The sequence below is a fragment of the Chanodichthys erythropterus genome, chromosome 20 (genome assembly GCF_024489055.1).
Source record: "Chanodichthys erythropterus isolate Z2021 chromosome 20, ASM2448905v1, whole genome shotgun sequence".
NCBI classification, from domain to species: domain Eukaryota; kingdom Metazoa; phylum Chordata; class Actinopteri; order Cypriniformes; family Xenocyprididae; genus Chanodichthys; species Chanodichthys erythropterus.
In genome coordinates this window covers 12,272,745-12,344,833 of record NC_090240.1, presented here as the reverse complement: position 1 = coordinate 12,344,833, position 72,089 = coordinate 12,272,745, and the positions used below count along the sequence as shown (strand labels likewise).

Here is a 72,089-nt window from a genome sequence, read left to right as displayed (position 1 = left end):
CTCAAATACAGTAAGAGTTTAAGAACCCCATTATTCATAAATCTGAAAGTCAACTTTTTCTAAAAAAACTGATAAACAAAGTAAATATTGAGTGCTACAGAAGAATTAAACTAAAGATATAATGACTACCAACAAACACACTGACATATATAACACTTTAAAATCTGTTAAACTCTTTGAACTATAGTGAAAAAACAAAATTCAGTTGATATTTGGTTAACGGTGGATTTAGGAAAATGTATTCAAGGTTACACTTTATTTCGATGGTCCTCTTTAGAAATTTTACTAACTATAAGTAACTTTGCTACTACTTGTCAACTAACTCTCATGTTTAAGTATTTTTTTTTATTAGGAATTTTGACAGCAAGTCAATTGTAATTACACTTTTTATAAAATGCAAACAAAACTTAAATTTGAACAAACAGGCATAATAAAAAATATAATAATAATAATAACACACAATAATCAAAACAATTGAACAGAAAATATAAATAACACCCAAAAACTCAACCCATAAGTGCTATCCAATGGTAAAGGTAGGTAATGTAGGCATGATAAACATATTAATCACAAGTTTGCAAAAAGGAAATAAAAGGGGACCACCTTTTTTCATATAACAAAGTCTTGTCTATTAGGGTATACCTAATTCTCTCCAGATGTAGTGTACTTAGACAATTCTGTCAGCCATAATTTAAGAGCTGGAACTTCCTTTTTCTTCCAAAACAAAAGAATATGTTTTTTAGCATATATTATCCCATAAAATGAAACAAACTGTTGTTGTACTCGTGCAAGTCTCAAACATTCTTCGGAAACTAATTAATATAGGGTCAGGTTCAATAAGCATACCCAACGTATCTGAAAATACCTGGAAAATTTTGTTCCAGAAACGTTGTAATTTAGGACACATGACGTAGCAACTCTCAGTGCAGAATTAGTAGTCTGTAAATTGACTGTTAGGTTAGGGTTTGGGTTACTAAGTTGAAATGTAGTTGCAAAGTTATAGTCAGAAGAATGTCTGTTGGGGGAATCATCCAAAAAAAAAAAAAAAAAAAGTGTTAGCAAATATTAAGCAGACAGTCTACTAATACTCTATTGAGAGTTAGTTGACATGTAGTTGCAAAGTTACTTATAGTTAGTAGAATGTCTAAAGTGGATAATCTAAATAAAGTGTTACCATATTTAATATTATTGAACCAAAATAGCAAGCTAAAGCCACATAGGCATATGTTTGGCACTTTTATAACTACTCATGTTCAAGCTGAGGGTTTTGTACAAACAGCATTCATTTTTCAGAGACCAATTAAGACAGTACTAGGCCATACTGCATCTGATCCACAATAGAACATTCTAGTATGAAAACATTTTCTTAGAATATTTACAGACTTTATGGAAATATGTGGCAACGTTTTCCACTCGATCGGCCTCATTTGTGAAACATGAGCAGGACAGACTTCTGTGTAAATGATTCTTAAATCTGTTCTTAGTAACTTGCATTGTGCAATTTATGTAAGAATGGTTATGAAGAATCAAAATTTGTTCTGTTCATGTTTCATGAATAACACCCAGCAACTGGATGTTTGTGACATTGATTAAATATAAAAAAAAAAATTGAACTCTTAATCAGCTGAATCTGAGCTTAGCTGTGCTCCAGTTTGTTGCTTTGTTTGTTTCTCATTGCGCTCTGTGTGACGGTGGACAGGGACGATCGAGACACGCTGGCCGTCTCCACAATCTCAATGTCCTTACAGGTCAGACAAGCTACTAGCTTCTGTCTGGACGCACTGGGGGCAAAAATAAACTCATGGGATACTCCAGCCAGGACTGCACCTAATATTGGCCCGATCCAGTAAACCTGAAAACAACAGAAATCAGATAAATAGCATTTATATAGCATCTTCATATCTATATTTATCTCATTATTTGTGTTCTAGCAATGCAATGAACCCTTTGGATTGCAGAAGTAAACAACAGCAGGGGAAACATCTATAGAAGTATGTTGGAAACAAATAGAGATGCACCAATATGGAAATTTTGACTGATAACAGATAATTCTTTATATTTGAAAGCCGATAACCGATATATTGGCAGATAAATCTAAATCAAAATATATTAATATAATTTTTGAGAGCCTGATCACAAAAAACAAAAGTTTCACCATTAAAAGCCATGTCACAATTATAGCGTCCTCATAATAATTTTATGTAGCTTATTGTAATTATGTCCACTGATGGCAAGTTGATAGAACCCAAGTGCAGTTTATTGAAAATGTGAATACATACAAAATAAAAATGAGACTTGGCTTGGCTTGACTTGAAAAAGCATGAACTAAACTTGAACAAACTCACCAACAGTGGATTACAGGGAACAATACTTGACAAGGATGAATAGAAACATGAGGGCTTAAATACACAAGGACTAATGACAAACAAGGAACGGGTATCTGTGCACAATCTAACCAATAAACCAATGACAACATAACACATGAGACTAGGGAGGCACATGACATGATCACATGAGGACAAGGAAATCATATGACATGGGAACACATGGCAAACCAGGAAACATAACAATGAGATATGAAACTTGAAAACTAGACATGACAGATCCCCCCCTCTATGGGGGCTCCCAGCGCCCAACATAAAACCAAATCATGACATAGTCCAGGACGGTGGTGGAGCAGAGGCGGTCTTGGAGGAGGGATGGAGGGCCAGGCCCATGCAGGGGGACAGGACCTGGACCACGGCATGGCAGTGGCAGGCCTGGGTCATGGAGCATAGATTAACCAGGTCCGTGGAACATTGGGTGTACACAGAACTTGGAGCATGGGTGGACCAGGGTCATAGAGCAGAGGGTCCTGGTGCACTGGCGGACCTGGGCTGTGGAGCAGATGGTCCTGGAGCACTAGGGGACCTAGGCCATGGAGCAGAGGGTCCTGGTGCACTGGAAGACCTGGGCTGTGGTGCAGTGGTGAACCTGGGCCTTAAAGCAGTGGTGGACCAAGCAAAAAAAATCAAAAAAATCTCCAAGGGAAACTTGGGCAGACATGATGTGAGGGTGCTCTGGCGAGGCGACCATAATGGCTGGAGACTCTGGCATGGTAGGCATGACATAAAGAGGCTTTGATGTGGCGTGAAGAGACTGTAGCTTAGCAGCCATGGTGTGACAAGGCTTTGGCGTGAGGGCCATGATGTGGAGAGGTTCTTGTGTGGTGGTCATCTTGGCTGAGGGCTCAGGCGTGGCAGCCATCTTGTCTAAAGTAGAGGTCTTCACGGGTCAAAAAATTCATACCCGTAAATGTGCTACACGGAACCGACCCGGCCCGACTATTATTTTGAAAGTTGGACCCGAACCCGTGCAGTACAGAGAAATGCCATAAATGTACTACCCAGACCCGTTTAAGCTGGACCCGAACCCGACCGGACCCGTCTGGACCCGATCAATAAACAAGTTGCGAAAATAAAACGTTTTGTCTTACCTAATATTAGTAGGCTATAGCTTTCTCCCTTGTACCCTAATGTGATGCACTTGCCAAGAAAGTTAATCCGTTATTTCTCTCTTGCCGATTGAAATGCTTAATCCACTCATTATTCCAGCTTTAAAAGTTCACTTGCTGTCACGATGACAAATGTGACTTTGCAGTTTTGCATTATTTCGTTGTATCTCGAGACTCGAGTCAACTCACATAATAAAATAACTTTGACTGTGTTCCCTTTTGAACTATAATAACGATTGCTTGTTCAGTGACATGGCCCCTGACGTTAGCATACTTATTTGTGGTCATTTCTGTGCTTTCTGAGCCGAGTCTGACCAAAACTTTAGATATAACAAGACGGCATTATGTTATTATAAAAACAGGAGAAAGAAAGTGCGCTCGCATGAGACATGCGCGTTAGCTGGAGCAACTGAAACATAGGCCTAAGCTTTAAGCATCACAGCAAACATTCGTGTGATAGTTCATATTTTGTTAATGATTTAAAATAGGCTATTTTATTTAAATGCGAATGTGCAAGGCTACCAGCAGTTCTTGAGATTTGAAGTTTGTTTGCATTACTGTTGCACACAATAGGAATAGTAAAACTCGATGATCACCGTTTGCTTGCATTAACTCCGCCCGCTCTGCTTCTGATGGCTCGTGTTTTTTCACCTTATTTCCCGGCTCATACTTTGCAAGTTACAAAACACGCACAGCGCTGACTGACTCCCAACACGGCCGGGTGATCTCATAATCAAATCGGCTCGGGTATACACACAATGTTAATCAGACCCGGGAACCGAAGTAATAGATTAGGACCCGACCCGGACCCGGCTGACCATTTAAAATATAGTCCCGAACCCGTACGGGTCCCGGGTCCTCGGGTCTCGAGTCTTCTTTGTAGACCTCTAGTCTAAAGACACAGGCATTGCGGCCATCTTCTGAAGAGGCACTTGATTGGTGGCCATGTCATGAAGAGGCTCTGGCTTGACAGCCATGACATGAAGAGGCTCTTGACTGGCAGCCATGTCGTGAAGAGACTCTGGCTTGGCGGCCATGTCGTGAACAGGCACTGACTGGGCAGGCATTACTTGAACAGTATCAGGCTTGGCAGGCATGACGTAAACAGGCCCTGGCGTGGCAGGCATGGCGTCAAGAAACTCAGGCTTGGCAGGCATGACATGAACAGGCACTGACCTGGCTGGCATGATGTGAACAGACTCAGGCTTGGCAGGCATGACGTGAAAGGGCTTAGGCTTGGCAGGCATGGTTTGAAGAATCTCAGGCTTGAAAACTCTCGTGGTACTTTGAAGCCATACATCACAGTCACATGGTGTCGACGCTGCCGCAAGATGGAAAAAATTTCTAACTGGCATGCACTGCTTCTAATCTGCTGCCAATCGGTCTGTGCAGCACTGCATGAAGTCGAACAAGCCTAACATAATACATGATATTAGGGAAGCACATGACATGATCACATGAGGACAAGGGAATCACATGACATGGGAGCACATGGCAAACCAGGAAACATAACAATGAGACATGTAACTTGAAAATAAAAACCCCCCAAAACTAGACATGACACTTTTATGACAGACTTGCACTGCATATGTTGCACTTAACTGTATTTTCCTTTTTGAAGTGATTTCAATCATATTTCAAGCAATTCAAAACCAACATGGTGGACAGTGCACAGCTGAAGTGTCTCAGCTGAAGGATATAATCCATTATTTATGGCTTTAATATATCGGACAAATTTTCTTATCTGAATTAAATATTAATATATATACTGGCTGATACCGATATGGTGACCGATATATCATGCATCCCTAGAAAAAAATATTGCTTTTACTTTCCCACTTGCTCCAAAAGCAAAAAAATCTACTTTTGTATTTTCTTTGTAATTTAATGCTGGGGTAATGTAAATTATATTGATATAAATTTACTTTTAAAAAGTTTTCTAGATTTATGATGGTAATTGCGGAAATGTGTCATCTCTGTCTGAACTAATTAGTATTAACTAGTCAACAGAGCTGCTTAAAATATCTGTTTATCTTACCCAGTGGTGTTCCCAATATCCAAGTATTATAGCAGGACCAAGGGAGCGAGCTGGATTCAAGCTGGCACCAGAAAATCTCCCCTGAATCAATACACATTAAAAAAAAAAAAGAAAAAAGAAAAGAAATTATTTACAATAATACATGCAGAGGGAGAACAGAACAATGGTATCATTATTCATAAGAAAATGTGATAAATTAAAAAATTCAGTGTTCATGTAGTTCGACTGGTAGTTCACTAGCAATGTCAAAGTCATAAGGGATGTACATACAGAATAGTTCAAAAGTTTGGGGTTTGTGAGATTTTTTAATGTCATTGAAAGAAGTCTCTTCTGCTCACCAAGGCTGCATTTATTTGATCAAAATTACAGTAAATCAGTAATATTGTGAAATATTATTACATTTAAAAATAACTGTTTTCTATTTGAATATATTTTAACATGTATTTTATTCCTGTGATCAAAGATGAATTTTCAGCATCATTACTCCAGTCTTCAGTGTCACATGATCCTTCAGAAATCATTCTTATACGATGATTTGATGTTCAAGAAACATTTCTGTTTCCCTTTCGAAAGGGAACTCCACTCTGCGCTGACTGCGCTATGGGGAACGTCCTCCGTGACCCGTGCTCGAAATGCCAAAAATCACCACACTCCAATCCTATTGGCCGGCGACAGCCTATCACGTCAAACGGCGCGAACCATGACGTATAAAGGGAGCGCCTGGGGAAACAGCCGACTTCCTCTTGGCTTTTCGCGACTGCTTTTGCCATTTTCACTCTGCCAAAAGAAATTAGGTCTGCTAAATCGTTCAGGAAGTGTGCTGATCCTTGTCCCAGGTTTCTGACACTGAGGACACACACAACTTGTGCGTTTTCTGTCTGGGTGAGGACCACGCACGGTCAGTACTCGAGGGTGCTACCTGTGCTAAGTGTGAGCGTTTTTCTATGAAAACGCTCCGTTCTCGTTTGGCCCTCTTCTCGAGGGGAGAGGTGCCACCACCACTGCCTGGTGGTTCTGGCCCCGCTCGTGCTGAGGCTCAGCGGCGATTGTAATCATGGGACTCGCAGGTGGAGCTCGCTGAAGAGTTTGAGAGGGGTGTCAATCTTTCTCAAGCTGAAGCGACTGACGAGGACGCGCTTTTGGCGGATGACGTCGATGTTTTATTTTTAACATCCTCGGGCTCAGGAGCGAGTGCTCTCTTGGTCCAAAGCCCCGGAGAACAGAAGATGGCCGAGGCGGGAGAAGCGGGCGAGCCCGCGGCTCCCGCTCGGCCTACCTGCGCGGCGTTTTTCGGAGTTGCTGGAGGTTATGGAACGCGCTTCGAGCAGACTGCAGCTGCCCTGGGAGCGTGTGAGGAGGGAACCCGCTCGCAGTAGGTTAGACGACCGTTTTCTCTCTACCCATGGCCCGTCAACTCCGGCGAGGGCCCTGCCATCCAAAGCGTTGGTGACGTCACGTTTGAATGGCAGGGCTTACGCCACTGCAGGTCAGGCTGGTGCGGCGTTGCACACGATGACGGTGCTTCTGGTGTATCAGGCTGATCTGCTTACGGATCTTGATCAGGGAGGCGAAGACGCGCTCCGCGGCGTTTAGATCTTGCATCCCGCTCAGATCCAGCTCTGGGCCCAGACAGCCGGGAGATCCCGGGCCGTCTCGAGCTGAGGCTCAGAGGCAGGCCCAGAGGGAAAGTGTCGCCGCTCGTGCGCCTCCTCCTCCTCAGAGTAAGTTTGTGTTTCACTGAGTGCATCACCTGTTGGATCGCACACTCAGGGTGAGTGTAGGGAATTTTGTTTACCAGACTTCTCCCGGTCGTTTGCACCACAGCATCTGGGGTTCATTGCTGTTTGATTGTTGGCTATTTGCCTTTTAGCCTCTCTGTATGCAGCTTGTTTTGATACAGCGCTGTTGGTCTACGATGCTGGTTACGCTCACGCTGTTTAGCATTTTAACATTGCCTGCTGGAATGTGTATGCCTAGGCTCAGGTTGTGTAGCTAGTTCCCTTAAAATTATCATTTTAGGTTATACTGGCCCTTCCTTGTAGCTAGGGCCCTGTCATGACCACGGGCTGGTGCCACATGCTTCTTTAAGTAGCAGGCCTTTCCAGGCCTCTCTTATAGCTTCCTGTTGGCCCAGCTATGCTGGTCGTGTATGGGCATCATTCCATGATGAGTCATACGTTACTCTGTTGTTGCCAGATGTTTATGGAAGTCGTTGGCCCCCGTTGAGGCCTCCTTTCATGTCTTACCTAGCATGTTGGCACAGCTTGTATGGGTTTCTGTATGTCTCATCCCCCTTTGGGTGTTGTATAAACGCACTAGGTAGCGCCGCGCACTTTTAAGGTTACAGGCCACTTTTAGTTTAGCTTGGTAGTTCTCTCGCTGAGAGTAAAAAAAAAAATGTTTTTACTGAGTAAATTGTGCGTTTATTCCCTTTAGCTCTAGTCGAGCTAAAATATTTTCTGTCTATCTAACAGGTTCTATTTTTGCTCCTAGAACTTTAGTGGCCAATGGCTGATGTTGCGTGTGACAGGTAGGCCGTAAAGGCCTCCTGTGGAGCATGCTGACCTTTTGACAAACAAAAAGGGATGGTTTCGCTGGCTGGCCGTGTCTCAGGTTGACTATGACCTCCTGTGTAGTCGGTCTGTTTAGCTTGAACCCTGATAACACTGCCACGAGCTGATGCCACGTGCCTGCTGGGATTATAGGCCCACGGGGCCTTTCCTTAGCGCATGATGGCGTATGTTGTACTCCTCTTGCTTAAAGAGTAGAAGGTACTTCACCGAGTGCACTGCTCGTTGGTTTGTGTTGGACGGGCTGTCTCGTGGGCACTTGCAGCTGTTATGTTCTGGCGTTTGCTCCACCTTGATATGCAATAGGGTGTGGCCCTACAGGCCATCCAGGGTTACCGCCGTCTGCTTTCAGTTCTAGTTCTCTGGTGAACTCTGGTTATGTTGTAGGCCCTTTTCCCGGCCTCCATGACTATGTGCCCGCCTTACAGTCTGTCTGTTAGGTTGAGCTTTGTACTTCCCCTCGGGGTTAACTGCGTAATTGTGCTTAGCTCCCTAAGCTGGTATGGTTGTACACTTCTATGAAGTCTCCCGTTAGACCGGCCCCCAGGCTGGTTTGTGCTCCCCTGGGTAGGGGGCCTTTAGCGCACAGCCTCCTCAGCACCTTGTTAATGGCTGAGTAGATCCTTGGATGAGTGGTTGTACTCCCCTCATACGAGCGTCCAGAGCGTTTAGCTGAGTTCCGCTCTCCAGGATGCCCATCTCTGCGTGTGGGTTTGAGTTGCTTACTGCCTTTTCGCAGTCGCTCTTTCCTGCTCTCCTCTCTGGAGTTTGCGCTTGGAGATTCTGTATATCAGACAAGGTTGGCTAGGCCAGATTTAGCTTCGCTGGATCTGGCTAGGCCTCCTTGGTGGCAGCAGGATGGATTTTTCCCCCTGAGTGACTGGCCGAGTTCTGCCCCCGGTTTTTCCCTGGAACTGCCGGATGTGTGTCCAGACATTTGGACTGGCATTCTCCTCTAGAATGGCGGCGTGGGTATATCGTTCCCCATAGCGCAGTCAGCGCAGAGTGGAGTTCCCTTTCGAAAGGGAACGTCTCAGGTTACGTATGTAACCATGGTTCCCTGAGAACAGGGAACGAGACTCTGCGCTTTCATGCCATGCTGCGGGATGCCTGCTACAGTCGCTCAAAGACAAGAAGATGTCGGCTGTTTCCCCAGGCGCTCCCTTTATACGTCACGGTTCGCGCCGTTTGACGTGATAGGCTGTCGCTGGCCAATAGGATTGGAGTGTGGTGATTTTTGGCATTTCGAGCACGGGTCGCGGAGGACGTTCCCCATAGCGCAGTCAGCGCAGAGTCTCGTTCCCTGTTCTCAGGGAACCATGGTTACATACGTAACCTGAGACTTTCTCATGTTAAAAACAGTATTTTTGTGTGAAACTGATCAATTCTTTCAGGATTCTTTGATGAATGTTCAAAAAACAGCATTTATTTGAAACATTAGCATTTACTTGAAATATCTTTGCTGTCAATTTTGATCAATTTAATGCATCCTTGCTGATTCCAAGTGTTCATTTCTTACAGCGATAAAGATTGCAGTGGTTACAGCAAACCCAATGGCTAAGTTTCCAGGTTCATTTATTTCTCTCCTGCGTTGATCTTCCACAGAAAATACGGTGAAACCCAGGACAAACGTGGCAAGTATCTCCATCGCAAGAGCTTGACCTGCGTTCATTTCCACTGGGACCTTCAGGAAAGGAGGTGAGAAGGAAGTTTTAGATTTGATTTCTATGATTGGTGTTAACATTGAGTGTCATGTTGCATCTCTATGGATTGGAAAGTAAGTGCGAAACATCTTTAAACAGCACAGTCCTTAAAGAAGTTCATTGAAGTGTGCTATTAGTATACTTCTTTTAAACTAAAAATAAGTATACTTTCAGTCTACTTTTTATGTACTTCCAGGAATATATTTTATGTACTTCTCAGAAATACACTGAAAATTTAACAAGTATATTCATTTATACTAAGTCTAAGTGTATTTGGCCTATAATTGTACTCAATCTTTTGATCAAGATATAATTAAAATTATAATTAAGTATTCTAAGTATACTTGGCTTGTAGTTTTGTTTACACTTTTGATTGAGAAGCCTATTAAATACAAACCCCATTTCCAGAAAAGTTGGGACATTTTGTAAAATACAATGAAAACCACAATCTGTGATTTGTTAATTCCCTTGAACCTTTTTTTAACTGAAAAAAAAAGTAGAAAGAAGAAATGCAACTCGAATCTCTGATACACAAGGAGAAAGCTACACATTGATTCTATGCAGAGATGCTGCCGAGTTCTCTGGGCCCAAGCTCATCTCAGATTGTCTAAAAGACAGTGGAAATGTGTGCTGTGGTCAGATGAGTCAATGTTTCAGCTTGGAAAAAAGGACCATCCAGACTTTCATCAGCGACAGGTGCAAAAGAAAACATCTGGCATGGTATGGGGGTCCTACAGTGCAAACAAATGGCATGGGTGACTTGCATTTGTGTTGACATGACATGATGGTTGTACAGAGACATAAACTGCCATCAAGATGACATCTTTCCTGGGTTGCAAGACAATGCCTGGCCTCATTCTGCACATGATACATTAGAGTGGTTTCTAGACACTCTACACCGTGTCTGACTGCCTGCCTACAGTCTAGATCGGACTCTTATTGAAAATCTATGTATCAGATGAGATTGGGTAAAAATTCCACTTGTAAAATTGTGACAATTAGGATCCTCAATTCCCAAATGATTAAAAATTGCAATTAAAAGGAAAGGTGATGTGACACAGTGGTAAACACAGCTCTGTCCCAACTTTTTTGGAGTGTGTTGTAGCCATCAAAAGAAAAAAAAAATTAAACAAAATACAATAAAGTTGTTTCTGTGAAAACATTGGAAATCTTTTGAGAAGGTTTGAGAGAATTGACAATTTCTTGATTTTACTGCATTTTACAATGTCCCAACTTTTCTGTTAATTGGGTTTGTACTTTTTTACATACGGCCTTCTAAACTTACATTGTTTGATATATCAAATATTGATTTATTTCAAAGTGTACTTCCATAAACTAAAAATGTGCTACAAGTATTTAACTAGTAAACTATAAGTATCTATACACTCTAAGAAATGCTGGGTTAAAAAAAAACAAGCTGGGTAAAATATGGACAAAGGGTTAAAGGGTACCTATTATGCCCTCTTTCACATGATGTAATATAAGTCTCTGATATGGTCAAGTTTCAGCTTAAAATCCCCACAATTTTCCCCCTTTTTGGGGGTGAGCAAAAACATGCCTTTTACTATATTAATATATTGCTGGCTAAAAAAATAAATCCAAAATTGGTTGAAAAAAATGGCTGGGTAAAAACAACCCAATCCCTGGTTTTGTCCATATTTAACCCAGCAGTTTTTAGAGTGTACGTTCACTTGTAGGATAGATGCAGTACAAACAAACAATTGAGTTGTAAACTAGTTGTGTACTCAGAGTTCACTACTCTTACAGTCAAAGTATACTTAAAAGTATACTCACATACACTAAAAAGTGGGCCAATTTAGTCCCAAGTAGTATTGAAATAGTACACTCTAAAAAATGGTGGGTTAAAAACAACCCAATTTGGGTTGAAAATGGACAAACCCAGCGGTTGGGTTAAATGTTTGCCCAACCTGCTGGGTAGTTTTATTTAAACCATCTATTGTTTAAAAATTGCTATATGGCTAGCTTAAAATGAACCCAAAATAGTTGGGAAATTAAAAACCAGATGCAATTAGAGACAACAATAATAGACAAAAGGTGAATGTTTATTAATAAGCTTTAATATTTTATTAATATAGATTTAATAGTTTAATCGTTTATTAATATAAATTTATTAATAAGCAATTTAATAAATGTTTATTGTTTAATAATTATTCATTGAACATTAATAAATGTTCATTTCCAACATACTTTGGGTTAATTTTAATTAAGCAATACAGTCATTTTTAAACAATAGTTGAGTTAAATAAAACTACCCAGCAGGTTGGGGTAAAACAACCCAGTTGCTGGGTTTGTCCATTTTCAACCCAACTTGGGTTGTTTTTAACCCAGCATTTTTAGAGTGTATATTACTAGTACACTGATATTAGTATACTTACTACATAAAGCATACTTCAAAGTATACTTGAACTTTTCTTAAGTATGCTTAATAAAAATAACTTGAAGTGTACTTATTTTTTGTAAGGGAGGCCTGTAGTATCAGTCTGTTAAAGTGCCCTCTTACAGAAGTTACATTTAGAAAAGGACATTAGAAGTGCACAAGTCAACATATATAAGTCAACATTGTGTTGTTTATGCGAGAGATTTTTTAATTTCTATTCAAAATAGTAGGAGGTTTGGTCGTGAAACAACATACTTGTCCAACAAACACAGTTGTAACTCTTTCTCTACCCTGGATATTAACCATATAAAACCAGACATATGTAACCATGGTCAGAAAAGTCTAATTTTTTAAAATGTTGAAACTGAACCTGTAGACAATTTTTTTTTTTTAAGTTATATGTGTTTTTTGTTGATTATCATAGTTGATATATTAGGCTTTTGTGGCTCATATAGTATGATATAGGAGAATATGAAGCTCACACTTGAGGGGGAAAGAAACATCAGTTTTATTCAGAGTAAAAAAACTGAGCCAAAATATGCAATTTGCTGCAGCTGTTGATTTATATATGGCAAAAAGTGAGATGAAATTCTGATAACTTGTAATGTAAATCAATCTTTATAACAGATACTTACATAAAATGCATAAAAATATCAGTTGTCACTGTATATCTAGCCCAATAATATGTCTTATTAAGATGATATTTAAATGCTTAGTTTTATTATCAAAGCTCTGTAGTTTTATTGTGGGGCAAAATATATAATGTAATGCAATACAATGATGATTTGAGAGATGAACAAATAAATGTTCCTCAAAAGCCTGTGTCGGATCATATTTGATACATTTTAACATGATTTTTCTAAAAAATTATTTATGAACAACCAAGTAAACTTAAGATGCTTCAGTCCAGTGAGTGTTCGTCTTGAAATATTACTAAGAATATAAAATGTAGGCTATTATGTTTACCTTATAAAAATCAGTAAAGATTTCACCGGCCTTTTGCTTTCTAACAAATAAACTATCAATCAGATGACAGAAGACATGTAGTAGTTTGTGTACAAGTTTTGATCATGTTGATCATTTAGAGGCTCATGTCATGCATGAGATATGATACAGTAAGCTTTATAGGGTTAACTAGCCCTAAAATCAGTGGGAAATTTCAGGTTGATAAATAAAAGCCTAACCCTAAAATCTGACTGGTGGATGTGAATGCTGCTCCAGGACCAACAGATACAGTACACAGGTCTGAACACATCCTGTATTTGGTGAAAAACTCTGAACCTTGTTGATGTAGTTCTGTGCGGTGGACTTTAGGGGCAGCGTCAGGTACATAAGGCCAGTGGCGAGGATCCCCCCCAAACACTGGGCAACCAGATAAACCAGCGCCCTGAACACATCCACCTTACGCGTGGCCAAGAGCGCCACAGTCACTGCAGGATTCACCTAAAAACAACAAAGCACTCTTACACTTAAACTAACCATCCCACAGATTATTTCACTTGCTCTAACCAATTCTTATAGCCTACTAGTTAAGTAGTTATACTATTTTAAACAAACCATCAGCGAAACAACATTCACAATTATTATCCAAATAGTCCAAAGCGACATACATTGCATTTAAAGTCAGCATGAAATCAAAATGGACAATTCTTGTTTTTTTTTAATGGAATATTGCAGTGTTTATTATAAATAAATTATCCGTGCACATCTTTTTTTTTTTTTTAATTCATGTGCCTTGAACTTCCCCTCCCTCTTGCAGCAACACCTCTGTTCTCTGATACTTGTGTGAGGGCGGGGCTACCTGTCACTCACATGAGATCCACCAATAGTGAACCACAACCATCCAATCAATTCCTCATGAATCATGTCATGTGGGGGGAGAAATCATGTCCCACCCTACATTTTTGTCTTGTTCAAGAAGCTGTTTGATCTGGATATAAACTGATCAGGCATAACATTATGAGCACTGACAAGTGAAGTGAATAACACTGTGGTGGATATATTAGGCAGCAAGTGAACATTTTGTCCTCAAATTCATCTGTTAGAAGCAGGAAAAATGGGCAAGCATAAGGATTTGAGGGAGTTTGACGGGCCAAATTGTGATGGTTAGACGACTGGGTCAGAGCATCTCCAAAACTGCAGCTCTTGTGTGGTGTTCCCGGTCTGCAGTGGTCAGTATCTATCAAAAGTGGTCCAAGGAAGGAACAGTGGTGAACCGGCGACAGAGTCATGGGCAGCCATGGCTCACTGATGCACGTGGGGAGCGAAGGCTGGTCCGTGTGGTCTGATCCAACAGATGAGCTGCTGTAGCTCAAATTGCTCCAGAAGTTAATGCTGGTTCTGATAGAAAGGAGTCAGAATACACAGTGCATCTCAGTTTGTTGCGTATGGAGCTGCAGACCAGTCAGGGTGCCCATGCTGACCCCTGTCCACTGCTGAAAGAGCCAACAGTGAGCATCAGAACTGGACCACGGAGCAATGGAAGAAGGTGGCCTGATCTGATGAATCACGTTTTCTTTTACATCACGTGGATGGCCGGGTGTGTGTGCATCACTTACCTGGGGGATACATGGCACCAGGATGCACTATGGGAAGACGGCGGTAGAGGCAGTGTGATGCTTTGGGCAATGTTCTGCTGGGAAACCTCGGGTCCTGCCATCCATGTGGATGTTACTTTAACACGTACCACCTACCTAAGCATTCTTGCAGACCATGTACACCCTTTCATGGAAATGGTATTCACTGGTGGCTGTGGCCTCTTTCAGCAGGATAATGCTCCTGCCACAAAGCAAAAATGGTTCAGGAATGGTTTGATGAGCACAACAACGAGTTTGAAGTGTTGACTTGGCCTCCAAATTCCCCAGATCTCAATCCAATCGAGCATCTGTGGGATGTGCTGAACAAACAAGTCCGATCCATGGAGGCTCCACCTCGCAACTTACAGGACTTAAAGGATCTGCTGCTAACATCTTGGTGTCAGATACCACAGCACACCTTCAGGGGTCTAGAGGAGTCCATGCCTCGACGGGTCAGGGCTGTTTTGGCAGCAAAAGGGGGACCAACACAATATTAGGAAGGTGGTCATAATGTTATGCCTGATCGGTGTATGTCACAATAGGGAAGCAAAAACTATCACAACTTCTGTTTCATGCCGACTTTAAGCTATAATTATAGGGTTTCGTGTTTTCTGGGAATCTCATGACTTGCCGTTGTTGAAGGGATAGTTCACGCAAAATGAATATGTGCTGTTGATTTACTCACCCTCAGGCCAACCAAGATCTAGGTGACTTTTTTCTTTAGTTGAGCTGTAAAAAAGACTGTACTGTCACTTTTGATCAGTTTAAACAAATTCTTACTGACCCCAAACTTTGAACAGTAGTGAATAATGTTACAAAAGCTTTATTTCAAATAAATGTTGTTCTTTTGAACTTTCTATTCATCAAAGAATCCTGAAAAAAAAATTACACAACAATTTTAAACATTGATAATAATCAGAAATGTTTCTTGAGCGGAAAATCATCATATTAGAATGATTTCTGAAGGATCATGTGACACTGAAGACAGGCTGAAAATTCAGCTTTGCATCGATAAAAATTACATTTTAAAATATATTCAAATAGAAAACAGTTATTTTAAATTGTAATAACATTTCACAATATTACATTTCTTTGTTTGTTTGTTTTTAATCACATAAATGCAACCTTGGTGAGCAGAAGAGACTTAAACATTAAAAACCTTACCGATCCCAAACATTTGAACGGCAGTGTATGTGCGGGAGCAAACTCGCACGTGAGCTGAAGCTGTGTTTGTTTACAACAGAGTTGCATTGTTGCAATGTTCATAAAGGTGCTTATCCTGGATGCTGCAACCTATATAAAAATTAAGATCAGGAACATTGACTTCTCATAGATTCTCAACGTTTGAGCTCCCACGCACACGTCATTATGCTAAAGCTCGCACTCCAGACTGTCATGAACACGCTCAGGACAGTTTGCCAAGGCTGTGGATTACAGGTAATAATGCTGTAAATTATGTTCAGTTTCTTGCACAGGCCAATTGTCTCGCTTTGTAAGACCTCACTGAATCACCAGGAGCTGCGGGTATTAATTTTGTTTTGCCTGTATATGTTTTTATGACTCTCAAAATGACTGCACCCATTGACTTCCATTATATGAATCACAGAGGATCACGGTTTCAGCTAAAAATCTTCTTTACCGCTCAACTGAAGAAAAACAGTCACCAAGATCTTGGATGGCCTGAGGGTTTTTTACCAGTTGATGATTTCACGATTTACCAGTTGAGTTACGAGAATAAATAAATCAATCAATCAATCATTTCTTTACCTGAGCCCCACTGATTTCACCAAAGCAATATCCCAGAACCACAGTTGCCATACCAGCAGCAAGTGCAGGGTAGATGGGCCCCGGGGAGACCCCGTCCGGCCCCGGCACTAAAGAGCCCAACACAGCAGATACAAAGACCAAGGAACCAAGAACCTCTGCCAAAATCCCCTGCCAAAACTGACGGCTCCTCAGCTCCTGGTGTGAAGCAAAAATAAAACAAATAACTGACATCCACACCTGTGATGAATTGACTGTGTTTTAAGCACTATTAAACACTAATAGCCAGCAAATAATTTGCTAGGGTTAGGGTTAATACATGTTTTTTTGTGTGCGTGTGTTTTTTTTTTTACAAAATGTCACAAAATAAGATGACAGTAATTTAGATGATCAAAACGTCCACAGAGCAAAATACATATATTTTTAGTTAAAATCAAAGTCAACCTAAAATGCAATGCTAATATCTTGATATTACAGAAGCCCTGAACGGCCATGGATTATTATTATTTTTCAATCTTGTTTTCTCGTGATCACGACTTATTATCTCGAGATAACAAAAGTTGTTTTCTCGTGATCACGACTTAATATTTTCTTGTGATCTCGAGATAACAGAAGTTGTTTTGCCGTGATCGTTTTGCCGTATTTTTTTTGCATTTCTTTGTAGAAAACACATACACATAAACATGCTTCTCAAACAGCATCCCAAGCTTGTTTTAGCCTATATTAACTGGATTAAAGTTTTTTTTGTTTTGTTTTTTGGAAATCTGGAGTATTGCACCTCTTTTTAATGGAAGATAGGAGGAAGACAGTTTAACGCACATGATATTGATATCACAGCCATATCCTACATGACGAATAAAAATAACAAATACATTATGTAATATATATATATATATATATATATATATATATATATATATATATATATATATATATAAATTTAAACGAGTACGAAAAATAAAGTTGTTTAATCTAAAAGGTTTTAGAATTATAGAATAATGTGGCATCTTTCTGAACTGCCTGCGCTTGAGATGCTCTGTTGAATATTAGCATGTTAAATACACAAACAATATGTTAAGCGTACATTTATTGAACAGCGATTGATTAGCCTATATGTATTTATTTATTGTAAAGTTTATTATACTGTGAGGTAAACATTTAGCTAAAATATACACAAGATATAAGAGCGCATGATTTATCCGTCGATCAGATGCGCGTCAAAGTTGTGTTCGTCACTATAGCAACAGTAGAATCCGGGTACAGTGTTTCAGAATCAGTCATTGTAAAAATAACTTTTATGTCATGATAACGAGAAAACAACTTTTATTATCTCGAGATCACGAGAAAATTAAGTCGTGATCACGAGAAAACAACTTTTATTATCTCGAGATCACGAGAAAATTAAGTTGTGATCACGAGAAAACAACTTTTATTATCTCGAGATCACGAGAAAATTAAGTCGTGATCACGAGAAAACAACTTTTGTTATCTCGAGATCACAAGAAAATAAGTCGTGATCACGAGAAAACAACTTTTATTATCTCGAGATCACGAGAAAATAAGTCTTGATCACGAGAAAACAACTTTTATTATCTCAAGATCACGAGAAAATAAGTCGTGATCACGAGAAAACAACTTTTGTTATCTCGAGATCACAAGAAAATAAGTCGTAATCACGAGAAATCAACTTTTATTATCTCGAGATCACGAGAAAATTAAGTCGTGATCACGAGAAAACAACTTTTGTTATTTCGAGATCACGAGAAAACAACTTTTATTATCTCGAGATCTCGAGAAAATAAGTCGTGATCACGAGAAAACAAGATAAAAAAAAAAAAACAATCCATGGCCGTTTAGGGCTTCCGTATGATATCTAAACATAATGGAGACAGCAAACTGCTAAACAGCTCAAAGTAATACAGACGAAACACTTTAGTGTCCAATTCTCACTATTAACTATTTGCTTATTAGTATGCATATTACTAGAATATTAGCTGTTTATTAGTACTTATAAAGCACATATTAATGACTTATTCTGCATGACCTTATTCTACATTCTTAATCCTACCCAATACCTAAACTTAATAACTACTTTACTAACTATTAATAAGCAGTAATTAGGAGTTTATTGAGGCTAAAGTCATAGTTAATAGTGAGAATTGGACCCTAATGTAAAGTGTGACTATATATATATATATATATATATATATATATGCCATATATACATATGTGCTATCAAACCGATTGATCACGACTAATCATATCTAACAAGTTTTATATCTAGTGTCACCATACATTTATTCCATAGTAAAATGTGGAAAGACACTGAACTAAAATCAACTGACACAGTAGACTTTTAATTTGCATTTCGTCATGTTCACCCTAAAACCTGATCTTTTACGCATCATCCACATCAAATTGGACGCAAATTAAATTGAATCTCCAGCAACCAATCAAGGATTGAGTTTGTCCTTACCTCTTTTATTGCCATTCCAAGTCTGATGTTTTATACTCCGTCAGTCAGTCTGTATGTCTGTCCTGATGTCAGTGTGTGTTTGAGGGCACGGGCTGCACTGGAAGGGTGTCTTCTGTCAGAAAGAGGCTAATTAATTCCAGTGGAGGAGACTACAGGAGGCCCGGGCACAAAGGGATCACCCCTCCCTTTCTCCCGGTAAATGCTTAGCAGTGCTGACAAACCTCCACAGCTGCTCGCCATGAGGCGTCCACACAGCATGTATCATAAACATCAACTTCAATTGGGCACATGAAGCTTTAATTCTGTATAACAACAACCCACGGCAACAACAGGCTGGTGGTATTCACCTGCTCTACAGAGTCACAGGCTCAAAGAGAGAAACTTATACAGCAAGTGCATGTAGTGAGGATTTGAGTGTTGGCCAGTAAGACACACTGAGGTTTTTTTTGGTTTATCATTATCTGCCACTGTTGGGTTTTTGGTGTTAACATGCTTCAATTATAAACCAATGAAAGTGCACACATATATTATCCACCGTTTCTCTCCTTTCATCATCCTACTTGTGAAGTCCTGTGATCATTGCCATGGCGACAGTCTGATTCAGTTGCCATGACACCTATTATGATGCCGCAGACCTAGACGGCTCTTTAAAGTGGCCTGTTTTAAATGAGCTAAACATGCAATCAGGGCCTTTCATTGGCCTTTAAACGGGGCAAAATTAAGTACAATACATGTTCATTCAACGGATAAGGCTGACACAGCTTCACTTAAATGTGTTTCATTTCTAGCATCTTATAGCAGACGCACAATAAACATTAAATTAAATTTGACTAATCAGTATCCCTATATATCTGTATTTTTGTTGGCCAACCCATTAAGTCAGCATCACTCTGGTTCCCTCGACTAAAACCCAAAAGGATTTTTCCATTGGCTTTTGCATTATTGCAGAAAATAAGCTCTGTAACCAACAAAAGTTTCTTTCCTCATCATAATTTTCACAAATGAACACAGCGATTAGTGAGTGGCTGAAGTTTAATGTCCACGATAGCCTCTGTATTCCCATTTAGACACTTGTTAACAACCGCCCTTTTCAAGACAAGTAAAATCATGAAAAATTACAAGGTGGTATTACTGATGTGTTTTATAAAGCACATGAATGTCTGACAGATTTTGATAACAGAATAAATATTTTTGCATGTGAAGGCTCACACAATGAAAGAATGTGTAGAAGTTGTTTGACAGTTTAACTGAGAATCAACTCATTAGTTTTGATCAAGCCATGTGCATGTAGTTATTGTGCAAATTGTAGACAATTGTACTTACTCTGTTGCACACGTTCCAAAACACATTTTGCTTAAGTGAATAAGAAATTAAAATCTGGCATGAACAAGAAAATATTGTTTAGAGATGTGAAATGTGAAAAAAAATAAATAAATGAGCCAAAGCAATTAACAAAAACTATTTTGAATTAGCTTTATTCATTGTGGTAAGTGTTATATTTTATAGATTGAGATCATCTAAACACAGGTGCCGCGAACCATATTTATCCACAAAATCAGGCAGAGCCGAAGCACAATGTTCTTCTGCAAAATGCATGCAGTTTTGTTACATAGTGTACCTTTTAAGATTTTCATCTAATATATATATTTTTTTTTAATTCAGCTGTTTATCAATTATTGAAAATAATTTTTTTAACAGTTCAGTTTACAATAACAACACTGCTACCATGATAATACAACCATTATGCATTATGTAAAATGTAAATAATGCATTATTATTTTTGTGTCAATATAGTAAGATATATATATATATACAGTGGGTACGGAAAGTATTCAGACCCCCTTAAATTTTTCACTTTTCATTATATTGCAGCCATTTGCTAAAATCATAAGTTCATTTTTTTCCTCATTAATGTACCCCATATTGACAGAAAAACACAGAATTGTTGACATTTTTGCAGATTTATTAAAAAATAAAAACAGAAATATCACATGGTCCTTTGCTCAGTATTTAGTAGAAGCACCCTTTTGATCTAATACAGCCATGAGTCTTTTTGGGAAAGATGCAACAATTTTTTCACACCTGGATTTCGGGATCCTCTGCCATTCCTCCTTGCAGATCCTCTCCAGTTCTGTCAGGTTGGATGGTAAACGTTGGTGGACAGCCATTTTTAGGTCTCTCCAGAGATGCTCAATCGGGTTTAAGTCAGGGCTCTGGCTGGACTATTCAAGAACAGTCACGGAGTTGTTGTGAAGCCACTCCTTCGTTATTTTAGCTGTGTGCTTAGGGTCATTGTCTTGTTGGAAGGTAAACCTTCGGCCCAGTCTGAGGTCCTGAGCACTCTGGAGAAGGTTTTCATCCAGGATATCCCTGTACTTGGCCGCATTCATCTTTCCCTCGATTGCAACCAGTCGTCCTGTCCCTGCAGCTGAAAAACACCCCCACAGCATGATGCTACCACCACCATGCTTCACTGTTGGGACTGTATTGGACAGGTGATGAGCAGTGCCTGGTTTTCTCCACACATACCGCTTAGAATTAAGGCCAAAAAGTTCTTTCTTGGTCTCATCAGACCAGAGAATCTTATTTCTCACCATCTTGGCAAACTCCATGCGGGCTTTCATGTGTCTTGCACTGAGGAGAGGCTTCCGTCGGGCCACTCTGCCATAAAGCCCCGACTGGTGGAGGGCTGCAGTGATGGTTGACTTTCTACAACTTTCTCCCATCTCCCGACTGCATCTCTGGAGCTCAGCCACAGTGATATTTGGGTTCTTCTTTACCTCTCTCACCAAGGCTCTTCTCCCCCGATAGCTCAGTTTGTCCGGACGGCCAGCTCTAGGAAGGGTTCTGGTCATCCCAAACATCTTCCATTTAAGGATTATGGAGGCAACTGTGCTCTTAGGAACCTTAAGTGCAGCAGAATTTTTTTTGTAATCTTGGCCAGATCTGTGCCTTCCCACAATTCTGTCTTTGAGCTCTTCAGGCAGTTCCTTTGACCTCATGATTCTCATTTGCTCTGACATGCACTGTGAGCTGACAGGTGTGTGACTTTCCTAATCAAGTCCAATCAGTATAATCAAACACAGCTGGACTCAAATGAAGGTGTAGAACCATCTCAAGGACGATCAGAAGAAATGGACAGCACCTGAGTTAAATATATGAATGTCACAGCAAAGGGTTTGACTACTTAGGACCGTGTGATATTTCTGTTTTTATTTTTTAATAAATCTGCAAAAATGTCAACAATTCTGTGTTTTTCTGTCAATATGGGGTGCTGTGAGTACATTAATGAGGAAAAAAATTAACTTAAATGATTTTAGCAAATGGCTGCAATATAACAAAGACTGAAAAATGTAAGGGGGTCTGAATACTTTCCGTACCCACTGTATACACTATATTGCCAAAAGTATTGGGACACCCCTCCAAATTATTGAATTCAGGTGTTCCAATCACTTCCATAGCCACAGGTGTATAAAATCAAGCACCTAGGCATGCAGACTGCTTTTACTAACATTTGTGAAAGAATGGGTCGCTCTCAGGAGCTCAATGAAGGGGTTGGGCTTGGCCCTTTAGTTCCAGTGAAAGGAACTCTTAATGCTTCAGCATACCAAGACATTTTGGACAATTTCATGCTCCCAACTTTGTGGGAACAGTGTGGGGATGGCCTCTTCCTGTTCCAACATGACTGCACACCAGTGCACAAAGCAAGGTCCATAAAGACATGGATGAGTGAGTTTGGTGTGGAGGAACTTGACTGGCCTGCACAGAGTCCTGACCTCAACCTGACAGAACACCTTTGGGATGAATTAGAGCGGAGACTGCGAGCCAGGCCTTCTCACCAACATCAGTGCCTGATGCACTTCTAGAAGAATGGTCAAAAATTTCCATAAACACACTCCTAAACCTTGTGGAAAGCCTTCCCAGAAGAGTTGAAGCTGTTATAGCTGCAGAGGGTAGGCCAACTCCATATTAAACCCTACGGATTAAGAATGGGATGTCATTAAAGTTCATGTGCACGTAAAGGCAGGCGTCCCAAAACTTTTGCCAATATAGTGTATATATATTATCTTACTATATTGACACAAAAATAATAATGAATATATATATATACCTTGACAGGTTTTATTAGATTCACCCAAGTTCAGTGATCAAGTGTGAAGAACTTCTCAGACTAGATCAAGGTCAACACTGACTTGGAGAGGTCAGAGGAGCAGAGTGTGTGTGCATCCCGCCTGTAATCCACTTCATGCTGGTGGTTTGTGAAGCTGTGATCCCCTCTTTTGTGAAAATAAACCCGGTGTAGGCCAGCGAGGGGAGGTCGACTTGACAGTGTAGAAACCTTTTTTCTCCATTCTCCACACACAGAATGCTGACACCAACAATGCACACATACACACACACAGCATCCGGAACCATACAGAGTGCATCACACAGCATCAAACTGCCAGCTAAGGGTTACTAGAAAATGACAGAAATGGGTAGAACAGGTTTAGGAACGGTAAAGATAGAGCAAGACAACTAGAGCAGAGGTCTTCAACCCTGCATCTGGTATCCCTGCTGAAAAAAACCCAACATAAACCAGCATGAATTCCATGCTGGTCCAGGCTGCTTTATGCTGGTATAAGTGCTAGTTAGTTCTGGTATAGTTTTGGTATAGTGCTGGTTTATGCTGGTATAGTCATGCTGTTCTCAAGCAAAAAGGTGCATGGTTTTGCGGGGTTTGATTGTGAGAAGGCCAGCTGACGGTATGCAAGCAGACAAGCATTGTTTTTGCTAGCTTATTTCTATATTTAAGACATTAATGTTGTAAAAGAAACACAATATATGATTTAAAGGTGCCATCGAAATTTTTTTTAAAAGATGTAATATAAGTCTAAGGTGTCCCCTGAATGTGTCTGTGAAGTTTCAGCTCGAAATACCCTATAGATTTTTTTAAATTAATTTTTTTAACTGCCTATTTTGAGGCATAATTAGAAATGCGCTGATTCATGCTGCTGCCCCTTTAATTGCTTGCGCTCTTAGAAAGACAATTTACAAATATCACTAAAAATATCATGTTATCATGGATCATGTCAGTTATTATTGCTCCATCTGCCATTTTTCGCTGTTGTTCTTGCTTGCTTACCTAGTCTGATGATTCAGCTGTGCACAGATCCAGACGTTAATACTGGCTGCCCTTGTGTAATGCCTTGAACATGAGCTGGCATATGCAAATATTGGGGTCATACATATTAATGATCCCGACTGTTACGTAACAGTCGTGTTATGTTGAGATTCGCCTGTTCTTCAGAGGTCTTTTAAACAAATGGGATTAATATAAAAAGGAGGAAACAATGGAGTTTGAGACTCACTGTATGTCATTTCCATGTACTGAACTCTTATTATTCAACTATGCCGAGGTAAATTCAATTTTCAATTGAAAAGCATCCCAAGCTGCGATCTAGCAAACCAGCAACCAGCATCCCACGCTAGTCCAAATATGCACAAATGCAAAACATACCTCATGATGATGATCAGCAATGCTGGAATTTTCAGCAGGGATTCCAGTCCTTTAAAGGATGCAGTCTTTGAATTGGGACACAGCAAAAGAGATTTCTGTAGTGGCTTCAAAATATTTGGACACTTAAGTATCACTTAAAGATGTCTGAATGTAATTTCATTAAACAACAAAACATCAAACCTGTCAGCTGTAAACAAATGAGCTTTACTTAGAGCTAACTTCATTGCCATTTGTCCAATAACTTTTAACCAGATGGTGATTTTTAGTGGTTAGATGTTAGATTCCCTATAAACTTATATATGTACTTTTAAATCACTTTTGTGTTTATTTTATTGATAAAACATGGTATATATATATATATATCCCAAACTTTTAAGCGGTAGTGTGTATATATATATATATATAGAATCAGTCTGTTAATTCTTAATTCTAAAAAAAATGTCAGCTATCTCTGAAATGTTCGTTTCCAGTTTTATAGGATTTGCACATTAAAGCAGTAACTGCCAAAAATCAGACCTTAAAGTCGGCATGAAACAGAAGATGATAGTCTTTTCTTCCTTATTATGATGTATATCTGACTGAAATGGCTTTTGGAACAAGAGGACAGAAAAAGGAATAGGCTTATGTTGCCATACGTGTAACAGCATAGCAAGCAACATAGCATAACATAAGTGACATATTAGCTTATTTTATTAAAATATATACTCATAATAAGATGAGTGATATAGCTGCATACATACCTTTTTTTTTTTTTTGCATGTTTCCCCTCTACTTTTCCCCACTCTCCCTACTGACATCACCTCAGGTCTCCCCACTAGAAGCCCTGAGGTGACGTCAACCAACCCCCACCTCTCCTTATTTTGAGTACTTCTGAGTGAGAGGATTTCTCTAGGCCACATCGCCAATGCCTAAATCCGTGACTGTTGGTGGATCTCATGTGAGTGACAGGTTGTCTCGCCCTCGCACCAGTAAACACGTCATCAGAGAAAAGATGTCGCTGCGAGAAGGAGGGGAAGTTATTTTGATTAAAGATTATAATGGCACATGTATTTTGAAAAATAATGATGTGCACGGATAAATCATTTATAATAAATACTGCAATAACCCATTAAAAAAAAGAGATTTGATTTCATTGTGACATTAAAACAAAGTATTTGTCTCCCTAAAGAGAAGTCATTTATTGCACTTTTTTTTTTATTTGTTGTGTAAAATGTCATATTTGCTATTATGTGTATTTTTCAGGGTCATCACTAAAATCCACAGGACAAGGACAATATATTTCTGTCCTATACCAAGGAGCTTAGCAGGGCCCATGAAAATTAGAAAGTGTAGAGAAAGGTGTTTTTATTTTTCAAATGAAATGAAATAAACAGTAATACTCTAAACAAAAAAAATGACTAGATTCCAGAGACAGACAGGGGCATCGTCCAGGCCCAGCTGGGACAGACAGCAGCCTGACCCGCACCATGTGCTGCAGACACGCGCTCCAGGGATCTGTGCGACACAAAGCGTGCAGATACACTCCAACCACCTGCTGCTCGCGGACATGAAGAGGTGCCTGTGATGCTGCACAACACAACGGTTTCCAAGCCACAGCCTCTCTGCTCCAAATAATACAGAACATTCCCACTCTGTCAAGCCATATTGCTGAAAAACTTGTTTTCATGATGTTAATCCTGTGGTAACTTTTCTAAAACCCCCACTCGAAAAAATTTAAAATAGAGATTTCCTACCAACCTTGGTGGCGCTACCATTAGAGCAATCATGAGCTCAACAGACAATTTCGGATACCAGCGATAGTGCCATAAACAAAATACACAAAATTGTCAGTGTTTTTTTTTAACCCCATTTCCAAATATCTACTCTAGAATACTAGAACAGTGTCTGGTAGAAAAAAAGATAAACTAGAATTAGGTACTACATTTGAATTCAAACACACCGATTCATTTAGGAAACGGAGGAAACTGGAGACGTCACGATTCTGCTTTGACTCACCAAAAATACTTTCAGACATTGTAATTGTAAATATTGTGTATAAAATGTAACCTGTTCAATATTAACTCTGTAAAGCCTGACATATGAAATAATAGTCAGAAAAAATTTATGTTTTGAAATGGATGTTTAGGCAAAATATAAAAGAACAAGTTTTGTATCATGTTCAATATATCATGTTTTATTGGCTCATATGATATAGTAATATGAAGCTCACACTTGAGGAGGAAAAAACACTTGTCTTATTCAGAGGTACAAACTGATGAAGAAATGTAATTTGGTGCAGTTGCTGATATTTATTTGGCCAAAAAGTGAGATGAAATTCTGATATCTTGTAATGTAAACCAATGAGATCTTTATACCAGTATAGCAGATACTTACTTAAAGGGGGGGTTGCATGCGATTTCACTTTTTTAACTTTAGTTAGTGTGTAATGTTGCTGCTTGAGCATAAACAGTATCTGCAAAGTTACAGCGCTGAAAGTTCAATGCAACGTGAGATATGGTCTTTTAAAGTTATGGCAGTTTAAAGCCTACAAAAACAGGTGGTTTGGACTACAACGAGCTTCTTCCCGGGTTGGTGACATCATAAACCCTTGCTATTAACATAAACACGCCCCCGGGAACACGCAACAAAGTGGGCGAGGCCATGTGGCGCAGCATAATGAAAGCGGAAGAGTTGTTTACACCGAACGCGAGCTGCGTTGTTGGACAAAGATGTTGGTATACAAAGAGCAACTCATTTTTGCTAGCCAGTTAGCTAAATTCTAGTGCAACAAACACCAACAAACTTCTATGTTCATAGACAATCAATTGTTCATGCTATAAATTAAACGCTACCTTTACAAAAATGCGACTACTCAGGCATGTATTTACTACAGGAAAGCTTTAATCAGGATAAAACTGTATATTGAAAGCTAACAAACAGCAGTGACAGCTTATCTAAACACTTTGACACAAATACTAAATGAAATACCATTCATAAACATCCTTCAAAAGCCGCGATTGCAGAGGTTCTGCTTTTTCCTCTTCATCTGGGTCTGATTCGGCTGAACTAGCTCTCTTCTTCTCCTCTATTAAAATTCCAGCAGTGTAGACACTAAGTGTATTACTGCCCTCCACAGGTCAAAGTTTGAACTAATTTTTATATGCAATATGCTAGTTCAATAGTATATAACAATTAGTTCAAACTTTGGCCTGTGGAAGGCAGTATTACGCTTAGTGTCTACACTGCTGGAATTCTAATAGAGGAGAAGAAGAAGAGACCTAGTTCAAGATGAGCATTTAAGGTTAAAGGGATACTCACCGGCCCCCGCTCCCTCTCATCCTCCCTCTCATTTCCATCAATAGAACCAACGTGACTTTTACAGGAGAGGGAGCGGGGGCCGGTGAGAGGACTTTTCACGAGTGAAGATATTACTGCGCCAAGTCAATGTGCTCCCGAGCACTTGCTATGGTATTCCACCATACAATATAGTTATCCATTTTACACGCTTAGAAAAGCGCAACGTTTTGTTTTGTGTCACCGTCCTAGGTCGAGTTACACTACTCGAGTAACTGTATTTAAATAGAGAAAACGTGGAGGTGTTTGGTAGCTTCTCTGCTTGGCCCCTATTGAATGAACTGGGCTAAGCTAAGTGCTAACAAAGTTTCGCCGCAAGATAGAGCGATTTAGTGCACGCACTGAGACGAGAGAGGTATGTATCAACTCGTCTTAGTTAAGTGAATAACATAGTTTAATATGAAAAAACGGTGGAGTATCCCTTTAAAACTTACATAATTTTCATTTTTTTCAGAAAATGAGCGTTGGTTTCACTAGATAAGACCCTTATTTCTCATCTGGGATCGTGTTGAACAATTTGAAGCTGCAGTGAAACTAATTTTGACCTTCAACTGTTTGGTGCCCATTCAAGTCTACTATAAGGAGAATAATCCTGGAATGTTTTCATCAAAAGATTTAATTTCTTTTCGACTGAAGAAAGAAGGACATGGACATCTTGGATGACATGGGGGTGAGTAAATTATCAGGAAAAGTTTATTTAAAAGTGGACTAATCCTTTAAGTGCTATAATCATCTACCAATCCATAAAAAGTGAATAAGGACAACCAGTAACTTAGTTTTGGAAAGCCTTTCTTTGCAAGCATGTGAAAAAACAAGCCGCTCAGATTTCGCTCCCCTTGTGACGTAGGACGGGGATCTTTTTATAATATACTATTTACAGTCTCGTTAGCTTGAATAGTCTGACCCTGGCAAGCTCAATTGCTAAAAAGGAGCGTTTCTGTCCGAGTGATATTTTGGAAAAAATATTAGACCATTCACAGCATTTGATAGCAATCACAAACGTTAGTCTGGTGTATGGCTCTGTTTGGCAAAAATGTACGCTATATATAGTGGGCGTCCATATGGGTTTTGCACAAAAGATGAACATGACGACACATGCTAGTGGATGAGTTGAATCAACTCCACAGCAACTACATAAATGTATCCACTAACTATTCAGAAATGTCCAGTTTCATTCTAAAAGTTGTAACTTCTTCCTGAGTCTCTCCATCAGTGTCGACTCCGGTTTGAACAATGTAAGGCTGAACACTGTTACTGACAATCCTCATTTTGTCAGCGTGAGATTCTCCAGCTTTGTTGTTGTTGAGCTGTTAAAGCTCCGCCCTCTTCTGGAAAGGGGGCCGGGAGCAGCAGATCATTTGCATTTAAAGGGACACACAAAAATGTCATGTTTTTGCTAACACCTAATTGGGGCAAACTGACCAGCTATAATAAATGATCTGTGGGGTACACATTCTGGAGACACCAGAGACTTATATTTAAAGGGGACCTATAATGCCCCTTTTCACAAGATGTAATATAAGAAACTTCATTACAAGACACAATAGAGTTAATAAACAAAGGAGACCAGTTATCGTCTACTAGATGTGGTTTTATTTCCGCTAACAGTACATTCTACAGATGCACGCGTGTTACATTACCTTGAAACAACATGGTCATTAAATGTCGCCTCTTAAAAACGATATATTGGTCCTAAAAATATAGAAAGGAACAAATTTAAAGTCACAAAAACTGTACATTATTAAAAATTCACTAAACACCACATTTGGTTGAATTTTCTAGTACTGTCTTCAGGTTTTCCATCTGTAAAAAAAAAAAAAAAAAAACAGCAAATATGTCCCTTTTTGTATGCTGAGGAACACAGAGTGAACGTTACATTTCCTGCTGCGCACGTCGAGTTCAGTGTATGAATGAACATGAATAGTGTGCTCTACCGCGCTTCTCTACTCAGTGCTATAGCATCCTGCTTTTGACTAATAAAAATTGTGAAACTCAAAAAGTCATTGGGGCAGGGGCGATGAAAACGTTTGGATTTTGCAAATCCTTACGGGTCAGTTAGACCACTAATGATGCAAGGCATTTTCATTTGAGAAAGCATGGTTACAATGTCCTTTATGAGGGAGTTGGTCCAGGTTCAAAATCACACGCACATCATTAAAACACATAAAACAGTCTAAACATCTGAGGATGCAAGGGATTCAACAAATTATATTCATGAAAACCGGATCCGGTCATACCGAAGAGACAGCGGAGATATTGTTCCAATGAAAATAAGCGTCGCTAAACAAACCTCTACTGTCATAAGTACGTACATATCCTTTCCATATAAACCAATATCAATACGGCCTAAAGTTTTTTTTCCCCCCACAGACAATAGTCATACACCAAGCAAAAGCTTCGAAAACGGCTATCTAGCTAGCGGAGCTTAAAAACAAGGAAGATAAAAACGGCCTTTTGTTGTAGCGGTTAAAACGATTCTGCTATTGGCATTAAGTCAGACTTCATTATGAACAAACACTGATTTTCTGGGTTTAGGGGGCATGACAGAAAAAAAAAACCTTAGTAAAAGATGGCAAACCTCCAGTTCATAAGACCAATATTCTACAAGCAAAAGACGTGATGAGTTACACGTGATATAGTATGTTTACTGGCCATTTCATGAGTCACCTATACATCTCTCTACGACGTGTCTGTACAGATTCACTACAGTCTATTGCTATTAAATAATCCCAACTATTTTTTTTCTTTCTTTAAGTGTATATATAGTGTATAATAAAAAATATATACTGAGGAAATTGCTTCTAGTATCGAAAGCACGTTACGTTACATTTTCAATCAAGGGGACACGCGTGGTCCACGAGCAGTACGTTATAGAGCAGAAGGCTTCGAGTAAATGATCGAAACAGAGAGAAGTCCTGATAGAGGTGTGTCTTTGACACGTGACATCAAGTGTGACCCAATCAAGTCCTGTAAAAGAGTGACGGATGAAACTGAATAAAGAAGAGAAGTTTGTACGCCGCAATACCAGGTGATAAAGAAAAGTTTTTGGGGGGGGGGGCAAAAACAGATACTTGTAAAACAAAGAGAACAAATCTATACATATATCTACATGTGTATGCATACATAGGACTGGAGGGCTCTCCAGAAAGAGTTTTTAGTAGTAATGAGCATCATCAAAGGGGCGTGGCATTCCGATGGTTCCTCCCATGCAGCAGAGGGCAGCGTCTCTATTTGTCCTTGTTCTCGTAAAACTCCGCCCAGCGGCTCTCGAAGAAGCGTCGCATGGAGTGGCCGGCCTTGCCCACCTCTGACGTGTCCTCGTTGAAGAGTTCGCAGTTGTTGAAAACCAGCTGAGCGTCGGCAGCAAACTCCTCACAGCTGCAGTACCTGAGACACAGAGATGTGAACACAGCTGCAGTCTTCCAAACTAATAAGTAGTGATGCAACGAAATTTCAGCAAACGATAATAGTTAGTCGGAAATTAATTTTTGGTTTCGGCCGAAACTGTGCCTGTAAAACTTGTGATATTTTCTAAATATTGATAAACTATTGCAAAAGGACGGCGTTTCCATTAACTGATGTTATGCGACTAAAACGTCTTTTTTTCCTCTCGCAATATGTTGGTATATTTATGTATATCTGAGCCACTTCAATAGACATTATTTTTTAAAGGTGCCCTAGAATTAAAAATTGAATTTATCTTGGCATAGTTGACTAACAAGAGTTCAGTACATGGAAAAGACATACAGTGAGTCTCAAACTCCATTGTTTCCTCCTTCTTATATAAATCTCATTTGTTTAAAAGACCTCCGAAGAACCAGCGAATCTCAACATAACACTGACTGTTACGTAACAGTCGGGATCATTAATATGTACGCCCCCAATATTTGCATATGCCAGCTCATGTTCAAGCCATTACACAAGGGCAGCCAGTATTAACATCTGGATTTGTGCACAGCTGAATCATCAGACTAGGTAAGCAAGCAAGAACAACAGCGAAAAATGGCAGATGGATCAATAATAACTGACATGATCCATGATAACATGATATTTTTAGTGATATTTGTAAACTGTCTTTCTAAATGTTTCATTAGCATGTTGCTAATGTACTGTTAAATGTGGTTAAAGTTACCATCGTTTCTTACTGTATTCACGGAGACAAGAGCCGTCGCTATTTTCATTATTAAACACTTGCAGTCTGTATAATTCATAAACACAACTTCATTCTTTATAAATCTCTCCAACAGTGTGTAATGTTAGCTTTAGCCACGGAGCATAGCCTCAAACTCATTCAGAATCAAATGTAAACATCCAAATAAATACTGTATTCACATGGTCCGATCCATGCATGCGGTATGCATGATGAACACTTTGTAAAGATCCAGGGTTATATTAGCTGTGTAAACTTTGTTTATGCACTGTTTAAGGCAGTCGCGAGCTCGGGGGCGGAGAGCTCATATTTAATGATGCCCCAAAATAGGCAGTTAAAAAAATTAATTAAAAAAAAAAAAAAAAATTATTATTTTGAGCTGAAACTTCACAGATACATTCAGGGGACACCTTAGACTTATATTACATCTGGTAAAAAAACATTTGATGGCACCTTTAATCAAAGGAGACGTAGGCATGTTATCCAAGCATTTATGACAAGGAAAGCCCCTTATATTTGATAGTGGCCATGTATGAGGTGACGCTGCTGACGTGTTATCTGGTGCGACCGAGCTTCGTTTGCAGTCTGAGGGAGACGCACGCTGTATTCAAGCTATTCTACATTGTTTGTATTTTGGTATTTCTATATTTAAGATGGTGCATAAGTGTGCATGACCCCCGTCAGCAGCATCTTACATCAGCAGCGTCACTGTCCGGAGCAGAAGGGGGCGGTAATGCACCAATAAGCTGGATGCCAATCGCGTAAAACAGGAGAGAAAAAGCAGAAGCAGCGTCACTGCATAGGATGTACAACAGACCCGAAAGAGAAGACAATGCTGAATAAAGTTGTAGTTTTTGTTATTTTTGGACCAAAATGTATTTTCGATGCTTCAAAAACTTCTAACTAACCCACTGATGTCACAAGAACTACTTTGATGATGTTTTTATTACCTTTCTGGACATGGACAGTATACCGTACAAACATTTTCAATGGAGGGACAGAAAGCTCTCGGACTAAATCTAAAATATCTTAAACTGTGTTCTGAAGATGAACGGAGGTCTTATGGGTTTGGAACGACATGAGGGTGAGTCATTAATGACATCTTTTTCATTTTTGGGTGAACTAAACCTTTAAGAACTGATAAATGATTGAGGAAAAGTTTAAATATTGGTTAACTAAAATTAATTTATAAATATAAATTTACAGAATAAAATATAAATAAATTAAACAAATGGTCATATTGATTATTGTATCTCTAAACACCATTTGTGTGTTCACCTCATGACTCAACACTGCTGTAATTTGTGATTGGTACATTCCCTCTTACCCTCCCTGCAGAAGTCTTTCCCTCATAGTGAGGAAGTCCATGGGGTTTTTGATGATGCGTCGGTAGCCAGGCACCAGGCGGGGATTGACCGGCTCCAGAAAAGGCCAGGCGTCTGAATGAGCCTCCATTTCCATCAGAATGATCCTACAGAACATCAAACAGATCAGTAATTATCTCACATCACCCAGTAATTATTCCACGTAGCTGATTCATTTAGACTCAGGTTAGAGATGCACCAAGATGAATTTTTAAAACAACAGATGTTTTCTTTTTTAAAATTAAAGACCATAGGCTGGCATTATGCAAATTTGTTACATTGTTTTATAGGTTTGTAACAGGACGTGAGACTGGAATTGCTGAGGACTCATTTCAACAGTTTGGAATCAGTTCTTTTTAGAAGACAAGAACACCATTTAAAAAGCTATATTACACACTACATGAAATTTTGAAAATATTATTTTCCACAGAACTGAAGACTCACTCGCAGTAGGTGAGGTCAGGCTGGTTTCGTGTGGTCATCCTCCTGCGCTTGGAAGGGGAGATGCTCGTCCCACTTGAGGAGGCTGTGGTATCTTTTTGTCGCGTGGTCATGCCTCGTTTGTACCCTTCATCCTCATCTGAACTATCTTCTGCAAGACGCCGTTTCCGCGCCTTTGATCTCTGACGCGATGAACGCTGTGATCTTGGAGTGTCACCGTTTTCCTGCAAAATTTTGTTTCTCATAAACATAGGAATAGAAAAAAAATATACAAAACACAAAACTCATGCAAATTTTTCAAGATTACAATGTGAATCAGATGGGGAAAAAAAGGGTGCTGGATATTTAAAATGTTACATACCTTGGCAACGCAGGTGGGACAGAACCAATCGCCTTCTGGCACCTGCATGACCTTAGGCCTCAGGCAGAACATGTGACACCCACGATCACAGCCATCACACAAGAGCAGGTACTCGTCATCATCACCCTTACGGCACACCTGACACGTCTGTGGACACATATGAACATCAGTTTGTAGAAAACACATTCAACCAGGTTTACATAACCCTATTCAGGGTTAGTTTTCCAATTTAGAAAATTAGCGAATAGGGCTAAACATATCTATGGTTAGCGAACAAACACTGCATATGCAACAGCTCCAGCATACTTAGGGTGCTTTCACACTTAATTCATTTGCCTGGTCCGTACCCTAGTTGGATTGCTCCCCCCTCCCCCGGTGGATTGTGTTCACACTGTATTGCTTGATTCCGAATCGCGGTGTGTTTGTGTCAAAGCAGAAATTGTTTATACCTGTTGCTTGGTAACAACAACAAAGGAGTTTTTGGTTTTGCTCCCAAAGCATTACCACATAACGGCAGCGAACGTGACAAAGTGAAATGTTCTAAAGAAAACATTCCCTCTGCTTGCAGTGCGTCAGTCACGCTTGTCAGAAAACTGAGTGAGAACATGCACAAACACGCAAATTTATTGAATCATACATCAATAGCGGTTCACTTTCACGATTTAGTTCATTTCAGCCGCGAATTTTACCAGAGTACACATGGGTGTGCACCAAAATGCTAGTGTGGAAGCACCCTTAGACATTGAAGTAGACCTGAAAAAAAATGTGATCTCTCAATTTCTCTATTTTAATGATATCTGTCATCCGTATATGAAAAATGATACAACCCTCTACAGACACACTGAAGCTCAAGTTGCCATTGGCTAGAAAATTGTGTATTTTACTCGCTAGGCTTTTTACATGGAATGCAAGAACAATGCAAATGAAAAAAAAAAAATCTACATAAATATAATATATCAATTTCAAACAATACTAAAGTCAAATGAACAGTCTGTAATAAAATAAGGTCAAATAATCAAACAAGACCGTAGCAGGAATATTAGGGTGCTGTCACTTTAAGAGTAATGGACATATACAATATACTGTTACACAAGCATAAGACGAAAGAGAGATCAATTCAGTATTAACGTGCTGTCAGACACGGCTTTCTGGGTGCGCACACAAAATTTCTCAGTGTGTGAGTTATATTTTGCGTCTTCTTGCGCTTAAATGTTTAAATCAGCAATGCTTAAAAACGCATCCAAATGATAAACTTTCATGATGACAGCACTGGCCCCATCGGGACAGTGACAGTTGTCAGCAATCTAGACTTGTGTCGATATTCGGTAATGTGATATATCGCGATAATGAATATGCACGATATTGTTATACTGGGCATTTCAAAATACCATGAATAATAATTTATTACCAATTATTAATTTTTATAATGCATTTAAGAATACTTTCCCCATCAACCATATAAAATGCACAAGATGTTGCTCAGATGTAAACAAGCCCAAAGTACATGAGAAGCACATGGCGGAACGAGTGAAGGAGCCACGCTGAATGAAAGTGTGCGTTCACTCTCTGACAGCAGAGGGCGCTGATGGAACAGCAGAGTGCAAAGGTTACCCCGGAAACCCCATAAACAAAGCAAATGCGCTGGTGAAGTTTTTAAAATGCCTCAAACATATATTTTAATCTGTACTACAACATGCCCTAATGATTAGAAATGTTCTGATTATTTGTTATTGTTCAGTAAAACTTTGAGACATACGGCTTCATTAGTTAACATGTTAATTCATTAAACTGACAATGAAAAATACATATGAAGCATTAATTATTCTTAGTTAATGTTAATTTCTTAGTTACTGTTTAATAACATTACTAAAGTCAAAAGAACTTATTTAATGGGCCTGAGATAAAACTAACAATGATCAGTTGTGTTTAACTCACATTAAGAAAAAAATAACACTTTCTGTAACAAATGTAGCTATTGCTCAATCTTAGTTAATGCATCAAATAATGAGACTTTATTGTAAAGTGTTATATGTTGTTCTTTATAGCCTAATTCTTTTGCACTTTAATCTGTTTGAAAAATGTGACTTTATTTTTTTTTTTGTGTATTGCATTATTGTATTTAAACATTCAGTCATTTTTGTTATTACAAAAAGAGTTATACTATGACAACACTTTTTTTTTTGCAACTTATTTCAATATCATGATAATACTGTATCAATACCAAGCTCAGAATTTTATGCAAACCTGTAATAACTATATTAAATTACACACTCAGTTTATGTATTTAATCTCACTTTTACCAATGTCTTTGCTGCTGACTTTCAAAGACTCAATTCAACTATACAAATTACTTTAGATTAGATTTAGAAATAAGACAGTTGAACTTCCTTCCCCTGTATCATATTCTTCTTTGATCCAGAATGACAACACAGCTGAATGTTTTGTTTGAGCTGCGCCCTCTGTACAGGCGTAAATATGCATTTCCTTCTGCTTTAGGCTTATTCATTTCACTTTGGTGTGAAAGGGCCTTAACATTTACCCAAAATAGCTAGCAAGCCAGCCCAGCTCAGGTGAGAAAAAGGAATGCAAAAGTAATGTAATGCATTACTTTTCAGAAAAAGTAACTAAGTAATGCAACTAGTTACTTTATGGAGTAACACAATATTTTAATGCATTACTTTTAAAAGTAACTTTCACCAACACTGGTTGTGACATATCATAACTGTACAGGCTCTGAAGCTGAGCTTATGTGTGTGTGCTCTCACCACTTTGATGATGGACCTCTCCCATGCGATGGCTTTCTCCAGCTGCAGCAGACAGAGCGAGAGTTGAGATGCACTGCGGCAGCGGTCCAATGCCTGGCGCCACGTCCTCAGCCTGGGTGTGATCTCACTTTCCAAGCTATAAAGACAAACAAACACGTTTGATATGCTACAGAGCACATATAATGTACTATATAACTTGGAACAATGATTCATTTTGATGAAGGCTGAAAAATATTATTACAATGCGTAATAATGAAGCGATATCTGATGGTTAAATAGAAAACAGCATCTTCTTTCAAACGACCATCAACTCTGACTCACCTAACAGCATCTAACGGGACTTCCTCCCCACCGGGCGGAGGGGTGAGAGGTGCCAAGCGGACCACTTCTGCCAGATTCCACAGCGGCTCCTTCAAATAACGCCGTTCAACATTCCGCTCGAGATTAGTCAATCGGAGAACGGCCAGGTCCAGGGGGTTGTTGGGAACTCGCAGGAGATCGGACCATTCCTTTTTAGTCTTGACCATCCAGTCGTCCTTGGGGTCAACCTCATGCTCGTAATACTGCAGGTCCTCCCGCGTGGAGTCCTCCTCGGGAGGGGTATAGATCTGAAACGAGGACATGTCCGTTGTGGTAAACTTTCATAGCTTTTCTTAATGCCATAACAGATGAATCATTCATTTTGGATTTTCAGAAATAGATTTTCAAATGATTAATAAAATAATATAATTTGATATATCTTTACAAGAGTTTAAAAATATAATTTCATACCTGCAATAATAAATAATGAAATAAAATAAGTGAATATATATTTACAAAAGTTAAGATGTTAATTACTAAAATTATTGTTATTAATTAATTGTATTGTATTGTAATTGTATTTCATTAATTTTATAACAGGAAATTATTATTGTTTTTTATTTTTAACTCATTAAATTTATTTTTATAACGATTAAATTACCATTTACTTTTAATCGGTATGGCACAACCTTACGAATTGCTCAGAGTGCTCAAATTAACAGTAATTGACTAAGCAGTTTCCTTTACATATTAGGATTAACAGACTCTGAGTACTTGAGTGTGTGGACCGCTGGTTATCACTACCTGAAACTGAGAGCTTGATGATTCCTGACTAGCCTCCATATCACTCTCTGCGTTGGGAATGGCCACCTGGAAATAGAGATTGTGGAGACGGTGATAAAGTGAGCATGCTTGTGCGCTGTAAACGCAGAATAAACCAACAGCGCCACCCTGTGGTCACTATTGGAGCAAGACCTTATAGTGCTGTGATTCTTTCAATAAAGAAAGAAATGCCTTTTGAATCTGCTTGTTGCATTTTCTTTACCTTGAGCTGAAGGTCTGCACCGACTACCCTCTGCTCCAGGTCTTCCACCCACTGCAGAACACTGACGTCTAACTTTACTGCTCTCTCCTGCTCACTCCACGCCTGTTTAGACGCCTCCAGCAGCACATCGCCGTCCTCCACTGTCATCTGAAAGATGGGATCTGGGAAGGAACAATGGAAAAGAACACACTAAACAGGCTGCCATCAACCAAAGCCTGCAATCACACTCAGCACGTTCCTGCTCCTCACCGGTCACGGGACGTCTGCAGACGTCAGCCAGATACTCCATGTGTTTAGTGAGGTGTTTGTGGAGAACCCTCTCTCGAATGCCCCGTGGGTGAAGGGCGCTCAGAATGGCTGTCAGCTCCTCCGGTTCTTTGATCCACCACCAGCCCTTCACCATCTCTGTGGGAGAGAGAAAGACATTTAAGGGCCGTTTTCAACTAATAACAGAAAATGTATGCATTTTGGCCGTTCATTCACATGATATTTTGGGGGCCTGAAAACGCAATTTTTTTTTTTTCAATTATCGTCTCTGTGTAAACTACAAAAACGTGAATTTGTGAAAATGGTGACATCATGCGCATGCATATTACACATTGTCTTTAGGCACATAGTTTCTTTAGAAAGTGATATCGCCATCTACTGGCCTGGTAGCATAATACAGAGTTTTTAGTCCTTTTAGTGGATCCTTGTGAATAGGGATTGTTTTGACAACATTGTTATCAGCTTGTGAAAACCACAAAGGAACAACATTTACGTTATTAGTACATGTAAATATAGTCATGTAAATGTACCCTTAGCCAATGAACACAGCTCAGCTGGAAATAAAGAGCTTTAGAATGTCATTTAAGATTATTTATTTTATTTTTTTTTACATTTTTCTTGGTGCATAAACAATACTTTATTATGTAAATGAATTAATAAACGGTATATAATAAATGTCACATTTTATTGCTTTTATACCAACAGAGTATGTCCGATAAAAACCTGAACTTAGATTAAAGATTAACTCATCAGGGATGTGATGCATTCTGCTCTAATCTGTAAAACACTACTTACAGGAAAAACACTGCTTTCAAAACACTGCTTCATGAAGCTTCGGAGCTTTACGAATCGAATCAGTGGCTCAGAGCGCCAAAGTCACGTAATTTCAGCAGTTTGGCGATTTGATACGCGATCCCAATCACTTATTCGACAAAAGATTTGTAACTCTAAAGCCGTGTTTTGAAATCGGCCATCACTGGATACTGTTAAAAAGTCATTATTTTGTTTTTTGGCACACAAAAAAATATTCTCGTCGCTTTATAACATTAAGATAGAACCACTGTACTCACATGAACTGATTTAAATACGTTTTAGTACCTATCTTGAGAGAGGAAGTACCATTGCTGTCTATGCAGGCCTCACTGAGCCATCAGATTTCATAAAAATATCTTAATTTGTGTTCCGAAGATGAACGAAGGTCTAACAGGTGTGGAACGGCATGAGGGTGAGTAATTAATGACATTACCATCATTTTCGGGTGAACTAACCCTTTAAGTTGGCAAGCCTTAGAAAACCGCTTATAATAATAAGCTTTTACAAATGCAGGGTTTGCAAAAATGTTTTTTTATCCTTACTTTGAAGTCTGTTAACATCACGACACTCACCTAACGGAATAGGCTTCACCATCAGCTGAGTGAAATACTTCAGTTCAACCTCTTGGAAGAGATTGGAGGGAGGTCTGCCGCGCCTCTTGGCCGTGCTGGATCGAGAGTGCACCCGGGACGGCCCGCTGCCTCTCCTGCGCCTCCTGCCAGCCCTGGGAGCTGGAGCTGGAGTGGAGCACACCTGAGGAACAGGAAGAGGAAGAGGAGCAGCTTCCATCTGCATCTGAGGATGAGGACACGGGGAGAAGTGATCAGAAGGAGAAACATTCTGCATCCAGGACATTCATTAACTTTCTGATATTACTGAAGAATGAACCTGTGTCATCGGAGGCTGCAGTGAAGGTGCAGAGAGCGGGTCGCAGCCGAGGGGTGCTGGAGTGTCTTTAGCGGGGGATGAAGTGGGTGCAGGGGTGTTCTCGCATGGTTGGGAGAGAGACGCCTCGTCACACGGCTCCTTAGGCAACAGATTGAACCACTGGCCTCGTTTCTCTGCCTGCTCCCTCACACTGTCCTCTGGTTGGCTGTTATCCTCACCCTGACCAGCTCCAGACGCTGCGATCGGCGTGCTGCCGTCAGCCTCCGTGTCCTGCGGCTGCTCGAGAGGGGCCTGGAAAGCGGGCTGAGCGAGATCCTGCACAGGGGAGTTAAGGGCCGAATCTTCACCTGCTGATCTGCTGCTACGACGTCGCCGCCGGTTCTTGGCGGCTCGAAGGTGGAGCTCCACTTCCGGTTTGATCTTACGTGGGCGTCCCCGTCCTCGGGGGCTGCTCATCAGAGAGGCCTCGCCGGGTAGAGGATCCACCTCTGTGGGGGAAAGCTGGGATACTCGAGGGGAAGAGGCGCGCGACGTCCCGAAACCCGGAGAGAGGGGAGGCTCCGCTTTAACCTCTGTTTTCACTGGGGTTATGACCTTCACATAAGTCACCGGTTCATCACTGACCGTCACTTCACCTGAGGCTGAACACAGGATGTAATAACAGAACATTAGTGTAGCTAACAAGTAGGGCTGCACAAGGAATTATATATATAATTAATATATTAATAAAAATTTAAATTAAAAGATTATTATTATATATTTATATATTATATTTTTGGGTGAACTAACCCTTAATAACTGAACTGACAACCATTCCGAAAATTACTAATATTAGCCATGTGAATTTATTATTATTACCATCATAAATTATTATTAAATATTTGTATTGAAATTTTAGTTGTTAAAGAAAAAAAACTATATTATTTTTCTTAAGAAATATTAATATTGTAGTAATTCACTGAAAAATAAAAATAGTATTTATTTTGTTAATTTTTAACTACTACTACTACTACTACTACTACTACTACTACATTTTAAATTGGAATTGCAATTTTTTTTTTATGAAAAAAATAATAATCACAATTCGATTTTAATCCCTAAATCGTGTGTAAACGAGATCTGCAGTGTTTTACATAGAATGGCACATGTCTGTAATATTTTATTCTGCATATGATTTGCAATAAACAGAAAATGTTGAATTTTTGTGACTCCACAGCAGACTACTAGATAAATATATATGGCACTACATCAAGAGCAGACTCTTTAGGGGACAGTAAGTGTGGCGATATCTCTAAGTGTCCAAGATAACAGATGCATGGGAGTTTCCACTCACCCAAGATATCCTCTGCTCCCTCCACGAGGATACATCCCATATAAGGCAGCAGCAAGTACCTGCGACGGTACCGGTCCTGTCCGAGAGACACTGCTCGCATGGAATGAGACGACTGTAGCAGCTTCTTGCGGAAAAACACTTGCCGCTGAAAACACAGAAGAAAATATTGTAACAAAAATAAAAACATTTTGATCAACTCAGTAGTGAAGAAAAAAAAAAGATCAACAGAACGTTGAACAAAGAATGATTAGGTTTGTAACTTTTGACTAGTGAAAATTTGGGATGCACCAATGTATTGGCCAATTAAAGCAATTATTTTAAACTATTGGCCATCGGCTAATTGTTTAAAAACAGCCGAAGATCAGGGCAGATTATATCCTGTCAATCAAAAGGAGGTGGAAAAATATGTCAGACTGCAGACTGTTTGTGAAGAAAATCTCTTTTATGTTGAATTTAGAACTGTCAAAGTTAAAACGACATTAACGCACGGACAGTTAAAAAAAATAGCAACGTTAAGGCCCCGCTATACTTCAAACGAAATCGAATAACAAACTGATGTGACGTCATTTAGAACAAAATCAGGCCAAAACGAAGTTCCTTTTGTGTTCTTTTTGGAAGTTCGAAACGACTTGCCAAAGCGAACTTTCAGGAAAAGTTCACTCCAGCTGCAAAACACCTTCGTACTACCATCGGTCAGTGACGATAACGTAACAGCAGAGCCATAGGAGTGCTGAGGCTCCGCCTTCACTCGCTTGGACCGCGTCTTTAACTCATTTCGTGTGTTTGAGTTCGTTGAGGTAAGATCTCCGCGGGTGAAAACATGAACACACTGGATAGCTGCTTTATAGTACAAAATGAAGTTGTGCTTGTAAAAAAAAATGAAGCACTCACACTGTTTTTCATGTTTGATACTGTAAAGCTGCTTGATTTTAAGCAATCTATTGAATAAAGTGCTATATGAAGACGTGACTGGAGAGCTACTTTGCAGAGCTCGTGCTAACATACCCATGTTATGATCAGACTCGGTATATCGCTGGTCACGCATTTCGAACTTCATTTTACCCTTAAACAAAGAACGAAAAAGAACTTTGTTTGAAGTATATCGGGGCCTTTAAAGTACAGTTTAAAAAAAACCCTGTCTATTTAACCCTATGGATCACCCATAGTTCAAGCTAGGGTTGGTCAGGTCCACAGTTTTTCCTTACACTAAGCGTTGAAAGATCGAGTGCAACTTACCGAAACGTATGACACTTAACATTGTATTTACCTCAGTAAAGTTATCCAATGTTCAGTTTGTTAGCTATAAAAACTAGAGAGGAGCTTATTTATTATTAATTATATATGTATGTTTGAATAAATTTGTCATGACAAGTGTTTACGAAAACTGCCTTATGTACAACTGTGTTGAATACAAACATTTCAGTTTTTATTTGAGTGTAATAATCTGAAAATAAAATGCAGTTGAATATAATCGGTTGAGGGGGTTTCCCTGTATAGTTTACAGCATTAGTTGGGAGAAATTTGTTTCCTTAGGAAAATCAAACTCATCAGCAACGATATTGGCAGAATTAATTCTGAATAATCGCTTATCGTATCGGCAGAGAAATTTAGTATCAGTGCATCTCTGGTGAAAATGTAAAATTTATAGCCAATGTTTGAAACTTCTGGACACACTAGGTCTAAAACTGTATATATCCATTTTAAACAAGCCCTTTTTGGAGTAACTTAATTTTCAGCAGCTGAGATTAGATATTTTACCTTGGTCAGCTTATCAATCTGACGCTCCAGTTCAGCAACACTGCAGGTATTAGGGCTCTCAATCTGTGAGGGGGAAAAAAAACAAGTTAACTGGCGTTCTAAACTAATGCGCCGCTACATTGTAACACGCACACATACAAACAGTATCGCATACATCATGTGCAGATCACACACAGAAGCATTTAGTAGGTATCATCAACACTGCGATTTATCGATAAAATTGCTTAGAAACTGAAAAGTTCTGGCATATGTTTCTTGGTACCAAACACACAGCTTCACTATTAGTAATAATATGTAATGAGGAAACCCTCAGTTAAAGCCATGTCATCACAGAGAAAGCACAGCTCAGAAACTGAAGTGGCTCATTTTTGATTCTCTAATCACATCTGAGGTGCTGAACAGGTTTAGAAGGCCATTAGAAAAGTGATTGTGATCTTGAGCAAGTCAAGATACAGTTTTTTCCTCTCTTAACTAACACCACTCAGGAAATGTTTAGTAGATGCATTTCTTTGATTAATTACAACATTTCACTTCTTCAGAGTAGCTGCTGTCAGCATACCGTGCCTTACATAAATCAACCAAATTTAGCTATCCAGCCAAGATATACATATATTGATTGACATCTGATATGTAGTGCACTAAAATTATTTAAACCATTGAAATCACAGACAATATTGCAATTGTAATCCATAAGCACAGCTCTGGTTTGCGTACCTCAGTGTTTTTGGGTTCCTCTTTGGCTTTGCGGCGGCTCCCTCTCTCCAACACACAGCTCTCCTCGATGCTCTCCTCCTCGGTCATGCCCACACGAGCACTGCGCCGACGCTCCTCAAAGCACAGCTCCTCCTCTGGGCGGCCCGTCTTCCGCACCAACGCAGCCTTCAATCTGCTCAGACACAAACACACACGTTTTAGGAAAGATGAAGCCAACTACAGAAGAGTCTTAAAGGTGATGATGCACGGGGCAACTTCTTGAGCAACGTTGCAAAGTGATGTTGCTTAGGCAGTTTCCCACTGAGAATAGGCAACAAATTTCTATCTAAAGTATCCAGATAGAAATTTGTTGGCCATTTTCAATGGGAAAGTACACAAGCAACATCACTTGGCAACATTGCTCAAAAAGTTTCCCTGTGAATCATCACCTTTAGTGTTTATGGTCACCTGACCCAGGGTGGCGAGCCCTCGCAATGCATATAAAAGCTAGATAAAGCTAGTTAACATACAAACAGAATGATTTAAGTTGTTTTGTTGTGATGCATTATACATATTTTCATTACATGAAGTTTAAATATTTCATAGTCGCACTAGATTTCTTTCACTGCAACCAAATGTTTGACCCTGGGTGGTACAAAAAGCTTTCGGGAAAAGAATAACTCACTTGCGTAGTTTGCCTTCTATAATCCACTTGTTTTTCCTGTAGGTTGCCATATTCTCTAGTGTGTTATCAATCTCCCTGCAGAAACAGAACAGTTGAAAATGTTTAAATATATAGATCTAGAAAAACTTTCAAATTACGATGAAAATGTGATTTGAATTCCTGCTGACCTAGTGACTATGTTGCTGGCGTTGAGTTCCTCCACCAGGAAGGCCAGTATGGAGGCTTTAACATCGGGTTTGAGGGTCTGGAAGCTCTTTGTACGGAGACTGTTACACACCTCTAACTCAAAGCCATGGGCTTCCAGAAAGATCCGCAGCACTTCAGAAACAGTGTTGTGGCTCAGCTCCAGATCCACCAGCTTCTCCCCCAGGATCTTCACAGACTGAGACAGGAAAGAGAAACAAAACAAGCTTCATTAAATTACTGATCACCTTAAATTTAGTGCAAATGTTGTTTCATGTTGCTTTCAAGCCTGTTTTCCATTAACTAAAATAACAAAACATTTAAAGTTACCCGGTTTTAAAGTTATGTTTCGGATCAAATGGATGTGTTAACAAAAGCATTTAATCATACAACTTGAAAAAATAAATTGAATATGCTGATATCACACTCAAAAGAAGACAAACCTGGTAATAAGAGGGCAGTCCAGGATCGTGCAGAGCGGCCTCCACCAGTTTAATGAGCAGATCCAGGAGCTCGCCCTGGCTTTTTTCCATGCCGAGGAGCCCTTCCTGCAAGGTGCTCAGGCTGGGAATGTCCTTGGGCACCTGGAGCCCCAGAATCTTTCCGTAACCATGGAGGAACTCGACCACCCGTAAACAATTGGAGAAGGCCAAACCTGAAAGCACCAGTCCTGGTATCCGTGACAACGCAGGGAGGAGCTACAGATGGAGACAGACGACAACATTATGAGTGATGGGATAAACCATCCCAGTTATGACATCACACTTTAATTACCCATCATTCAGACATGTACTCGACAATATAGTAGGCTACTACTTTTTCTTCCATCAAATAAAATCTTTAAATCGGCATGTTCGTAGTAGTGTGAGAATGATAGCAATTGTGTATTACGGTGTGTGTCCACTGGTTCTGAGTGGGCGTTTCAATTAATTCCTATGGGAGCTGCTTGTTTACACAATATTATTTTTATTTATTATTATTATATGAAGAAATTTAAATCTGATAGAAATCCCATTGGTTGAAACCCCTGCACTACATGACTGTATATTAAATAACAAAAATGTTCATATTAGTACATAAGCATTAGCATAAGTACAAGCATTAACATTAGTATGAACAAGGCCAATTTGCATGGCCACATCTGTCCCAAGCCCCATGGAAATGGAAAGTATTCTTCGAAATACAAATCAGCAGTTCAGCAAATCATTTCATTATAACAGAACTACATATTTTTTTAACCATAAAAAAAAACTAAGATCAGACAACTTTGCCATTCAAATAATGCAAATTTTTGATAAACCTCACTCTTAAGCCTATTGAATGATAATGTATGCTATATAATTTGTCTGAACAAAAACAGCAAACAAACTGAATGAAACTGCAAAAATCACTCTCTGACAGTGGCGCTTATGGAAAAGCAGAAGTACAGTGGTTACCCCAGTACCCAAAAAAAGCACTGAGCTTACTAGGCAAGATGAAAAAAAGAAAAAAAAAAAAGGCATTAAAACATTTCTGAAGACCGTGAGTAAAATATCTGAATGGTCAGGTATTAAACGACTGCAGAGACATAATCCCAACATATTGACACTAAGGTTATTTATTAATGTGGCTGTGTGTATGGAGATGGTGTGTGAACCTTGTCAACTGTGTGAATGGAGCTGGTCCTCACTGCAGAACACAAGATCCAGGGGGTGGGGTTGGATCTAGATCCAACTCCTCCAACTTTACATATGCCTAAACCAGGGTTTCCCAAACCGGGGTTCATAAGGGAATTGCAGGGGGTTTGTAAGTTGATGACAAGAAATTAATTAAATTATAATTAAATCATTAAAAATCTGCTAAATAACATTCAAATAAAAAATCTAAAAAAACATGCTAACAAAAATATAATTTTAACTCTTTAATCTGCATGTCATGTGACCATTCAGTTACAGAACTGAATGAGAGTCGCAGTACAGATCAGCTGCAGAAGTCAGATTTCACCTCACTTTGCCCATTTCGCCTCACTTTTGACTGAGAAGATGTAGCGAAATGTAAAAGCGCCTTAAGCGAGTTTGTCATATGATTTGTTGTGTTTTTCATTAAGAATAATAATGAACCCATCATTAAAATTCGTTCACGGGTGTTCATAACCATGCGTGGCGCGGAGCAGTTATGAATGCCCATGCGACCGTGAGCATTTTACTTTCACTTTTGAATTAGCGATTTAAAAGCCCCCGTCGGTGTTGTCACACGTCGAATAAACAGGTAGGAAAATGTCCTCGCGTCACATCCCAAGTTCAAATGTGTAATAACAATAGCAATGTAAAATACTGATAAAAACTTTAAAAAAGGATAAATAATCAATGTTTTTTGAAGTAAACATACAAATGTGCCATTACATTATTGAAATATATACTTTAAATCTCAGGGGGTACTCTTCAAGTAAATTTTGGGCCAAAGGGGTTCGGCTGACAAAAAAAGTTTGAAAACACCTGACCTAAACCATGGGTGGGAACACCGATCCTAGACTGTCCTGCAGAGTTTAGCTCCAACCCTAATTTAACACAACTGAAGTTAATCAAGGTCTTCAGGATTACTGAAGTTACAGGTGGGTGAGTGTTTCTTTCAGGGTTGGAGCTAAACTCTGCAGGAGAATGGCCCTCCAGGATCAACGTTCCCCACCCCTTCCCTAAACCTACCCATCTCCACCCCCTGGATCTCATGTGTTCTGCAGTGAGGGGCTACTGTGTAAATGTGCCAGCTGGGGAATCTCATCTACTACGTGTGAATCCCTCAGCATGTCATGCTCACCGTATGATCGGGGAGACACATGTCCTCTGCAGGCTTCTTCATCTCCTCTAAGATCATCTGCTGCCTCTTCCTCTCCTCCATTCGTCTCTGAGCCTGCGCCCTCCTCTCCGCCTGCCTCTTAGCTGCCAGAGCAGCCTGCGCTTCGGCCTCAGCTTGAGCCTGGGCCTTGGCAAGAGCCTTGGCTTTGCTGCGGGCCCTGGCCACTCTCTTGATCGGACTGGCCTTCTCTGGATCCAGCGCCTCTGCCTCTGCCACTGCCACTGGTACTGCGACCTTCCTCCTGCGCCCGGGCTTCTTGGGCCCCTCCGCGTCCAACAGAGGGCTTTCAAATGACGGGCTCTGAGTCTGGTCTTCATCAGCCTGTTCTTGCTCTTTGGCTTTCTCCAACTGCTCAAAACACATCAGAAAATAAACTAAGAGCTTAGAACATTGGGGTTTATTTTTTATTATTTTTTAGTCACATTTTTGAAGAGTCATACTTTGGCTTTCCGTTTCTCCTGCCGGATCTTTTTAATCTTTGCATCCTCCTTTCTTTTCATTCTTGCCTGCATGAGACGAATCAGACGCTCAGTTTTAACAGATGAAAAGTTAAAAACAAATATTCCAATGAACTTGTTATTGTAAATAATATAAATTCAGCTCACCTTTCTCTTCATTTTCTTCTTGATCTTGACTAGTTTTTCTTTTTCTTCCTCAGTGAGATCCTCTGTAAAACAATTAACATCAATTGCTCATATCTGACAAAATGGCTGCAACTACAAAATGACTAAAATAGAAGGTAAAAAGGTGGTACTTCTGTAACAAGTTTATTTCACAATCTACCTGAAGCAACCTGAGGTTTGGGAAAGTAGCGGGCACCAGTTACGCATTATTTTCACATTTGCATAGTTGACGATTACAACTGAAAGAGGGTTGAGACCCCTTTAAAGTTTAAAGTCAATGCACAGAATATGGTTTGGAGCTCTTAATTTTGAACTCTCAAAGAGCACCAGATTGATGAATTTAATTTTAACAATGTTTAATGGGGGAGGGCTGGACAAGAGGGACCGAGGTACACCCACCACAATTTCACAAAATCCTGTGGGAAACACTAACAGGTTTTCCAGTTGAGAATATTCAGACTCACCCTTTGCCTCCAGTCTCTTCAGCAGCCTGGCGTCCACTTTGCTGAGCAGATCCTCCATCTTGGCCTTGGGAGGTCGGCCTGGCCGTCTACCCTGGGCTCCTCTGACTCGGCGTCCACGGGAACGAGGCTCTTTGTCTGGATTTGGAGGACGACCACGTCTGCCTGTTATTGCCATGATCATGGAGGGCACTTCCTCATTGGCAAGGAGGAACCATTTCATACCCTGTAAAAGATTCAAGAGAAATAGCATGTCATACAACAGTCTAACTGTCCTGGGCAGCGTTTCCCAAAAGCATTGTAAGCTTAAGTTGATCGTAGCTCCATTGAAACCAATGGAGCTACGATCAACTTAGGCTTACAATGCTTTTGGGAAACGCTGCCCTGGATTGCATGTAGCTCTCATAGACATGTTGCTCCTGTAGACATCTTAATACACACCTCGGGGGTTTCCCGCTCCTCGTAGAAATCACCCACTGGCATGCGTGGACTGAAGCTGAAGTGCTCTCTCGAAACGCCCTGGAGACCATCCTGATGCCTCTTCAGATACTGGAGAATGTAGGAGAGACCAAAGCAAAGGGATGAAGACGAGCCTTATCATCACTCATGCAGATTAAGAGGTACTGCGGAAAGGGCTGCACGATTATTTGAAACCAAACCGAAATCACAACATGGCTTAGAGCGATTATTAAACCGTATAGGCTGCAATTTAATTCAATAAGTATATACGCTGTGTTTGAGAGTGAAGTGGCACTGTGTTCATTTACACTCATGATCTGGTGTTTTCATTATCTCAGTTCACAGTAAATGCTGCTCGACAAACAGTGAAATATTAAAATTGTAATTCACAAAATCACAAAACTTTGGCCAAATTGTGCAGCCCTTCAAACAAGCACAGCAAACCTGGAATTCAAGAACATTTTAAAATTGCAACCACAATTTTTTATCATCAGAAAATTTGATTTTTTTCCCCCTCCCAAATCGTGACCCTCATTTGTTGTATAAAATCTCACCTTGATGACCTCAGGGAACTGCTTCATCCTCCGGCCACAGGGGCTGTAATACCACGTCTCCCCTTTCAGGCGGTCCTCAAACCTCCGGACTCGAATCTCTCGCTTCCAGCTAGCAAATGTGAAACACAGCACATGAAACAGGATTGTCAAACCTAGACCGATGAATTTCAAGCTGTTTGAAATTGCTGGATAAGCATTTTTAAAAAACTATTTTGAAAAGATTGCTGGAGTGGATTTCTGTTTGTATGTTAGTGTTGGGTAAAGTTACTTTTAAAATTAATGCGTTACATTTTCTCACCTGGACTGGGCTTGCTTGTTTGTTTTTTAATAACAAAAAAGTTCTGTTTTTGGCAAATGTAAAGGCCATTTCACACCAAGAGTGAACTGAATAAGCCTCATGCTGATCAGGCTGATAAGTATGGTTGAATTGGATCATCGAAAGTCAGCAGCAAAGACATTAAGCAATAAAGTGAGATTAAATACATAAAGCATATTTGTTTCTTTTAACTTATTTAATTATTGCAGGTTTGTGCAATATTCTGAGTTTGCATTTCACTGTTTTTATTCATTTTGAGGAATACTGAATCCGTTTTTGTGCAACTAAGATGAGTAAATTCTTACATTTAGGCTAAAACTACATTAATCGTCATGTTCACACAATGCCTCTGCACTCCCGATTTCTCTCAACATGAGGACAGGAGAGCTGTCAGGTCAATAAATGTGAAAAAGTAACTTGCGTTACTTATTTGAAAAAGTAACTCCGATTATTTGTTGTAAATTTAAAAGTAACGCATTACTTTACTAGTTACTTAAAAAGTAATCTGATTACATAAGTTACTTGCAATGTGTTATCCCAGCAGTGGCTACCATATATCCTTGGTTTTTAAACAAATGTTACCAGTAAAATAAAAAAATAAATTATTATCCATTATTAGGGCTTGACAGTGCAAGCATTTCACCTGCATCTTCAAATAAAAATAGATGTGTGCAAACTGCAACATGTATTTAGGAGAACATGTGAGAATGAAATATTGTAGGTCTTAACTTTGGGCACAGAAAACAGGAATCACAGCTTAATGTGATTATTAAACTTCAAAAGAATATGATTTAATGAAATAGAAGTGCGTAGCGTCACAATTAAGTAAAAACGTTTCAGTTCACAATCAAAGAACAGCTCACAATATTGCCCAGCAATTGCTTATGATCACTGCTGAATTTAATGATCACTGCTGAATGACAATGTTTACTTTATAGTGTTAATATTGTAGTTTGTAGATGGTTGTATCAGTTCAAATTTTCCTGCTAGAAGAAGCTAGAAGTAGCACATACACTTCAAAATAAGAGTTCAAATGCATAATGTACAATTTTTTTTTTTTTTCAGGATATTTTTGGTATTTTGGTTACACAAATTGTATTAGGCATTAAATGAATTCAGTATGAAGCAGATATATTTAAAAACCTAGTGTACATCTTTCAAATAAATTAAATAATTGCGCTTGTAACTGTCTCCTCTTATATATTTAAGGGAAAAAAAATATCTGATCAAATTCCATTACACCCCTTAGGTTTCTTATGCACTCCAAAAAAATTGTTTAAATTAAGAGCACATGGGCTCCTTGGGAAAAAGCAATTGCCAAACCCTGGTTAAAACTACTTTGAACAAAGGACTGCTCACCCATGCTGCAAAGGAAATTGGACTTGCTCTTCAGTTGCAATCCTACGTCTTGGGGTGTCACCTGTGACACAAACAACAATTAAATATATTTTAATCTTAAGTGCCAGAAGTATGCATACAAAATAGATTGAGCACTACCTAAAAAGAACAAATTTCAACCCCTAATCTGTAGATACCTGCTGTGGAGCTGTTATCATCATCTTCAGCTTTTCCTTCTGCCAACTCAGTTTTGGCTGGTTTGGAAGGCTTTGCCTCATTCACGCCTTCTTTCATCTTACGCTTCCAGATCTTCTTGGGTTGGACTATGGGGCTCTCATTATTGGTCAGGATTGAGTCATGGACAAAGGTCAGTGGATCATTTGAAAGGTAAAGCGGAGCATTTAAAGGATTTGAGGTATCAGTTGGGATGCTCTCCTGTTCCTTTGACTCCTTAGAGATTTTCCTCTTCTTCACTGCAGTCGATGTATTCTCCTCTGTTTTCTTTCTCCTTCTAACCTTTTCTTGTTTTGGGCCGTCAGGTGATAACTTCCGCTTCTTGATCTTGGAATCAGGAGACCCGACTGGAAATAATTGATAAGACAGTATTTAGCATCTTCATTAAAGGAATAAAATGGCCTAAAATGAAAATTAAGCCATCATTTAGCATCAAGCTTTTTAAAAAAATATAGAAATACCAGACAAGTTGCGAGAAATCAGGACCAAGTAAAACGCAACATGAAATACAATCCATGTACTTTCTTCTCTGAGGTGAACATATCCGTCGCAACAAAAGTTGTCATGTTCACATCTGTCAGCTGTCATTCTGACTGTCATCAGACAAACAGAGTTCCTGTCCGGAGATATTCAACTCAGTGAAGAAAGTACACAGATACTTTGAGATTTCTAGGAGTTTTATTTCATGTTGTGTTTTTATTAATCTTTATTTCTAACAACTTGTGTGCTTTTTTTAGGCGAGTCAGAGTGAACTTTGGCGATAATAGTGTAATGTACGCCCACGTCGTGCACAGAAGACCAATGGCCAAGGTCAGTATTTTCATTAAATTTTGGTTGTTTTTTCACCAAACCCTATTGTATACCCTCCGAATACTTGGAATGTATGACATGTTGCATGGTATGCTTTTGCATCATTTTTAAAAGCTTGATGCAGGTCACTATTCACTGTCATTATGTGGACAAGTGCGAGAGGGACATTTTTTAAAAATGGTCCTTTTGTTGTCTGAAAAATAACGAGCGGCATACGGTATTAGAACACCACCAGTGAGTAAGTAAATGATAACTTACTTTTTATTTTTATGATAAACTATCCCTTTAAAGAAAATGACTAATTTAAAAAATAAATAAATAAAAAAAATAAAAAAGCATTAAATATGCTATAACTATAGTAAAGATGAACTGCATTTACTTTCAGCAATAGCAACTGGCATCTTTGGGGTTTTAGGCTTCCGTGGCTTTTTTGTTGGAATGGCGATAAGGGTTTCAGATATATGTGTGGCTGTTCCTTCAACAGAACCGCTTACAACCACTTGCAGCGCTTTAGCGGTCATTGCAGAGAGCGCAGATCTTCTGTCACCTCCAGATAGGTCTGAAGTATCAGGTCCAAGAATTTGATCACCTATGGGGAATAAAATGTGTTGCTTTTATTAAGTATTATTACTATTAATTTTAACGAAAAATAATAGGGATGTATGATATATCAGGACAATACTGGGACCATATTAGTGAATTTATCACCTATTCAGACAATATTGGATATGTAATTGTACATGCTCAATTTCTTTATTTATACATTTAGATTTCCTTTACTGTCATCTAATACTCTTAAGGTTAATCACTTAAAAAAAATGAGTATTTCATACTGTACAATAGTAATGCTTTAATGCATAAATTCACATAGCAATTTAAAAGTTGGTCTTATTTTTTTTAAGTGTCATTTTATCTAGACAAAATAATATTGAATTTTAATGTCAATTATCGGTCAAAATATAAAAATAACTATGGGCTAAAATTTGGTGCATCCCTTCTAAAAAAGGAAATGTATGTAACTGTTCAACTATGAGGTTCTTTAAAAACAGATGAGATTAAATTCTCTATTTGTGCATTGGGAATCTCACCTTTGATAGAGAGTGTAGAGGCATTAATAGACGGAGAAAGCAGGGAGGAGCAGTTTTGTGAGGTGTTTAAAGAGTCATCCAGTAGAGATGTGTTATCTATGAGGGAAGCCTCCTCGGTGGAACTTGTAGAGGTCATGGAGTTGTTCAAGTTTTCCTCTTCACAAGATGTCTCCTGCAAGTCCCTGGAGTCATCAAACATGGATCCTTCAGTAAACTTTGATTGGTCTCCCATCTGGGAAAGACTATAAGAATTATCAAAAGTGTCCATCATAGAACTCCCATCCTCTACTCTTGAGCTTTCAAGGTAGGTTGACTCAGCCAAGGACGGATAGTCCAATGACGTGTCAGTGCCAAAAGTATCATTTAAAGTGTCACTTTCTCCTTTCCTTGGGGTAGCTTGGTCTTTGATACTATAAGAGTCTTTTCTGCCAACTGCCATAGTGTCTCTCTCAGGTTCCTTTGGAACAACGAAAGCTGGTTCAAGGTTTCTACCATGAGTTTGCACCTTATTCATCTCAGATTGAGCCTCACTGTTGGACTCCTTTTTGGATGTGCCGATTATGACTCCAACTTTACTCTGGGAACCACAGGCCTCATGTTTCCCGGGAGTCTTCTGAGTAGATTGCGATTCCCCAAAGTTGTACCGTACTACACCATGAGAACCTAACTGCCCTGGACTACGAGATTTGTCCAAATTTGCCACAATGTCTGAAGGTTGAGCCACAGAGCCAACGAGGGAACGAGACATGTTTGGAGCAGGAGAAACATTGAGAGATGCCACGGATGCCTGAGAAGAAAACCTAACAGCGGGAGATGGTGCAGATGAAGCCCGAGCGAGAGGAGAACCAGAGACAACAGATGGAAGTGCAGAGACTGCTGGGAGAGAGATGTTATCGGCAGCAGATGTTGGAGTCGAGGAAGCAGCAGGATGTTTAGGACTCTGGCCTGTTAGAGGTGATGCCTCTTGGGGTCCTTTCAGTGGTGCCAACGCAGGAGGAGCAGAGACAACAGATGGAGATGCAGCTAAAGATAGAGGTGTTGGAGAGACCTGTGGACTTTTCGACCCCTGGGCCTCTGCCAGAGGAACTGTTTGAGGAGGCACAGGCACCGTTGAAGGATGTGTCAAGATATTAGAAGAAAACACCACAGACTGACTGTGCGAAACAGCAGGAGGAGCTCTGGAGCTCTTAGGAGAAGACATTGAAGGAGTTATACAAAGTCCTGCAGGTGTCCCATCAGCTGATGAAGGTGCAGAGAACCCAGGTCTTTGGCCTTGGACCGTCTGAGGCAATGATGCGAGAGGGGAGGGTGGAGACACGGACGCGTTTACACCGACACCCGAAGCTGTAGATAAAGCAAATCCTGAAGATGAAGGAGAATGTGAATTCTGCCCAGAAACAGGCCCAGAGACCATCTGGTGAGGCAGGGTCGATGTTTTCCGAGGCGGACTAGCCAGAAGTGGAGGAGGTCCAGAGATGGGGGAAGAACTAAGCTCCTTTGCGGCAGCTCCCATCTCCTGATGTTGTTTTGCAGGTTTCTCCAGGTCCACGGCTGGATGCTGCACACCCTGGTTATAGTCGGTAGAGGAAACAGGGCCAGGGGACTTTACAGGAAAACCCTCAGGTTTAGGCAAACGTTGAGGTACAGGGCTTCTCTCGACTCCATTAAAGCCTTTATCGGTTTCTTTAAAGGACTCATTCATATGAACTACAGACCACAAAAACAAACAAACAAAAAAAGCTATTAGCAAGACATGTAAGAACATAACAAAATTGTTCAGACACAGCAACAATCTAAAATCATTTGTATGTGATTTGAAATACAACTGAAATTGGATTTTTAGGTCAGAGGTGTGGCCTGGAAAGTAGTGCACTATGCTGCTAATGTGCAGCATCTGCACTGAATTCACTCCTTTACTCTTACTATTCTCCTATGTAATAAACAGAGGCATTCGCTACACAGTGAATGAGTGAGCAGTTCCAAAATCAGTATCAATGTGGAAACTGCAGTAATGCCTCTAACGGTTGTTGTCTCATGCTCCTCATGTTCAGCAGAAAAGCAATTTGAATACAGTGTGAACAAGGCCAAAGCGGAGTAAACAAATATATATTAAAAGACAGATAATGCATCTTGATCTTCAATGAAAAGCACAGTATCGTTGATTGTTTTATTTTATCTAGGTTGCATGTGTTTATGCAGTTTCCCATTTTCTGATGAGTGAGGCAGAATGTAAAACTGGGGCAAGACATCACCTTTTAACAAACCATAAGTCAGTTTGAATCACTTCCTAATCCAAAAAGTCAATTACCTTTGGTGAAAACAAGTCTGATTTGACAAATGTTATTTCAGTCAGAGGACAGAATTAGAATACCAGAATTGGTGATGTTAAAAGCCATTTAGGAAGTGCATTGCACCACCTATGTAGAGGAAATCTGAACGGGCATGCATGATAAAACGTGCTGCTATTTTTTATAATCATTTAACTTAAAATTAAATAGACTAACAAAAATGAAATATATTGTTTCCTGACAGCTATCTTGTTTTGAAACGACAAAGACGTTTCAAATCCAATAAAACACGCTAACTAAACAGTTAGTCATAAATATGTCACATCACAAAAAACTCACAAATTTCCATTATTTTAATACCTTTGACTACACAAAGATCTTTAATAAAACTTTATTTAAAGTTGCAGTCGATAAGTTTTGCCTCTGTCGCCATCTTTGTTTGAAACATGCAATTGCAGTTATTTGCGGAATTATCATCTAGCGTTATGAATCTTTTGCGTCGAATCAGCGTTTCGGAAAGCCAAAGACACGTGATTTCAGCAGTTTGGCACGCATTCATAACGCTCCGAAGCTTCCTGAAGCAGTGTTTTGAAATCAGCCATCACTATACAAGTCGTTATTTTGTTTTTTTGGCGCACCAAAAATATTCTCGTCGCTTTATAATATTAATATTGAACCACTGTACTACTGATTTTAATATGTTTTTAGTACCTTTATGGATCTTGTTCTGAATATTAATGAAGGTCTTACGGGTGTGGAACGGCATGAGGGTGAGTAATAAATAACATTATTTTAATTTTTGGGTGAACTAACCCTTTAATAATTCCAGCTGCTGTGAGAAAAGGCTATAAATGATCCGCCATCTGCAGCATCCTCACATTTGATATGGCCTACTAGCTGGGACTCCTTCATGTAAACTGACGTGATGTAATGACACAAAGACGAACGGAAAACTAACAGTACCACTCGAATTAGAAAACATTACAACAAGCTTACCATTGTGAATCGGGCTAAGGTAATGAGATAGTTTTGAATACTGGCTGGTTATGTACTTGCTCAAAAATTGTTACAGACTGCAGCTTTTTTAAGATTAAAAAAAAAACTGATTGTTGACAGAGTGCCACCAGTTGCCATCATTGTCTTTATAGTTAATGGGAAAAAATTTAAAGTACAAAAATGTAAACTATAACAACCCTGTTTCCAGACTGTGTGTGGCACTATCTCACCTTGCATCTCTTTGCTCTTAGGCGAACCACTATCAGGCATTGCAGAAGGGGACCTCATTGGGACCTGCATGTGGTGGGGACTGCTTCTGCCTCCGCCACTGCCCATGTGATGGTGCTGAGGGCTTCCTCGTGGAGGTGTAAAACTCTGCGCGGCGGGTGGAATCATCTGAGTCTGGGATTGAGACTGAGACTGAGTCTGAGCCTGCGGTTGGGACTGGTGTGAAGGATGCTGGTAATATGGCATTCCATTCGGCATCATGCCATAATGCTGCTGCTGCTGCTGTTGTTGCGGCTGCTGGTGTTGAGGTGAGTGGTGGTGTGAATGATGTTGGAGATGATGTGCCGTTGCAGACTGGTGCTGCACGGCTGGAGGCTGCTGGTGATGCTGGGACGGTGGGATGCCAGGATGCCCCTGGTTGGGATAAGTCCCATACATGCTATGAGAGTTAAATCCCATGGACATCGAAGATCCCCCCTGCTGCTGCTGCCCAGGATTACCCCTTCCCCAGAACTGCGGCCCAGCAGCCGTGGGCTGCCGGGCCGTTCCTACACTGCCGTTGACTTGGTACGGTCCATGCCCCTGGAAGTGGTGCTGAGGCTGCTGTGGTTGTATCCCCCCCTGGGAGCCTTGTTTCTGGTGCAACCCGTGGGGAGGGACAGGCCCCATCGCTGGGTTGTACTGAGACTGGCCCCACAGATAGTCATATCCAATGCTGCCTGGGAGGTGACGGTTGCTCATATGAGGATAAGAGGAAGAGGGAGGGTGGCTGCCGGGCTGGCTGCTCCCACCTGCAGTAGTGATGCCATTCACATTCATTTCGCCATTCAGATCTGTGTGATGAACAGCATTATTAAAAAGGCATCACATTTATGGATTTGTAAACTCCATATATTTGCATTTCATTTATTATACATGGAAGATGCACTACTGGTTTGGAAACTTTGGAATAATTACAACTTTAATGCTTTTGAAAGAAGTCTCTTATGCTCACTGTATTTATTTGATCAAAAACACAACAGAACAATAACATTGTGAAATATTATAATTTAAAATAACTTTTCTATTTGAATATATTTCAAAATGTAATTTATTCCTGTGATCAAAGCTGAATTTTCAGCATCATTACTCCAGTCTTCAGTGTCACATGATCCTTCAGAAATCATTCTAATACGATTTGATGCTCAAGAAACATATATTATTATCATCAATGCTGAAAACAGTTGTGCTGCTTAATATTTGTGTGTAAACTGTGATATACTACCATTTAAAATTTTGGGGTCAGTAAGATTTATATTATTACTAAAGAGTTCTGTTTCAAATAAATGCTGTTCTTTTGAAGGTTCTATTTATAAAAAAAATAAAATAAAAAAAAAAAACTCTGAAAAATTTATCAGAGTTTCCACTCACTTTTCCCTTGCTGGGGGAAGCTCATGGAGGACCCGTTAGTATAGAGAGAATCTCCTGAGGAATGCTTCAGTCCTGAGTTAGCTGACACAGAAGAGTGAGGCCCGTAGTTAAAATGGTTATTTGCTTCCATCTGTTGGACAGGGGAAAAAAACATAACAGAATTGAAAGATGATATATGGCATATTTTAGCATTAAAATGCTTTCTCCCATGCCACGTTCATACACACAGACAACTACAAGTAAGCCATTTGTCGGATGACTTCCCTAAAAAGTGTAAACACTGTCTCTGCTTCTCAATATGCCTACTTCCCTATGCTCATGTCCAAATTCATGATATTCATAAAACTATAGGTAAAAAGGGTCCGGGTGACTTACTACTTTCTTACTAATTAGTACTGATGGACACTTTAGTATCCCATGAGGCCACGGGAGAGGAGTTGTTAAAGGGTCAGTTCACCCAAAAATGTAGTTTCTGTCATTAATTACTCACCCTCATGTCGATCCACACCCGTAAGACCTTTGTTGATCTTCGGAACACAAATTAAGATATTTGATAAGTGTTTTTTTTTTATTTATTTTTTTTTTATCTCCAATAGAAAGCAATGAAATTACCACATCCAAGGTCCATAAAAGTAGTAAATACATCGTTAAAACAGTCATCGTGACTGCAGTGGTTCAACCTTAACGTTATGAAGCGATGAGAATACTTTGTGCACAAAAACAAAACAAAAATAACTTTATTCAACAATGTCCTCTCTACCCTGTCAGTCTCCTACTCCTGGATTTCATCAAAAATATCTTGATTTGTGTTCTGAAGATGAACGATGATCTTACGGATTTGGAACGACATGAGGGTGAGTAATTTATGACAAATGTCATTTTTGGATAAACTAACCCTTTAATGGCCGTAAGCGATACAAATGATGTCATGTAGTCATATGACAGTGCCAACATGACAAATGTAGTACAACCAGATTACAATACCACTCTCTTATTTTTACTTCATAGAATACATTTTTTAATCAAATGTAGTGCTTACTTAGTATGCTACTTACTTTGCATTTTATAACTCTTTCAAGCAAAACTGCTCTGTTTGAACATCTTGAACAGTTCAATGCTGGCTAAAACAATCAAGTTTTGGCCAGGACTTTCCATTTGTACAACCAATGAGACGGTGCTGAAAAATATAGAGCTGCAAGATGTATCGCACGATATGAAAAATAACATTTAACTTAAACGAGATTATCAGTTAAACAAGATTCTTAGTGCGATTATGAAATTATTGTGATTATTTATTTATGCGCAGCTTGTCAATGAAGTATGGCTCCAAATGCGAATCCATCTGAAAGCACTGCGAGTTTGAGTCACTTATAATGTATATTTGAAAATATGAAGCTACAGCGATCCCAATAGGGATTTCCTGGAATGACACGCGTTACCTACTTCTGCGGCAGGGCATATTTGGAGTTTCTGTGCAAGAGCGCCTGGCTTTCAGATGGAGAACTGATCACAGAGCCGTAAAGCTCCGACAAGCTGCGCATAAAATAATCGCAGCCTTTGCCAAATCACGTGCGATAAAAGTCGCGATAAATCAGGATACATTGTGCAGCCCTAGAAAAATATTTAAGAAACCGGCTTGAAAACAGGAGCCAGTTGCATAAACTTAGTCACTATATTAAGACTGTCTTAAGAACTAGTTTGACCATCTTGCAGTTAACCAAGGGGTAATAAATGTTATTTTTCCAATTCAAATTACACCAATCTACCTTTTTATGTAACAAACTTTAAAGCAGAACTAAGTAACTTTTTTTACCTTCATAAATAGTTTAAGTCCTTACGATGGTTAATTGATTTGTAGTGGTGTGTTTGAGGCGAGCACTAACCCCCTCTGGCACGTCTACGCCAGAATACAGCACTTGCAACTTGAGCTGCACCGACCCGAAACAATCTCGCCTCATGTTCACGTTCACGCGAGAGTGACAAAATGCTTTACGGTAATTCAAAAACAATGTATATGTCTTTATAAGACAATTTCGAAAATTACCCACCTCCATCGAGTGTACTGTATTTGCAAATTACCCACCTTCTCTTTCTTGTACTGTATTTGCAAAACTACTGCGCTGGCGAGTGTTGTAGTCGTTGTAGTCCAGAGCTGCGTTTGGAGTATTTATGACAGTGTCATTCACTGAAGGAAACTGTAGGGGGAGCTTCGCGAATCTTGCTTAGTTCTGCTTTAAATGCTTGCACGATATATCGCACAATATGAAAAATAACATTGAACTTGAACGCGATTATCCCTTAATTGCGATTCTTAGTGTGATTATGAAATCGCAAAGGCTGCGTTTGTTTTTTATGCAAGGCTTGTCAATGAAGTATGGCTCCAAATGCTAATCCATCTGAAAGCACTGAGTTTGAGTCGCTTATAACGTACATTTAAAAAAGCAACACGCGCAAACACAAAACACTATCATGGTACCCGCACAACACTTATATAATGCAATAAACATTCATTAAACAACAGAAGATGTAACATAAAACCCTAATGTACAAAACCGATTAAATAAACATGTTTCTTAATAGTTTTTGTTAACAAAATACTTTTAAATGTGGAGTGTCGCACAGGGAATTGTGGGAATATCAGTTTACAGTTTTTGACTGTAAATTATACATTGATTTGTTTTTTTGTTTTTTTACTTCTAAAAATTTTAAAAATTACATAAAATGTCTGGTAAGATATTTTACAGTCTTTCCCTCTTTATAGTACAGGAACTTACTGTTAACCTATTTACATTTTTTTCCGAAGCGTTTTTACATTATTTTACCGTTAAAATCACATTGATTTTTAACAGTGTCGTTTTGATGAATGAAAATGAGGAAGCCTTACACTTACATTGCATTGAAGGTAAACATTTTTATCAGCTCATGCTAATCTAAACCATGACTTTGCCATTGCTTTTACTGTTTGAGCTACACAATATGGTGTACTATTGTTTACCCTCGTGTCTCATTCAGCTGTCAATCCATTTCAAAATGCAACTTTACAAAAAAAAAAAAAAATTCAGTGAACAACCAATTTTGTCCTGTGAAAAAGATTAGTTCACTTTCAAATGAAAATTTCCTGATAATTTAAATGTCATCCAAGATGTTCAATGTCTTTCTTTAGTTGAAAAGAAATTAAGGTTTTTGATGAAAATATTCCAGGATTTTTCTCCATATAGTGGATTTCAATGGAGCCCAAACGGTTGAAGGTCAAAATTACAGCGACAAAAGTTTACAGCGATCCCAGATGAAAAATAAGGGTCTTATCTAGAGAAACCATCACTCATTTTCTAAAAAAAATAAATAAATAAAAAAAAAAAAATAATTTTATAAGTTAACCATAAATGCTCATCTTGAACTAGCTCTCTTCTTCTTCTCTATTTGAATTCCAGCAGTGTAGACGCTGCTAAGTGTATTACTGCCCTTCACAGGTCAAAGTTTGAACTAAATTGTCATATACAATATGTTAGTGCAAGTATATAACAATTAGTTCAAACTTTGACCTGTGAAGGGCAGTAATACACTTAGCAGCGTCTACACTGCTGGAATTCAAATAGAGAAGAAGAAGAAGAAGAACAGAGCTAGTTCAAGATGAGCATTTATGGTTAAAACTTATATAATTTTTTTTTTAATTTCTTTTAGAAAATGAGCGATGGTTTCTCTAGATAAGACCCTTATTCCTCTTCTGGGATCGTGTAGAGCGCTCTGAAGCTGCACTGAAACTAATTTTGACCGTTTGGACTCCATTGAAGTCCACTATATGGAGAATAATCCTGGAATGTTTTCATCAAAAACCTTCATTTCTTTTCGACCGAGGAAAGAAAGACATGAACATCTTGGATGACATGGGGGGTGAGTAAATTATCAGGAAAATTTAATTTGAAAGTGAACTAATCCTTTAAATCCAGAGAGTTAAACTAATTTAAATCATCCAACTAACCAAACTCCTATTTTATCATATTACTAATACAACAATTTTAAACAATAAGCAGATCCTTATCTTTCTGTAGTAAACAATCTGCACTTAAACTCTCATTCAACATTAGGAAATAGCGCTTAATGTGTCTGTGGCACAGTGCTCAAGACAGTGGCTGCGTTTCAATACCTAGTGATCCGCCTAACTATATAGCATTTTCCAGCACTGTAGGCGCGTTCATAACGTTATAATTGGGTTTTCGGCATCTTTGAGGACATACAGACCGGTCAGATCGCACGAACGACGCCCAGAAAGCCGTGCAGGTAGCCGGTGTACATGGTTTTGAGACACAGCCAGTGAGCACTGCTGTGGCGGACATCACAAATTTTGCTCTTCACATCTCAACATAAAATGTCGCAGATAAAGCCGATGAGATGCCCGAGCAATCGCGTTAAATAACACACACCACACACACAGATGCTGAACACCAGCCTCAAACTCAACCATTACACTTTCAACACATTAATAAGTATTAATAAAGCATTTTTAAAAAAGCTCATTTAAATGATCTGATATAGATTTATGCATATAACGTTAGATCAAATCCAGCACTAATTATTTTTATGCGTGTCCATCATTAACCGCACAGCTAACAGTAAACATCCAACTCAAAACTGTGTAATTTCATTCAGAAATGGCTGTGCAACCGACATACGTCACTAAAAATCAAAGCACACGGTAAAAGAGTTATATTTAGTTAAATATTATGCGCAAAAATGTTAATAAAGAAAAGAGGGAGATGTGGGAATCGGTTAGCACGGAGGCTAAAGCGCTGCTCATGACCATGCGCTGCTTCTGGGTCTCACATCACATACACATACACACACACAAAATATATATAAATATATATTCACATTTTATTAAACTTCTCCAACACTAAAACACCACAACTCAGGGTAAACCAGCTCATATCTTCTCTAACTCGGGTTCTTCAGCCTCTTTAAAGTAATTTTAGTCTCGTATCAGCTTATTTTAAGCCATAAAAAGAAGAAAAAGAAACGAGAATGCGGCCAAACAAACTACACAAAAACGAAAACAAAAAAGACTGCTTGAAAATAACATTATGTACCGAGACATATGACCGCAAAAATAAAGAGAAGACAATTCAGTGATGCTCATAATGAAAATCTAGCGATATACACACACTTATAAAAGAATATTTCGCGATGAAGTTTGATTAAAGTGCTCGGTTAATATCAACGGTGATGACATGACAAAATGAGGCCTGCGTGCCGCATAACAACGATTCATCACGACCATTTATGAGCTTTCAAACAATATTCGGCGATTAGCATTTGTGTTAATTCAATAATTTGGAGTATGAATGAAATTAGACTCGAATGTAAAGTAACAGCGTTCATTCATCGATGAAAACGGTGTAAATGAAAACAGCAGGTCTTATTTACATAACCACGGGTTTGTGCGTTATTTAAATAATTAAAGACGTTAAACGTACAGATAAACGGACTGATTATATAAATATAAGAGGGTTTGTGATCTCTAAGACATTATGGGTGGCTTATGTTTTCAAAGCTTGCCTGGTAAAATGCGATATTAAGAGACGATGATCGTCTCGTCTCGGAAGGTCATCTTTCGTTGATTAATTCACGTTATTTTCCCGATATACGGTGAGAGAAAATGAGGCAGCATCACCCACACAACACACTCTCAAAAGTTTCCCCCGTATAATGATAATAAAACTGCCCAACCTTGATATGTGCCGATCGCACAGGAGACAGAGACTCTGGCCCCCCGGCAAAGGACCAATGTGGATGAAGAGGGTGTAAGCGATGTAAATAATAAACGGCTAAATCGCTAACCTTTGGGTTTCAGATTTGCAAACATGGCTGGTAATGTTTGAGCGCAGCCATGATCACATAGGAGAGAAAGAGAGCGAGCCGAAAGAGGAAGTGAATGACGGCTAGACGACCGCGCGCCTCCGGGTCTTAGCGCCGACTAGGTGCACTACGGACCACGGACTTCTGAGACAGACCAGCCTCTCATTGAAAAGACCACAATGCCCTTGTGAAAAGAAGTGTGCTTAGTTGTATCGAATGTGCGCTTGTAGTGTACTTCAAATCTTAACTATAATATATATATATATATATATATAGGAATTGTAGATAATAAAAAGGCACTTAAGTACACTTCTGACTAGATTATTTTGGTTTTCTTAAGTGCAATTTTAAAATGTAAACTTTGTAATAGGCAAATATAAGTAAATAATCATTTAATGTTTTGTCGTGCTTTAAATGTTGTTATTTAATAGATTTAAAGTAAATTGCAACTTCACCATTACAACTATGTAATTATAAACATATTTAAATGAATGACATACAAGTTTCAATAGAAATTACATTTATTTTAGTTTACCATAAATTATTGTCTGTATTCAGCAGTAGGCTACATTTTAACCAATTCAAAGACAACAGAAGTAATTATGAAAAAAAATTGCATATAAAGATGAACTTAAAGGGTTAGTTCACCCAAAAATGAAAATCATGTCATTTATTACTCATGCCGTTCCACACCCATAAGACCTTTGTTCTTCTTCAGAACACAAATTAAGATATTTTAGTTGAAATCCGATGGCTCCGTGAGGCCTGCATAGGGAGCAATGACATTTCCTCTCTCAAGATCCATTAATGTACTAAAAACATAATTAAATCAGTTCATGTGAGTACAGTGGTTCAATATTAATATTATAAAGCGACGAGAATATTTTTGGTGCCGCAAAAAAACCAAAATAACGGCCATATTTAGTGATGGCCGATTATAAAACACTGCTTCAGGAAGCTTCGGAGCGTTATGAATCTTTTGTGTCGAATCGTGAGTAATAAATGACATTATTTTCATTTTTGGGTGAACTAACCCTTTAAATGTCCTAGCAGTGTTTTAGCGGCATCTAGCAGTGAGGTTGTGAATTGCAATATAGAGAAGCTACGGTGGCCAACAAAGTACAAAGATGTTGTTGTCTGAGACAGCAGAGAGTAGCCAGTCAAGCAAACACTCTGTGGAGCAGTTTGTCCGTTTAGGGCTACTGTAGAAAGATGCCGGCGACAAATGCCCTGTCCAAATACCCACACTTGCGCACTTGAGAGCGCGTGCACGTGACAGGAAGTAAGTGCGCAACACTGTCCCATGTTTTAAAAATGCCCAAGTGCAGTGCCCTTAATGCACACTAAAGCCACACTATCTTAAATACCGCTTCAAAGCGGTATTCAAGGCTAGCATATCCCATCATGCATTATGTTCAGGAACTCACATGCCCCGAAATCATGAGATGTCAAGGAAAACATTCAAGTGTAAGTTTAATTATATATTACATATAATTTGGTGGTAAAACAAAGTGTTGCACATTTTATTGATGCAAAGATGAGTAGTCTATGTGTATTTTGTACGTCATTTGCAACTGCTTTTTATCACAATTTTAAAATTGTGTCTTCTGTTAGTTACATAACGACCTCTGAACATACATTTAGAAGTTTATTTTAAAATGCAAAGTATTGAAAATAATAATAATAATAATAATAAAAACACTCAGTAAACACTTGCATATTTTGCAAGACTATGAGCGTGTCCCGTCGGGTAATCAAAAGTTCAACACACACTTGCAGTCTTCACGCCTACTTGAATACTAGAATACGTCATGCAAGTAGACAAGTGGTCAAGTGTAAAGACCATAAGTGTGGGTATTTGGACAGGACAATAAACATGTAAGGGGACCCGTTTACACATTGCACCTTTAACTAGTTCTGGCTTAAACTAAGCCCTGTCTGTGAAACCAGGCATATATATTTGTGTGGTACTCCAAAACAATCACTTACAGCAGCTTTAACAGTGGTAAATGTAAAAGGGAAACGATGTCTGTTCAGAGAAAGATCAAAGCCCGGTTGCAACAAACAAATTCTCACTACCCATCTTTTTAAATACCCAATATGCTGCTGCATAAGTGGGGCAGACGTCATGAGTATAACGAGCAGAGCCGCGGAACGGAAAGCGGGCCGCCTTTAGGACCCAGCGCGATGATCAATCGGGAGTCACTGGAGAGGAGTGGATGCGCAGCCAGAATGCGGCTGTAGGAAGTGATGGTCCGCTACGGATAGGTAGAGGCCATGCCATTCATCCGACTTACAAAATATATAAACCACTTGTATTTATCCACATTATCCCAATTTTAAATAGGTGGCCACATTTCAATTTAATTAACTTCGTATAAAATTATGCAAGCTCGTGTGAAGTATCCGCATGTGATCATAGGCCGAGCGCGTGCATATTTATGAACCTAGTAACGTTATTCTAGCACCTCCTTCGTGACCTCACGGCGTAATGTTGTTTAAAATGGGCGAGTTGCGGATGCTTATTAAGTAGCTACGTACGTCTCTGGAAATACGGAGTTGGCAGGTCAAACACATTTGTACCCCCTGCGATTTTACTTGCTAATATGTATTATCACTATCATGCCTTTTAAAAAAGTTACTTGAGACCAGGTTTCCTGACAGGGGCATCTCTACTGAAACACTATAAATATAACGACTGCCAACTATTTTCAAAGCTTGTACATTAAAAGGGCATCTAAAGTAGTCAATATGCTTTTGCGCACAAAGATGTACTTTTACACCTTTTAACCAATCAAAATATTTCACATCTAGCTAATTGCATTTTTGGTAATTCACCCAAAAATTAAACTTCTGTCATAATTTACTCACCATCATGTCATTCCAAACCTGACCTTCTTTCTTCTGAGGAACACAAAAGATGTTCTGAAAAACAACATCGAACCCATTGACTTTCATTATATTGAGGAAAACAGTGACATTTTTCAAAATATCTTCTGTTGCGTTCCTCAATTTTCATTTTTGGGTGAACTAACCCTTTAACAGTTTAGCAGACAAAATGAAAAGGTAAGCATTGAGCAGTTTATTAGAAATACGTAGACAAAATTGAAAGCTTTTTTTCTGTTCTTTTGAAAACATTGATAGGACTCAACCAGCAACACCCAATTTTTTTGATAGTGCAAACTATTGGTCTTTTTGTTTTAGACTTGTTCTGAAACATACAATACCTAGTCTTTTACATGTAAAGACATCATACCGCAGTCATAATATTAAAGACATTAACAGTCCAATACCACATACAGTGCCAATGTAGACTTAGGGATAATTTCAGAGGGAGTCAGCAGAAAATGTCAGCCATCAATAAATCTGTTACCACCTCAAGAGACTTGAGGGCTAATGTTGAAGATGATTGAAGTATGTTAGGAAGGTGGGTCTTATGTCTAATAACTGCTACTTTACAGTTCTTACGCTTTAATCACAAGGTCGTAAAACTAACACAAACTCCCTCCACCTCTGCAAAGTTTGTTTCACTTTTCATTTTAATTTCAATGCCTTACAATAAAAAAGAAACTTTCCATCACATCTATTGCTTATCAGTTGAAAAAATATGAACACAGTGCAGTTTTTCCAAACAGTTTAAGTATACATCATGTTTTAGTAGAGATTAAAAGAAAACAAAAAAGCCGGGACTGCTCATAAGGAGGGGGACGACGAAGCTCTGTACAACAATATGCATATTAACTCCCAACAGAGGGTTATGTCGATCTTCTGGAGTGCAGCCATTAGTGGACAGAGGTGATGCCTATGAATCCACTGATCTCAATGAATTCAGCTTTGCTCCCTTTCAGATCATGTACCATTTAGATGACAGCTCTTTTCATTTGCATGTCATCCCCTCCTCCTCTGTCTGTCCAGTGAGCCAGCTGCTTATTCCAGATCTGGCATTTCTGAAAAGAAAAAAAACAACATGTTAAAGGAAAAGAACAAGTCTGTCATAATTTAAAAGGTGCAGTATGTCATAGTTTTGTCCGCTAGAGGTCGCTAAAGGGCCTATTCAAAACAAAGGCGTAGTTTGATGACGCCAAGTTTGAGAGCGGAATCTTAGGACATGTGATCTCAACGGACGGTGCAAAAGAATAGGGATTGGAGTCGGGAAGAAATCGTGTTCATGGATGCGATTATTAACGTTACTGTAGTATGAAGTAGAGCTGGACCGAGTGTTGTGGAGCTGAACGAGGAGCTGGAGCGATTGCGCAACACACCTCGAGAGCAGCAGGACTTTTATTATGACAGTCGCCGGCACCTCTTCCCCTTTTCTGGTCATGAGTATGAGGAAACACAGCTCTGTTTATCATATTAGATACATTTGAGAGTGTTGAAAAAGATGTTATAACGTTACTCTGTGCGTTCGCTCGGCGGCTGCTGTGAGACACTGTTACACACTGCAGTAAGATATATTAAATGCTGGATGATTGTGTTGATATATGGCATGCGATTAATTTTAAAACCTTGTATGATGGAGAAAATTATGTATTACTGTTACTAAAAATAAAGCTGCATCTGATTATGCTATGTTAGCTACTTCACAAAATAGTGTTTTTCTCTGAGGCATGGTAAAGCATGGTACTCGCAAAAAAAAAAAATCTATTAATTACTATACTATAATTTATTTAAAATTTAATTTATTTAATTACTATAATTTATTTAAACAATAAGACTAGACGTGTTGAGCTATATAACAACAATATATCAAAACAGTTGTTCCCTTGTCTATTAAAACATGTAATATATTAAAGCGTCTTTGATGTTTCCATGGTTTCTGCAAAATAAAACCGGAAATCGAGGGTAACGTGGGTGTGATGCCATTGACAGGCGACTCCTCACACGTCCCGGAGCCTTGGATAAAAATGCAATTTTCTCACGATTTACAAATAGTTGCAAACATTTGGGATATTGTAAGTACTCAAGTGAACAAAATACATAACACTGGCCTAGTGGTTTTTGGACATTTTACTGCAAAATCATTCCGGGTATACTTCATTTTCTGTGTTCAGTGTATCCGTTTCGCGCAGTCATGTCTGCACAGCTTTCAAAGTACACTCAACCACGGATGGACGAGTTCGACACGTGCAGTACAGCTGCTTTTCTATAATCTACAAGATGTCAGATGAAAGTCTTAACACAGAACGCGTTTTTCTATTCCAATGCGCTACTTTCCCATTGTTTTTCTATGTAAACACGCGCTTGACGGACGTGCATGACCGTTACGCGCGCGTCTCGTGTCTTTTGCAGCGCCGCGTTTTTAAAGGGATGGTTCACCTAAAAATGAAAATTTGATATTTATCTGCTTACCCCCAGTGCATCCAAGATGTAGGTGATATTTTTTCTTCAGTCGATCACAAATGATGATTTTTAAATGCAACCGCTGCCCTCTGTCATTCAAATCATTGGAACACAACGGAAGTGATGTCTCGCGCTCATTGAAGTATATGGGCGAGACATCACTTCCGTCTTCAGAACGCGTTTTTTGACCTCACTAGCAGGAAGCTGAACGGAGTTGGACATAGAGGTGTATTAGAGGTAAAAAAATGATATAAATAATGTTCGGTTTCTCTCACAAACCGATCGTTTCGTGTCTTAGGACATTAATGTGTCGTCACGAGCCGCAGGGTTTCATTTGGATTTGTCTAAGCAAGGTTTATTCACTCTTATAGATGAAGTTCCCATCTACTGCAATGATTTGAATGACAGAGGGCAGCGGTTGCAGTTAAAAATCATCATTTGTGATCGACTGAAGAAAAAATGTCACCTACATCTTGGATGCACTGGGGGTAAGCTGATAAACATCAAATTTTCATTTTTGGGTGAACTATCCCTTTAAGATGCCGTGTCAAGTTAAAAGAATTTCAACTCTTACACCCAGCGCCGCTCATCAATGTCAGTCCCAAAACAGTGGACCAATCAGAAGAACTCGGAGGCGGGGCAAACGTTGTGAGCTTCTGTTTACAGTAGCAAGTTGGCATGACAACTGTTTTATATGACGGCAACATGGCGGAGGGGGGGCGCTCATTATTATCTTATTTTCTTTTTTTCAATGTCAAAACTTGTATCTGTCAATTCTGCTGTTTGCCTATTTCTATTATTTCCGTTATTGCCTCACGTCTCAAAAGCGCGTCTCGAGACCCTCGCGTAGAACGTTCCTCGTTTAAAACCACTCCTGAGCGCCGCGTCTCGCGTTTTTAGACACAAAGACGCGTTAGGTGTGAACGGCCCCTTACACTGCCCTTACAGCACATTTGCTCGGTAGGATTAAAGATGAAAAGTGGGGGATCCACCATTGCATGCAAACTTTAGAACAAGAACCAAAACAAAAATGATATGCTGCTTTGTTTACTGTTCTTGGAACAGCATGTTGTTTTGTGTCTTCTTCGACTACTGCACAATACATCACAATCACATATTGCCACCTAGTGGACTCTTGTCTCAACATTCACCTTGCACATGCGCTGTTGTACATACACCTTCCACAAAACAAACAAACAAACAAAAAAAAGACATTCACGGACCCTCTTGATGATGAAAATTACATCACATGGACAGTACGTGGACCATTGCGGAACACGAACAGCTAAAGTATACTTTACTATAATGTTGTTCCAATTTGTACATTTCTTCTGTAAAGCACAAATGAAGAAAATCCATTATGTACAGCTGCGTTTCACGGCAGGAACTTTCCCAGGAACTAGGGACTTTAGGGTGGTACTCTGTGTGTGTTTCGACCGCAGGGACCAGGGTCTAAATTAAGTTCCGGGTAAAAAAATTTCCCCCTCAGAAAGATTGCTCGTGAAGTAGTATTTCAAAGTTTAGGAAATTTCGGGGGTGGGACTTTGGTGCCGAACATGCTGATTGGTTGAGTTCATGCAGCATGTTGATTGGTTGACTCCACACAGCATTTTATTTCAACCACCATTTTTAAAAATCTGTTGCAGTGCGTACAGTAAGAGTGCTATTCGAATCAACAATGGAGTTTGAATACGACAGATGGACTGATGAGGAGCTTCAGGCTTTATTAAGCTTATATGCGGAGGACGAAATCCAGCGGGAACTGGACAGTTGCGTGCAGTCCTACTTCACCAGAATAATTTTCATGGTAATTTAGACAGTGATGGAAATGCAGACAGCAACAGGTCTGTAGGAAAAAAGTTCCTGGAACAAACTGTGGATGAAACACGGCTTTCTAGTATAATGTAACGTTCGCTCTTCTTGCCATTAAAAGGTGCTATATGTAAGATTTTTACTTTAATAAAGCATAAAAATACCCCAATATGTTTGCAGATATTTAGGAAACATGCTAAGTTCACCTACTTGTTTCTCAGAAAAACAATGCTACAGTCTGATATTCTACTTTGAAATTTGCGTTCTGTGTCGGAATGTCTGTCTGTGTTTTGGTATGTGCGAAACCCTGTGCTGCCAGTTTATCCAAGAGTATTTCGACATCAAAAGTTGCCAGTTGGTGGAAAACACTGCGTATTGTGGTTTTAGACCACTGGGTGTCATTCCTACATAGAGCCCCTTTAAACTGAATGAGGACTGGAGTTTTCACACTTTCTGTAGTGCTTTTGATTATTTTTGGAGATCACCAGCACATTGTAAATGACTCAAATTCACCTTTTGCATTCAGTGGTTGAAAGTCAAGTTTGAA

The 72,089-nt window shown here is 39.3% G+C and overlaps 3 protein-coding genes across 3 annotated transcripts in view; all 3 read right to left on the bottom strand.

Moving 5' to 3' along the window:
• Window positions 1-1,636: 1,636 nt before the first annotated feature.
• Window positions 1,637-19,033, bottom strand: LOC137009744 (aquaporin-4). The gene is made up of 6 exons (XM_067372212.1): window positions 19,019-19,033; window positions 16,546-16,740; window positions 13,484-13,645; window positions 9,621-9,785; window positions 5,532-5,612; window positions 1,637-1,852 (listed from the first exon to the last, which is right to left on the bottom strand). The coding sequence occupies exons 1-6, from the start codon at window positions 19,031-19,033 to the stop codon at window positions 1,637-1,639; spliced, it is 834 nt and encodes a 277-aa protein (XP_067228313.1).
• Window positions 19,034-29,429: 10,396 nt separating this feature from the next.
• On the bottom strand, window positions 29,430-58,664 carry baz2a (bromodomain adjacent to zinc finger domain, 2A). The gene is made up of 29 exons (XM_067371792.1): window positions 58,535-58,664; window positions 57,127-57,957; window positions 53,613-55,319; window positions 52,904-53,113; window positions 51,678-52,061; window positions 51,502-51,562; window positions 49,827-49,935; window positions 49,255-49,362; window positions 48,817-49,039; window positions 48,335-48,396; window positions 48,170-48,235; window positions 47,691-48,077; window positions 45,341-45,595; window positions 44,882-45,096; window positions 44,715-44,789; window positions 44,051-44,222; window positions 43,337-43,399; window positions 41,579-41,723; window positions 40,246-40,886; window positions 39,930-40,152; window positions 38,527-38,682; window positions 38,278-38,438; window positions 38,037-38,102; window positions 37,254-37,540; window positions 36,933-37,068; window positions 34,168-34,314; window positions 33,810-34,030; window positions 33,329-33,472; window positions 29,430-31,238 (listed from the first exon to the last, which is right to left on the bottom strand). The coding sequence occupies exons 1-29, from the start codon at window positions 58,662-58,664 to the stop codon at window positions 31,079-31,081; spliced, it is 7,545 nt and encodes a 2,514-aa protein (XP_067227893.1). The 3' UTR covers window positions 29,430-31,078.
• Window positions 58,665-67,436: 8,772 nt separating this feature from the next.
• ptges3b (prostaglandin E synthase 3b (cytosolic)) overlaps window positions 67,437-72,089 on the bottom strand; it is a 16,254-nt gene continuing 11,601 nt past the window's right edge. Inside the window, exon 8 of the mRNA XM_067371793.1 lies at window positions 67,437-68,334. Coding sequence (XP_067227894.1) covers window positions 68,315-68,334 — 20 coding nt within the window. The 3' untranslated portion in view covers window positions 67,437-68,314. The remainder of the gene's footprint in view (window positions 68,335-72,089) is intronic.

Excerpts from the sequence above, each read along its gene's own strand:
- baz2a (XM_067371792.1), bottom strand. The coding sequence starts at position 58,664 with ATGGAAGCAAATAACCATTTTAACTACGGGCCTCACTCTTCTGTGTCA. Across the intron at positions 49,363-49,826 it reads AGTTCCCTGAGGTCATCAAG|TATCTGAAGAGGCATCAGGA; the intron begins GTGAGATTTTAT and ends TACATTCTCCAG. Across the intron at positions 38,439-38,526 it reads CTGCAGACGTCCCGTGACCG|ATCCCATCTTTCAGATGACA; the intron begins GTGAGGAGCAGG and ends GTTCCTTCCCAG.
- LOC137009744 (XM_067372212.1), bottom strand. Across the intron at positions 9,786-13,483 it reads CACAGAACTACATCAACAAG|GTCCCAGTGGAAATGAACGC; the intron begins GTTCAGAGTTTT and ends CCTTTCCTGAAG. Across the intron at positions 5,613-9,620 it reads CCACTGCAATCTTTATCGCT|GGGAGATTTTCTGGTGCCAG; the intron begins GTAAGAAATGAA and ends GTATTGATTCAG.